Raw genomic sequence first — 72,089 nt, 5'->3', positions numbered from 1 at the left:
CACCCTATGCGCAGATGTCCACTCTTCTTACCTTACACAGTGCGTTTTCCGCTGACGTGTCTCGAACCACTCGCTGCGTCACCTCGATGACCACTAGCTCCTAGACGTCCAATTACACAGCGAAAATTTAGGAAAAAAATAAAATAGGCGTTAAGGTTTTGTTTCGAAACCTTAATTATCGAAATAATTTAACTATGCCATTTTAACATGCATGACACGTAAATTAAAACAATTTTCCACAAAAGGTTCAAACCATCATGTCACATACACAAACAATGATGTTTCTAACATATTGCATGAATTCATATAATTACTTTTTATGTGAAAATTACCAAAATACCCTTTAATATCATAATTACATTAAAGACTCAATAATTTTATAAAAATTATCATATGACAACAAAATTTAATAAATAACTTTTCCAGAACCCTAAATAATCAGCAAATTCTCATATACGACCAGAAAAATAATTTTTAACATTTATAAATTATTTTTCCTCAATTTCTCAAATAAAACCCAAATAATATAAATAAATACACAACCAAGCCCAAAAATCAAACTAACATACAGAACTGTTTAAAATTCCAAAATAAACTTATAAAAATTATTTTAGAATTTTCTGGGCAAAATAACTAATTTTCTTAATTAATTTATAGAGAAACTAATTAATTAAAGAAAAATTAATAACTGATTAAAAATAGAATCTAACTATACAGATCGGTTTCTACACCCTACATTAACACACAAAAAATTATCTAAGGTTCAGAACAGTAGCATTAATATTTTTTATATTTAAAATATAACATAAGCCAAATAAATCATGAAAATTTCATAAATGATACAAATTCAAAATAAAATTACAGAGAGCCTTAGAATCTCATTTTAAACATATAAAAAAATTCTCAGAATTTTCAGAATACTTTAAATAATTTTCCACATTTATTTTCTTAAATCACACATTTAAAAGTAAATAATTGAAGAAAATTATCAAATACGATCAAAACTTAAATCTAAACGTACAAAGTCATTCTAAAACATACAGATATCATTGAAACATAAAATCATATTTTTCTGAACAATAAAAATATTTTTCATAATTAATCTTTATTTAAACTTCAATAAATCATAATAATTCAAAGAAAAATCAGAAAAATATGAAACCAGTTGGAAAATGCTCTAAAATTAATGTACTAATTTTTAAGATTGAAAAACCAAAAAAAACACCTCAGTAAACACCCAGATCGGGTTCGCCGGAAATATCGCCGGTTTTGTCTTCTTCTCCGGCGACGGCGACTCTATGGCTGACTTTTGCTGCTTTCCAATCCTTCTCTTGCTTGGAAAATGATCCCCTTATGTCCAGAACTTCAAATCAATAGACCCCAGCCCAAAAAGATGTCCGTAACCCCTTGTTCCGAAGTCTTCTTCTCCAAGTCCGGTGTACCGCCAAAAATGGAGCTCAAAATTAGTTTTTCTTGCTCTAGACCATTTCAGCCCATTTCTTCACGTCAAAACCGATTATTGGAGTCCCCTAAGCTTGTTTATCACCAACCACACACACCATACACTCTTGAACACACTTAAATCCAAAATTATCCAAGAATATGCATTTTCTTGGATAAAAATGGTGAATCACAATCCGAGGCTTTATAAATGTATTTCTCACACTCAAAATGTTTATTTCCTCCCCTAGAATGATTCTACAATGCTCTTTACTGCCCAGATTTTTCCCAAGTGCAAGAACTCAAAAATTTCTTCTCTTTAAAAAAAAACGATAAGAACACTCTCTCTCTTCAATCCTTTGATTCCCTCAATATTCCCACGATTTCTTCATCAGATTATCATGGTAACACGTTTTGGAAATAGGTTTAAAAAAAAAATAAATAAATTAGCGTTTGAAGTGGTAAAATCCTCTTTTCAAGGAATTTTTTTTTTTTTTTCTTTAAAAAAAAATAAAATAAATTGACTAAGTTCCACAACTGATATTATCAGTTAAATTTAAAAAATTTAATCAATTTTATGAATATTTAATCATGTTAAAACAGAAGAAATAAAGTCTCTAAAATGCCCCTTGAACCAATCCCAAACTTGAGGGTATTATGGTCTTTTCACAAATTCTAATATTTAATATTATGGTAAATCAAAAATTACACATAATAAGATAAAATAATTTCAAGCATATTATTATTACTATTATGCTCATAATAATAATAATAATTACTATTATAATTTTTAAATAAATAAAATAACTTAACCCGAGCCATTATTTATTCACTTGACATTATTCTCATGTTGTGATTCCACAAAAACTCAAACATGAGAAACCATGAATTTTATTTCCATTGGAAGTCATACATATCCAATAATCCATCAAAGGAAAAGAAAAAAAAAATGACAAGGATGCACACAATGGGAAAATTACGAAATTGCCCTTCCGGGAAAACGGATATTACAATTATCCCCCCCTGAAAAGAAATTTCGTCCCGAAATTTTATTCAAACAACTCGGGATACTGCTGCAGCATATCAGACTCTAATTCCCAGGTTGCCTCCTGAACAACACTGTTCCTCCACAATACCTTTACAAAGGAAATGGTCTTATTCCTTAGAACTTTGTCCTTTCGATCGAGTATTTTCACTGGACGCTCATCGAATGACAAATCCTCCTGCAAACCCAAGGTCTCGTAGCTCAGCACATGCGATGGGTCGGATACATATTTTCGAAGTTGTGACACATGAAATACATTGTGCACCCCGGACAATGATGGTGGTAAAGCTACCCTGTAAGCCACATTGCCCACTCTATCCAAAATCTCAAAAGGTCCGACATATCTGGGACTTAGCTTTCCCCTCTTGCCAAACCTCTTCACCGAGATTCCTTTCCTTGGAGTCACACGAAGAAATACATGATCACCAACTTCAAACTCAACATGCTTGCGCTTTAGGTCTGCATAAGACTTCTGTCTACTCTGAGCTGTGACCATTCTAGCCCTGATTTTCTGAATAGCCTCATTGGTGTGTTGCACTGCATCGGGTCCAAGTAGTTTTCTCTCTCCTAGTTCATCCCAGTGAAGTGGGGACCTACACTTTCTTCCATACAACATTTCATATGGTGCTACCCCGATGGTAGATTGGTAGCTGTTGTTGTACGAAAACTCAATTAGTGGCAAGTATCTACTCCAGGATCCCTGAAAGTCAATGACACACGCTCTGAGCATATCTTCTAAGATTTGATTTGTTCTCTCAGTTTGACCATCCGTTTCTGGGTGATAAGCTGTACTGAACTTCAACCGAGTTCCCATCGCTCTTTGCAAACTCTCCCAGAATGATGATGTAAACCGAGCATCCCGATCACACACAATAGAGTACGGTGTCCCATGTAGCCGTACTATCTCATTCATGTACAACTCGGCGAACTGATCCATAGAATAAGTCATGCGCACTGGTAGGAAGTGAGCTGACTTAGTATACCTATCCACAATTACCCAAATTGCATCGTGCTGTTTTGTGGTCCTAGGTAACCCCGTCACAAAATCCATAGATATCTCATCCCATTTCCATTCAGGAATATTCAACGGTTGCAATAGCCCCGCTGGTCTTTGATGTTCTGCCTTAACCTGTTGACAGGTTAAGCATTTTGCCACATATTCCACTACATCCTTTTTCATTCCCGGCCACCAATACAATACCTTAAGGTCATGGTACATCTTAGTGGTCCCGGGGTGAACTGAATATGGGGTAGTATGAGCTTCTACCAGAATCTCTTTCCTCAGCTCATCATTGTTTGGCACACAAATACGCCCCTTGAATCTGATTAGTCCAGTATCTGACATAGTGAAATCCTTGGCATTCCCATCCTGCATCTCTTGCTTTAGGTCACTTAACTTATTGTCTGCATTTTGTCCTTCCCTGATCCTTTCTAACAAGGTGGACTGAAGTGTAACCTTTGCAAGTTTTCCTGTGATCAGTTCTATACCAGCGCGTTCCATGTCTTCTAGGATCTTCCTTGATACTCCTTGTAAATAAGAAACCATTCCCGGCCCTCTGCGACTAAGTGCATCCGCCACAACATTGGCTTTACCAGGGTGGTATAGTATGTCGCAGTCATAATCCTTGACTAACTCCAACCATCTCCTCTGTCTCATATTTAACTCCTTCTGGGTGAAGAAGTATTTGAGGCTCTTGTGATCGGTGTAAATCTCACATTTCACCCCATAGAGATAGTGACGCCAAATCTTCAGTGCAAAGACAACCGCTGCTAATTCCAGGTCGTGTGTCGGATACCTCTGCTCATAATCTTTCAGTTGCCTAGAGGCATAGGCTATCACCTTACCAGACTGCATCAGTACACATCCCAACCCTTGTTTTGATGCATCACAGTAAACCACGAACTGCCCGTCCTCTGAGGGTAAGCTGAGTACAGGTGCTGATATAAGCCGACTCTTCAATTCCTGGAAGCTCTGCTCGCATTTATCTGACCAATTGAACTTCAGATTCTTTCTTGTCAATTCTGTCATCGGTGCGGCTATCTTTGAAAACCCTTCGACAAATCTCCTATAATAGCCCGCCAAACCCAGAAAACTTCTGACTTCCGAGGCATTCTTTGGTCTTGGCCATTCTTTCACTGCAGCAATCTTTGCAGGATCTACTTTCACTCCTCCATCGGTGACAATATGACCTAGAAAACCAACCTCAGATAACCAGAACTCACACTTCTTGTATTTGGCATATAGCTGATGTTGTCTTAATCGTTGCAAGGTCAGACGTAAATGAACCTCATGTTCTTCTTCTGTCTTGGAGTAGACCAATATATCATCTATGAACACAATGACAAACTGATCCAAGTACTCCTTGAAAACCCTGTTCATGAGGTCCATAAAAGCTGCTGGGGCATTTGTGAGTCCAAACGACATCACCAGAAATTCGTAATGCCCGTACCTGGTTCTGAAGGCTGTCTTTGGTATATCATCATTCTTGATCCTCAATTGATGGTATCCCGACCGAAGATCAATTTTTGAAAACACCTTGGTCCCCTGAAGCTGGTCAAACAGATCATCGATTCTTGGCAAAGGATATCTGTTCTTTATTGTGACCTTATTCAGCTCCCGATAATCAATACACATCCTCATAGACCCGTCTTTCTTCTTGACAAAAAGCACTGGTGCGCCCCAAGGAGAATAGCTCGGTCTGATGAACCCCAACTTTAGTAATTCCTCCAATTGAGTTTTGAGCTCTTTCAATTCTGCTGGTGCCATTCTGTATGGTGCTCGAGATACTGGCGTTGTCTCGGGCATCAGATCAATTACAAATTCTATCTCCCTGTGCGGAGGTAAACTTGGCAGTTCTTCTGGAAAAACATCGAGGAACTCAGCTACAACTCTTGTCTCTTCAGGTCTCCTTTCTGTCTCTTCGGTTTCATTGACCATGTTCACGAGATACCCCAAACATCTGTGTTGCAACATTTCTCTAGCTTTCATCGCTGATATGATAGGAGTTCTGGGTTTCTTGCTTATGCCTTCGAACTCAAACGAATCTCCACCTTCCGGTGCAAAGACCACTTTCTTGCGTTTGCAGTCGATAGATGCACCGTATTTGGAAAGAAAATCCATCCCCAGAATTACATCAAAATCATACAAATCTAATACAATCAGGTCTACATACAATTCCCTCCCACCTATCCATAAAGGTACAGCTTTAACCCAATTTTTAGATATTACAATTTCCCCAGAAGGTAACATAGTCCCAAACCCCACATCAAATATTTCACTAGGTGCATTTACAACATTTACAGTTCTACTAGAAATAAAAGAGTGTGATGCACCAGAATCAAATAAAACTTTACATGTGATATTGGCCATAGGGATCTGACCTGTTACGACGGAAGGACTTGCCTCAGCTTCAGCTTGGGTGATGGTGAAGACTCTGGCTGGGACGTACTTGTCATCCTTCTTCTGTTCTTCCTTACTGCCAGATTGTTCCCATGTCGGACAATTGCGCTTCACATGCCCTTCCTTCCCACATTTGTAGCAAACTCCAGCTCTGCACTCACCAAGATGGCGTTTTGTGCACTTAGGGCAAGGTGGAATGTTTCTGCTACCATTTCCACCAGGACGGTTGTCATTGTTGGGCTTGGGCCGTTTATCATTTCTGGCTTGGCTTGGCTGGTCCTGTCCCCTTTTCCTATTGTCAGTGGAGGTGGATGCCCTACTCTTCTTAGCATCTCTTCTAGCAGCATTATCTTTCCAGATTCTCTCTTCGCTTCTTTCAGCCGTAAGAGCCATTTCCACCACTTCAGCATAGGTGAAAGCACCTCTAGAAACAATCTCCACATCCCGAGCTATCATTGGTTTTAGACCTCTCACAAACCGATCTGCTCGTACCTTGTCAGTAGGTACAAGATCCTTGGCAAACTTCGCCAACCGATCGAACTTCTGTGCATATTCTGTCACTGAGAGATTACCTTGAGTCAGCTTGGTAAATTCATCCATTTTTGCTGCTAACACTGCTGAGTTGTAGTATTTATCATTAAACACCTGTTTGAATCCGTCCCAATCCATAGTGTTAACATCCCGTGATTGCTCCACCACCTCCCACCAAATCCGAGCATCTTTTCTCAGCATAAAAGATGCGCACACCACTCGTTCATTGCCTTGAACTCCCATCATGTTCAAGATCCTCTCCATCCCACTGATCCATTCCTCTGCCTGGACTGGATCGATGCTGCCTTCAAACACTGGCGGGTGTTGCTTTCGAAACCTTTCAAACAAAGGCTCCATACGATTCTCCGCAACCGGTAACCCTACGATGGCAGGTGGCTGACTAACCATTGGTGCTTCAGACCTTACAGGTGGCCCAGCTTGCTGCCTCAGTTGATTGATCTCTGCGTTCTGTCTTTGAATGGTCTCTTCCATTCTCGCAAAACGTTCCTCCCATCCTTGTGGCGGTTCGGGCTGTGCTGCATTCATTGCTGCTCTCCCCCTACCTCGACCACGTCCTACTCTGACTGATCTACGAGGGAGCATTCTCAATCTCCTGAACCACACACGTAAATAACTTATAATGAAAAGGAATTATTGCGGTAAGAGATCGATATAAGAGAACACTAAGTACGTAAATGTGCATAGTCAAAAAGCAAAAATTCTTAAGTAATCTTTAACCGCTTACAGTACAGTGAGTCGAGCTCGTCCTTGGCGATGAACTTTACATGTTAGGGCTTATCACAGATTCTTTAGGACCGTTTTTCTCTGATACCATACTGTAACGCCCCGATTTCCCGAGACGTTACTTAGGGAGTCCATTTAAAAATAATAAACAATAAATACTTTAAGACACTAAGAGAACATATGTATTTAAAATTTAAGCAGCAATGAGATCTCATTATTTAAAAATAAAAATGTTGGACGCTAGGTTTAATAACAAAACATAAGGAAAATAACCATTCAAGTCTGAAAATTTAAAAACATAACATTTATTTCTAAAAACATAAAATAACTGGAGCCCAGCCTCTAACATGTTTCGTCCATGCCTCGAGCCCGCACCACTCACTGCTTTGCTTTGCCTTTACCTGCACACAGAGTACCCGTGAGCTAACGCCCAGTAAGAAGAGCTATGTAGGACATAACTCCCCAAACCAGAAAACATAAACTTTCAACTAAACATAAATAAACATCATAAGCACAATAATCATCGTGTGATATATAAACACCATATCACACTAACATAATGTGAGTTACACTCACACACATAAATACTAACAAGTCATGTTGATCGGACATGAAATGTAATCTGCCTTGCCTGCGCTGTACTCACACTCGGCATTCCCACGGTGGCTACTAGTCTAGCCTGCGCTGTACTCACACTCGGCCGTTCCCTCGAGACATCGTTGCCCTGCCTGCGCTGTACTCACACTCGGCAGTTCCGTGGTGGCATCCTATTATCATGAGTTATACACACCCAAGATAATTCCTGCAAGTGTTATACTCACACAAGCAGCTAAAATCTAGTAGCACGCCTACTCTATCCTCTTAGCATGTCTACTAACTAAAATCTCTAGCACTATCCTCATGCTAGTCAACCTAATGCAACAATTCAGGTCACAAATATAATTACATAACTAACAAATAAGAAAACAAGGTTGTACGCATAACGTACACCCTATGCGCAGATGTCCACTCTTCTTACCTTACACAGTGCGTTTTCCGCTGACGTGTCTCGAACCACTCGCTGCGTCACCTCGATGACCACTAGCTCCTAGACGTCCAATTACACAGCGAAAATTTAGGAAAAAAATAAAATAGGCGTTAAGGTTTTGTTTCGAAACCTTAATTATCGAAATAATTTAACTATGCCATTTTAACATGCATGACACGTAAATTAAAACAATTTTCCACAAAAGGTTCAAACCATCATGTCACATACACAAACAATGATGTTTCTAACATATTGCATGAATTCATATAATTACTTTTTATGTGAAAATTACCAAAATACCCTTTAATATCATAATTACATTAAAGACTCAATAATTTTATAAAAATTATCATATGACAACAAAATTTAATAAATAACTTTTCCAGAACCCTAAATAATCAGCAAATTCTCATATACGACCAGAAAAATAATTTTTAACATTTATAAATTATTTTTCCTCAATTTCTCAAATAAAACCCAAATAATATAAATAAATACACAACCAAGCCCAAAAATCAAACTAACATACAGAACTGTTTAAAATTCCAAAATAAACTTATAAAAATTATTTTAGAATTTTCTGGGCAAAATAACTAATTTTCTTAATTAATTTATAGAGAAACTAATTAATTAAAGAAAAATTAATAACTGATTAAAAATAGAATCTAACTATACAGATCGGTTTCTACACCCTACATTAACACACAAAAAATTATCTAAGGTTCAGAACAGTAGCATTAATATTTTTTATATTTAAAATATAACATAAGCCAAATAAATCATGAAAATTTCATAAATGATACAAATTCAAAATAAAATTACAGAGAGCCTTAGAATCTCATTTTAAACATATAAAAAAATTCTCAGAATTTTCAGAATACTTTAAATAATTTTCCACATTTATTTTCTTAAATCACACATTTAAAAGTAAATAATTGAAGAAAATTATCAAATACGATCAAAACTTAAATCTAAACGTACAAAGTCATTCTAAAACATACAGATATCATTGAAACATAAAATCATATTTTTCTGAACAATAAAAATATTTTTCATAATTAATCTTTATTTAAACTTCAATAAATCATAATAATTCAAAGAAAAATCAGAAAAATATGAAACCAGTTGGAAAATGCTCTAAAATTAATGTACTAATTTTTAAGATTGAAAAACCAAAAAAAACACCTCAGTAAACACCCAGATCGGGTTCGCCGGAAATATCGCCGGTTTTGTCTTCTTCTCCGGCGACGGCGACTCTATGGCTGACTTTTGCTGCTTTCCAATCCTTCTCTTGCTTGGAAAATGATCCCCTTATGTCCAGAACTTCAAATCAATAGACCCCAGCCCAAAAAGATGTCCGTAACCCCTTGTTCCGAAGTCTTCTTCTCCAAGTCCGGTGTACCGCCAAAAATGGAGCTCAAAATTAGTTTTTCTTGCTCTAGACCATTTCAGCCCATTTCTTCACGTCAAAACCGATTATTGGAGTCCCCTAAGCTTGTTTATCACCAACCACACACACCATACACTCTTGAACACACTTAAATCCAAAATTATCCAAGAATATGCATTTTCTTGGATAAAAATGGTGAATCACAATCCGAGGCTTTATAAATGTATTTCTCACACTCAAAATGTTTATTTCCTCCCCTAGAATGATTCTACAATGCTCTTTACTGCCCAGATTTTTCCCAAGTGCAAGAACTCAAAAATTTCTTCTCTTTAAAAAAAAACGATAAGAACACTCTCTCTCTTCAATCCTTTGATTCCCTCAATATTCCCACGATTTCTTCATCAGATTATCATGGTAACACGTTTTGGAAATAGGTTTAAAAAAAAAATAAATAAATTAGCGTTTGAAGTGGTAAAATCCTCTTTTCAAGGAATTTTTTTTTTTTTTTCTTTAAAAAAAAATAAAATAAATTGACTAAGTTCCACAACTGATATTATCAGTTAAATTTAAAAAATTTAATCAATTTTATGAATATTTAATCATGTTAAAACAGAAGAAATAAAGTCTCTAAAATGCCCCTTGAACCAATCCCAAACTTGAGGGTATTATGGTCTTTTCACAAATTCTAATATTTAATATTATGGTAAATCAAAAATTACACATAATAAGATAAAATAATTTCAAGCATATTATTATTACTATTATGCTCATAATAATAATAATAATTACTATTATAATTTTTAAATAAATAAAATAACTTAACCCGAGCCATTATTTATTCACTTGACATTATTCTCATGTTGTGATTCCACAAAAACTCAAACATGAGAAACCATGAATTTTATTTCCATTGGAAGTCATACATATCCAATAATCCATCAAAGGAAAAGAAAAAAAAAATGACAAGGATGCACACAATGGGAAAATTACGAAATTGCCCTTCCGGGAAAACGGATATTACATGCAGGACCCTGAAGCCGCCTCATTCCGCGTGGGCGTTGTCCCTACTTTTCGCCTGGAGAAAGGGTCACCTCGGGATTGCACACTGATGTGTCAGGACTGCGCAGCCGAGTACTCTGACTGGTCTTGTCTCCTGAATCAGCCTCGTGACTCGAAGAGGTCAGAGCAAAAGCGCCGTTTTGTCGGGCGAGGCGTAGTTCTAAGGTCAACCTACTGGGCCTTAGCTGGTTTGAATTTCGTGTATTTTATATCTTTTTGTATTGGGCCTCCACGACAGAAGTCGCTCGTATCCGTTTCTCCGATGGGCCTGGGTTTGGTCCAGCCCAGATCCGGTATTCTCATCAGCTTATAAATATAAGCCACAGAACACCGTAAGCGGGGGATCGATCTCACGAAAAAGACAGAAACTCTGTTAAAATATAGAGAGAAAACTCCATTGTAAAAGCTTCTTCAAGCTCTAATAACATAGACTCGTGGACTAAGGCTAATTAACGCCCCAACCACGTAAAAACCCTCTGTCAATCTTCTATTTTCGTTATTATTATCAGTAAATTTTATTCATTAATAGAGTTGCCAAAAATCTCGGTTAACAATTATATATATAACAAAAATAGCAAACTAACACACAACAACTAAAGTAATATAATCTCAAGTTTTGATGTGAATTCAACTATTTTTTCCATTTTATTTTCCTTTGACAAAAAATATACTTACATTCATTCACATATTATACATATTGCATCAAATTATTCATTCAATTATCTATTTTCACAAAGAAAAAAAAAAGTCCAACACTATCATATATGAATGGCTATGTTATAAGATTGCTAATATATATCCCCACTAATGTCCTACAAAGCACAATGTGTTTTAAAAAAATATATGTTTAAATTATAGCAGTGGCCCCAAATGAGAGTGGACATGTGTAAATGAAATGAATTATTATTGCAAAGTGTAAACAGAGATAGTTATTATTGGTGCTGAGATAGACTTCTTCACCTTTTCACACACTGCACTCTTTCACAACTTTCACACCACAGTTGATTCTACAGAGACCAAAATGAAGGTGCTGAGCAAGTTCAAAATGCTCTAATTATTAGATCGAATCGACCACTATATGTAAAGACACAATTATTAAGATGTACTTACTATTCACTCTCTTTTCTAGGTCAATCGGCCTACGAAGTTTGTAGGGTCAGTTATATGAAGTGCTAAGAGCAATTTCAGTGGTGGCTACCCGATTAATTGCTTAATAAATCAAATGCATCTAAAAGTATAATTTTTTATTTTCTCTTATATCCACATTATTTTTGGTAATTTTTTCCATAAAAATGCTCAAATGTTAAGCCATCCCAAAAGTTACCTATATATATATATAATAAAAAAAAAAAGGAAACCAGGCAACAGTGCTTAAATATTAAAGCTCTCCAATGCTTTAAAAATAACAAGCTACGTTGCTTGTCAGAAAATAATCAATGGGCTACACAACGAGCTACCCCATTGTGGCTGCTCTAAATGACATGTGGTTAAGCCAAGCCACATTATGATAAGTTAATATTTGCTCAAGGTTAGGTAACTAGTTTTGGTAGGAGAGAATGAAAATGGAAGAATGGTAATAAGAATAGGAAAATGAAAAGTGATGATATTGAAAATGGAATAAAAATTGTGGGAATAGCTGCGTAGGGTGGTACTCTTTACCATATTGGTACAACACACCCCTTGAATTAATGGACATGTAAGGGTGTTTTTATTTTGATTATTTTTTTCATGACGTATTTATTGTAGTTATAACAATCTTCCTGTAAAGTTTTCTAAATTCTGAATAATTTAGATTACCGAAAATAGAGTTCAAACAGCTTGTTGCACGCGTCTAGAGTTCAAAAATACTCCTATACATGCCCATTTAAGAGGTGTGATGTACCACTAGGGTAAATAGTACTACCCTACCGTAGACATTCTAAAAAATTATTATGAATAAAAGAAATTGATAAAAAAAAAAAAAGACATTCGTGCAACTGACTGTTTTAATTATGTTTTCGGCACAGGAAATTATTCTAAATTTTCTAAAAATTGGTGGGAGGTCTGTTATAGTTATAATGTACACCATCATATAAAAAAAATTAGATTATAATTTCTTTACGTCCCGGAATTTATCCATACCTAAAAATTTCCCAATATATTTATGCTAATAATATTTAAAATAAATAAATAAATAAATTGTAGCAAATACCTTTCATGTGCTTCGCCAATAGTACTAGTATAAAATATGAGAGTATACTTAGTACAAATAGTTGAAATTAAATGTACTTAGTTTAGTAAAATTATTATTCTACAACCAATTCTATTTAGTCAATTGATTAAGAATCATTTTATTCCAAATATTTTTTTTAAGAAAAATGTAACACTAGCGTGACATTTTACTTAAGATAAATATAAAGATTCATTTTGCTAGTTAAATACATATTAGTCCAGTCCTATATAATCATTATTATTAAAGCGCGCACCTCCACTAAGATGTCTATCTACATCAGTGGTCCGAATCTTGCTCACATGTATTTATAATACCAATGGACCGTACTAGCAGTGTTTGATTAAAAATTCAATAATTTTAATTAATATATACTGCAGACTATTTAATTCATTATTTATAATTTTAATACTGTCGTACACATACAAAATTATAGCTACATTAATAAATTAAGAATTTTTTTATATTTATCTAAACATTATTCAATAATAATAAACATTAATTATATAAAATATAAAATATTTCTTTTATAAATTTCATAAGTAACGAACTACGTTCATTGCTTTAAGAGGACACTATTCCCAACACATAACGCATATCTCCACAGTAGTGCACTGGTGAGATACTAGTTTTAGTTAGATTGAGAGTATTTGTGAGTTCAATATTGAGCGAAATGAATGATTGTGCGATGCCCCAATACAAAGATGCCGAGAGTTGAAAGTTTACCGCTATTACCCAACTCCTAGCAATTAAGGGAGCTAGACAAATGGTCTTCCTCCTATTTAGGAGGACTACCTCACTTGGGTGAGCCGGAGACTCTCACTTCCCAACTCGTGGCACTAAGTCCCTGTGTTGGTTAGTGTGATCTCAGCTACGTATTAGTGGGGTTGCCACAAATATTAATTCTAAAGTATTAATATATATTTATATAAAGAAAATGATTTAATAATCAACGACCTATAGACATTTAAATTTTTAATGAAAATTTTATCAACATAATTAATTAATTTTAATTTATAAAAAAAAGTCAGATTTTATATATTTTTATTAGAAAAAATAAAATAATGAGAAATTAAAAGAAACAATAAAAATTAAAGAATGAATTTTTACTATTTTTGAAAGATAGAAAGAATAAAATACTAAAAAAGGAAATATTTGTAGGAGAGAAAATTGAAAGAATAGTTGACAATATTTTGTAATAGAATCTTTGAATCCTAATAAAACAACTTTGATGGCCATATTTAAAAATAAATAATGAAACAACAACCAAAATAAAGATTCAACAGTCAGAAAAAATACCAAATAATTTGTACTAGCTATAGCTACGTGAGAATTCTGATTTGGAATAAGAAGTTGCTTGTATAGTTTATGTAAGTTGGTTTAGGGTTTGACAATTCTAATTAATCTTTTGGTATAATCCAAGAGAAAGCTGCCTATGAATTGAAAAGAAAAAAAAAAAATCTTTGTTCTAAGCATTCGTCGACTTATTAAACTAGATGGACCTCAACTCATAAACAACATGCCAAAAGAAGTTCACCATTTACGAATTAATGATCTGGTTTAGCTATATATATAGATGATCGATCGTCTAACATGCATTGTCCAAACACAACCGGAGTTGACTTGATATATATTGTATATATATATATATATATTAAAAAATATACAACGAATATTCTATTACTGTGACTGAGACTTGTTCAGATTAATAATAATTAAGCAATGTCTCTTCCATTATTCTAACAAAAAAAGAAGAAAAATGAAAAAGTCACGTCTCTCTATTATTTGGAAGCTACTGTCAAATTCATATAAATAAGAATAAATTTTGTACAAGGGATTTTATTTTGAGCTCTATCGGTAAAGCTTTTAATATTTTTTGACCTGTGAACAGTTTTCGGCACGATTTTTTTTTATGACCGTGTATATTATAGCTATTTAGAGCATTTTGCAAATTTTCAGAAAATTCCGAATAGTTTACAGTACCGAAAACTAGGTTCAAACATGTTGTTTTACACGCGCATAACAAAAATTAGTCACACGTGTAACAACATATTTGAACCTAGTTTTCAGTTCTGTAAACTATTCAGAATTTTCTGAAAATTTGCAAGATCCTCTAAATAGCTACAACATACACGGTCATAACAAAATCGCACCGAAAACTATTCACGAGTTGTAAACACTGAGAGTCCTATCGATAGAGTTTAAAGTGAAGCTCCTGTAAAAGAATTCTCATTTATATATATATTTTTATGTATATATTGAAAGTCTTCAAAAATAAGACTTTAGACTAGACAGTGACGTATCCCAAGAATACGTGTACGTATCCATATAAATATTGATTAGATGATTTATATTGAGTTTAGTTTATAATAACACTTTACATTTCAACTAAATGGTTCTGAGGTTTGATCTTGAATTTTGAGATTTTATTGGCAATAGTCTTATTTATTAGAAAAATTTGTGAAAATTGTTTCTTTTTTGAAGTAATTTTGCATTCTAGCTTACTTTTGATAATTTTTTACAAAATTGTCTGTTTAAAATTCAATCAGTTATCTAAATTTTTTGACCAGCTGTCTAAAATTTTCGACTGGATATTTGAATTTTTCGACCACCTATTTAAATTTTTTATTAGTTGTCTAAATTATGAGAGGTTATTTTGAAAAGAATTATTAAAATTAGGCTAGAGTGCAAAATGACTTTAAAAAATAAGTCATTTTACCAAATGATCTTATTTATTATTGATTATTAAGTTGTTTTTAGAATTTAAAATTTATTTTTTTGAAAGCACTGTTTGAGTAAAAAAAGATTAATTCAAAAAATTTGTAGAAAAACTAAGGTTTTCTAAAATATTTTTTAAGAAGTTATGTTTTAAATTATTTTATTTATGTAAGATTTTTTTATTGAAATATTTTTTTAAAAAAATGTTTGTATTATAGCTAATCCAAATGAAAAAAATATGAAAAAACATTATTTTTTTCATATATAAAACAAAATAAGAACCTAAAAAAGATTGGAAGACTTTTCTATAACTAATGTGGCGGCTATCTTTTTATATATGGAAAATAAGAAGACATGCGCCACACCCAAAAAAACAAAATAATTTCAAGAAAGAAAATAATAATTCAATAAAAACATGCTTGGTCAATCCATATATGTACATTAATATATCTTCCATTTTATGTGATCTTCGAGCAAATTATTGTAGAAAATAAAGGAAACAAAAAATTATCACTATAGTAATATTTGACCTGATATTATAGCTTGTGATAAGTAGTAAATAAATTTGGCAAAATATAGACATAAAAATGTGGTATCATAAGAAGAAAATAATAAGGTTCACTTGAGAAAATGAAAAAATAAATTAAAAACAATTTATAGAAACTAATAAGGACGATAAATAAATTATTGCAACTACATCTAGCCATATCTTAGTGACAATATTTTAATAATATGTCATGACTAATAATCTGATTTTTTTAGATAAAGTTTCAAAAAAAAAAAAAAAAGGTTAAGATGTGACATGCATATTAGGGAGCTCATCAGCACATAATCTTCTAAAATTATTAATTAATTAATTTCTATATTTTCATTAAAAAAAACATATATAAAACACATTATTGCTTGATGTTATATGGACTCTTTTTTTTTTTTTTTTGAGAGAGAGAACGTTTTATGGATTATAATTGTTTATATTATAAACGAATAAACATTTAATTTTTGCCAAATAATTAATATGCTATAAGAAATCTGATGGTGAGATTTGTGCAAACAGAAAGCTCTTATGATATTAATTTCTTTTTTAATTTAAAATAATATTTAGGTTAATGATGATAAAGATTATAATACGTCGACCGGTTTCAACATCAAAAAGTCTAACAAAGAAAACCATTAAGAGAAATATTTACACAAATATACAGAAATAAATGCAATCCCTCTATTATTGAAAATTGAAAATTGAAATTAATATTTTGTTGTACTTTTGAGAATGAGGTCTCATCAAATCAACTTGTTCTCCTAGTTTTCATGTATTAATTTTTGCACGCTTGTAATAAATAAGAAAAGATCTAATTAGGTTGGGAGAAGTCATTTTAAGTTGACACCATATATAAATATATATATATATATATATAAAGCTTTTTAGGGAGGGATATAACTTTTGTCCTATTATTACGTTTCCATTTTTGGTACTTAGAAATATTATAACCCAATATTTTTTGTATGATTGTGTACATAATAGTTCTAGTAGGCATCCCACTAATTTTCGAGAAATTCTGAATCATTTAAAAATATCGAAATCAGAGTTTAAACTGTTTATTTTCAACGCCTATAAAAAAATCAAGCACACATGCAACTAATTGTTTGGACTCTCATTTTGGTACTGTAAATATTCGGATTTTTCTAAAAATTGATGGGATGCATGTTATGACCATAATGTACGTCATCATGAAGAATAAAAAATTGGATTATAATTTCTTCAAGTGGCGAAAATAGAAAACGCTCCTACGATGGGGGCAAAAGTGATGCCCCTACCTAAGAAAATTCTTATAAATATATATATAGTTGTTATTTGGCATTTTAAGATATTCAACATCATATGAGGTAGCACCTTGTGTTTGATTATAGCGATATCTCATACTACTTATTAAATTCAAAGATGTGAAAATCGATATTGGATTATACCAATAAACATATCTCGTAACAATACTCAAATATAATGTTTCAAAGCTCTATTTAAATTCATATATACTTTTTCCCACCTATAGAAATAGCATATTAATTTCTCAATATATATCCATGTGTATTTAAACATCCATGTGTATTTAAACATAACGTTGCCATTCAAAATAATAATACAAAAAATTAAAAATTTAATAAGAATAGGGATGTTTTCAGATCTTACTAAGAAAAAAAAATACGACACCAAAATACGAATGGCTAAGATATGTGTGCGGATCGTTTCGACTATATACTTGTCTAAGAAAAATAATTCATTGAAATTTGACTAATACTAATATATTAGTTGGCTACTTGGCTATATAAATCAACAAGAATTATATATTAAAAAAGTGGAATAATGCATTGTGATGGAGAGTAATTTAATTTTGTAATAACAGTAATAATTAATGTTGAAAATATAAAAAATTATTTTAGAAGTGTCTAAATTGATAATTAATTATTATCATAAATTTTTAGTATGTGTAAGATATATATATATAAATATATTTAATATTAAGACAATTATTACTATTCGGAGATATATTTTCTAAAGGCGTGATCAAGAAATATTATAACTTATTACAATTTAGAATTTATTTCTATTTATAACTGATCACAAATTGGTACTAAAACTTTTTATGAAGCTATTCCAAGATAAATAAATACTTTATGGAGGTTTTAATATAATATAAAAGTAAGTTTATTTCATTTTCTAAAATTAATTTTTCATAAATTTATCATTAAGATTGTATTAAAACTTTAATTTTTTTTTATGTAAATATCTATTTTTATTAATAATTGTCATTTTTTTATTTAAAAATTTTAACTTTATTTTTTAATTAATGATGTGCATATTTTATTTTATCTTTTGTAAAATGGGTATAAAATTCAAGACCTAATATAGGAAATAAATGGGAGTTATTATAAATACATGTATTGTTCTATTTATGAATCGATAAATACTCATTTGATACTTTGTATTTTATTGAAACACATATTTGGTACTTATATGGTACCCTATAATTTGAAATCGTACATATTTGATATCATGTACTTAAATTTGATCAATAAAATTTTATCAACATGATCAAACTCTCATCAATTACACGGGTTTGAAACTCAAATTTAATTACTCGATTAGGTCCTTCAAAACCCATATCCACTAACTCAGTTTTAGCCTCAACACTATACATGATTAAAGAGGTTCTAGTTGAAATCCCTTCCACAAAGCCATGGGCCCAAGAGTTAGTGCTTCTAGCAACCTTATCCACCAAGTGTTCTTCTACCAACCTTGTCCACCATCAAGTGTTGAGGTCAACACTTTGTGTTAGTCCAGCCCAACACAAAGGAGTTGAACACCCCATAGTTTTTTTTTTTTTTGGAAAATTACATAAAATACTAATTTTTACTAAAAATAATTATATTTTTACGGTGAAACATTTTTTTTCAATTTTATATTTTTACGGTTTTTTCTTTTTTGTGTTAAGGCTATTATTGCTAGACATGTACTTTATGATTTGATGACATGTTATTACTGTTCATGAGCATATTGAGTTTTCTTGCTGAGCTTTAGCTCACGGGTGCTGTGTGGTGCAGGTAAAGGCAAAAGAAAGTTGGACCATCCTTAAGTTTGAGAGCTTAGATGACAATGTGTACATATGCGACTGCTCGACTGATAACTCTATAAAATAAAGTTATTTTACCATATTTTATATGTTAATTGTTGCTTAGTTATTGAGTTTTTAATTGATTTATTAAATTTTTAAGTAATTTTGAATTTATTGGGTTTATTTTGATTTTATATATTTTTTGGTGTTTTTATAATTATTTTGTTGTAGAATGTTGTAGTTACTTATTTGAATTATTGTCGTTTAATTTGAAGTAAAAAAATGTTGTATTATTGAACTTAAATATTAAATATAAATTAAGTTATAATTAATATTTTCAAAAAATTAAATTGATTTATTTTATAGTTGAAAATATTTTATTATGGTATTTTTTGACTTTGAAAAGTAAGGAAAAATGGCATTTTTAAAATGCCATAAGCCCAATCCAGGCGGCCCAGCACTCCTCTCTCAGCTGGCCCAATCTGCTCAGCCAACTCACCAGCCTTCTGCCTCAGCTCCCCCAGACCCGAAGCCACCTTTGGGCCCAGCAGCACCCTTCGGCCCAAGCCTTCAGCTGCCTGCCTTCTTCCTCCAACCGAGCCCAGCTGCATCCACCAGGCCCACGTTCAGCACTTTCCCAGCCATTTCAAACAGGCCCAGCCCGTTTCTCCTCCAGCCAGCACCAGCAGCCACCTCCAGCCCGTTTCTCCTTCAGCAGCCCAGGCCCACGGCCCATCTCCCAGCTGCTCCCACAGCCACCTTTGTGTTATTTCACGTTGTCCTAATTTTCTTTGGTCTTTTAGTATCTAATTATTTGAAGTTTTAATGAGTGATGTTTTTATTTTTATTTTTAAAAACAACCATTAATTTATATAAATTATAGGAACTAGTTACAAGCATGTATTTCAACTTCAAGAACCACCTAACCAATGGTAAGCATCCTGTGTCTTTTCATTAGACTTTTAGTGATAGAAAACAAGAAAGAAATCTATGTATAGAACTAAAGAACTACTTAAAGAAATTAAAAAAAAAAAAGACAAGAATTGAGGAGATAACAGTTTGGGGTCAAATCCCTTAAATTTAAAATAAGAAAGAAATTGAGCAAAATAATACAAAACAACAACAGTGCACAATACAGGTAAGTGCAAACCAAGCTACATCGTTCTCTCTTTTATTTCTAGTTCCGGCAAATTTTCTCAGATAGAAAATTAGAAAGCTTTACATTAACATGTCATTGGAATATATGCAAGTTTTTATTATGCTTTCGACAACTCTGTACCAGTTATTGAGGATTCGGTGGGCGGCTGTTAGCAGCAGAAACTCGAGAACCCCATTCCAACAGCTCTTTGCTAGTGTCATCTTTGTGTGAAAACACTTCTATAAAGCATAGAGAATCCTTCTGTGCACCTGTTGCTGTTGAAATGGCATCGACCAGCTCCTCCTCGGTTCGAACCTATTAGGTCAATACATTCGTTAGTTTATAATCCAAGTTTAGGCTACTAAAAAACAGTTCCAACCCAGGTTTATTCACTTTGTTTTGCTCTTAAATCATGGGAAACATTTGAACATGCTCATCTGAATGAACAGTTGAAGTAGAAGCATTTCAATAGGGAAAATTTCTATGTCAGGTGATACTAAGTAGATTATGAATGTCAAACCATCAGTTAGTTAACAAATGAATTTTGGAAAATTCTAATGATGATAAGCATTCTAACCTTGGCAGTCCAGCATTTTCCTTCACCATTGTGAATAGCATTAACAAGTCCGGTGTAGTCCCAGTTTTTGATGACATTGTATGGTCCATCATGAATCTCTACTTCAATAGTGTACCCTCCATTATTTATGAGAAATATAATGGTATTTTGTCCACATCTTATCATCGTTGAAATATCTTGAGCCGTTACCTGGATGAAAGTCGAAACTACATTTTAGTTTCCACACATGCTCGTATAAAGGAAAATTGATCACTACAACATTTATATGCTTCACTGATGGGAACAGAACAACCAAAGATCCAACTTATCAAGGTTTGAATTGATTTCTTGAAACATTTTGTGTTTCTATTGTGACTGACCTGGAAACTTCCATCACCGATGCAAGCAATTACTCGTTTGTCCTTAGCTGCCTGAGCGTACCCAAGGGTCGCCCCTACCGACCATCCAATTGATCCATACTGCATCTGGAATTCATACCTGATTGAAAATATTACCGAGTAGAGTTGGAAACATACTTCTTAATAGAAAACAAAGAATTTGGGACTATGAACAACTATGCATTGACTAGTGAAGATCTCTTACCCACAGTTCTCTGGAAGCCGGAGCTTCTGACAATTGAACCATGAATCTCCGGTTTCAGCAATCACTGCTGTATCTCCACTGAGCATCTCCTGTAAATATGTACATCATCAATGAATTAAAAAGCAGAAATATGCATGACTACAAGAAGTTATCAAGGAAGCTAATCAAATTTTTACATGTGAACACTTCATCGAAAATATAGATTAGTAGAGGGTGGCTGTAACCCCAGAATCAAAACTTAAAAGGGAAAGATCAAAAAAATAAGCATAGGTTAAACCCGATGAAGTGTGCCTACCATGCTGTCCAAAAAGGGTAGTTATGAATAATATGATCTAGAAAAAATGAAAGAACAGTTTTATAACCTAATTTGTTGGACTCACCTGAATGTGCTTGAAGAGAATATTAATTCTTAAAAGTTCATTATTCTCGTGCCTTAGAGGAACACCAGGTGGAACATATATCCGCCGGTAATTTTCTAAAGCAGTACCATTTCTCTTCAGCTTCTTGGCCAAGGCACTCAAAAAGTCAGCCATGAAAACCCAACCAAATGATGGACCATTCCCAATAGTCACTCGATTAGGCTCAACCATGATAGCTTTTTCCTTTTTGATCAATAAGGAGTACCCAACTGAGCTATAATCATTGAAGATGGGTCCAGCAAAAAGATAGGCATCAGCAGATTCAACAATCTCTCCACAGAAGCTGGTACTAATAGCACCCCAATAAGTTCCAATGAAGTGGGGATGTTGCTCTGGCACCTGGCCCTTAGCAGAGGGCATAACAGCAACAGGATACCCACTAGCATCAACAAGCTCTACAAATGCTTGTTGAGCCTTAGCCACTCTTAGTTTTGGTCCACCCACAAGAACAGCCTTAACAGCTTTGTGTAGGAAATCAACAGCAGCGTCAACTGCGCCTTCTAATCCTAATTGATTGCTTACTCTGCAGAAAAAAGGTAAAAACTCATGTAAAATCCAATGGTGTGTGTATCACAGAAAGAAAAAGATAACATTTGAGAGCATGAAATTTAAGACTTAGAAGTAAATAACTTTATCAGCAATATGAAACAACAATGTGAGAAAGCAATATCTTATGTAATAATAGGTAATCAAATTCTAAGTTTGTGCACTAAATTGAACAGAAACTCATACTTGTCATGTATTCGACCTTAGAAAAGTAGCACCATTGTATTGAGGCAAGATCAACTTATAGTTATCATCACCCAAAATGTAGTATATAAGTGCATTTTGCAGCCAAACTCTTCCATGAAAATATTAAAGAATCAGAAGCAGTATCAAAAGAGAAAAAGCCATACTTGGGAGCAAGAGAGAATGGAACAGGGTCCCTGCCAAAAGTGGGATGAAGAATCCCAGACAAATTACAACTTATGCTGATATAAACAGGTTTGCTTTCTTTCAAAGCAGTTGAAATCGCAGTGTCTATCTGCTCGTGTGCATCATCCAAATTATTAATCACAGCCTACACAAAAACGAAAGAGAAATCACACATTACCCACTAACACATCCAATTTGGATAATTAATCACACTAAATATCACTAACTCAACACTGCCCAGTACCACATATAACTAGATTATCAACCCCAAAAGAGAAAAAATCATAACCATCTTTCTCCTTTGTTCTGAAAAGCTTCCTTTTTTTTATCAAAAAAGAGCCATAGGATATGAAACCTGATATCAATCAAAGCTTACCTGAGCACAAGTAACGGTTTGAAAGCACCTAAGCTCTTGGCTGAAGTCTGGCAACCCGATCGTATGATGAAGGATCCGGTTCGTCCCGTAGTCATTCGAGTTCGGCCCACCGACTATACAGATCACCGGCAAATTCTCGCTGTAGGCGCCGGCGATGGCGTTGAGCACGCTCAGCCCACCAACCGTGAAAGTCACCACGCACGCACCCACACCCCTGGACCTGGCGTAGCCGTCAGCAGCGTACCCGGCGTTGAGCTCGTTGCAGCATCCGACCAAGTTGAGCTTCGGCTCGGCGATCAGGTGATCCAAGAGGGTCAGGTTGAAGTCGCCGGGAACGGAAAAGACATCGCGGGCACCGATCTCGACGAGCCTCCGAGCCAGGTGGCGGCCCAGAGTGCCACTCGTGGCTGCTGGACAGACCGCCGAGCTGTGGCGAGCGTTGGAGCCAATGTTAATAGCCGCTTCCATGAATGTTATCACTTAAAACTTAAAAAGCAATTTCAATGGTGTTTGATAGGAAAAAGTGTTATGATTTAGTTGATGTGTTTCTCTTTGGCGTTTAAGGTGTTCTCAGATATGTGTATATATATGTGTGTGTGTATTTGATATAAAAGTAATAAAGAAAGGATTTTGGGAAACCACGGGCGGTCAGAGGTTATGACCAAAACATTCGAAAAGTCATTGGTGAAACTAGGGAATCTGGATGGAGCTGAGTCGAATATAGCAAGAGCCAAGTTTTGATTTTGATTTTGGTTTTTGGTTTTGGTTTTGGTTTTTGGTTTTGGTTTGGACTATGTGAGCTGGTTTTTCAAAGTGGGTTTTGGTCTTTTTATTATTATATTGGCTTGAGATGAGAATTGCAGCTTATTATATATTAGTACAATGTGATGGAGTCATTTGGAACAAAGTGAGGGAGTTAATTTAGTGTTGGGATGGACCACACAACACAACTAGGAAAAAACCACTGCTCATTTTCCTGTTTTGCATTTCAGCCTATGCAATTTAGTACATTGTGCGAAAGTTATTGATAGAAACTTAAGTTATTGATTTTGTTCAAAATAATTTTAAATAATATGAAATTGATTATTAGGTCATTAAGGATACAATAAATCTTGAAAAGCAGAGAAAGTAACCAAATAACATATTTTGACTCCCATAATATTATTTCATTTCATTTTACAAAATTTAGTATCCACAACATAATTTAACAAAACAAAATATCTCATCAATAACATTTTCACAATACAAGAGCCAAATGCAATATTTTGGACTGACGACTCTCTACGTCACACAATATATATAAGACAATTCTTCTATAGGGATTTTACTTTAAGCTATACCAGTAGGACTTTTAGTGTTTCTCGATCTGTGAATAGTTTTCGGCGCGATTTTTTTTTATGACCGTGTATATTGTAGCTTTTTAGAGCATCCTGCAAATTTTAAAAAAAAATCGAATAGTTTACAGTACCGAAAACTAGGTTCAAACAGGTTGTTTTCCACGTGCATAAAAAAAAAATTAGTCACGCGTGCAATAACATATTTGAACCTAATTCTCTGTACTATAAACTATTCAGAATTTTCTAAAAATTTACAGGATGCTCTAAATAGTTACAATATATACGGTTATAAAAAAAATCACACCGAAAACTATTCACAAGTTGTAAACACTGAAAATACTACCGGATAGGGCTTAAAGTGAACCTGATTTATATTATCATCAGGTGCAATACATGATAGTTTATGCACATGCATTGCGATTTTGATAATATACAATTGTCAATATGCATTACTATTATATATAACTTTATTTGACCTAATATTCTTTGTTTAGTATTTTAAATTGGGCTCACTGTATATGGTTTAGAGTGTTGTAATACTCATGTCCCTTGCCCCGGTTTCTGTTTTGAACAACTCTATCTGACCCAAATCATCTATGTTCTTTAATTTTATTTTTCATATTCATTTCAAAAAAGCCAAGTATTGTTTTTTTTTTATTATTTCTACAATAGACAAAATCAAACCTTATTAATTAATGAACGTAACATGAAATTATTAGTCTGAAGACACTCTAAACAGACCAGCCTGTTAACTAATTGAACTTACTCGAAGATCATTCTCCACTAAAAAATCATTAAAATAAAACAATAATGTTATCTCCAATTATTTATTTAAACTACCGACCCTAAATAATATGGAAGCTCAATTATTCGAATATTTCTTTACCTAGTCATTAAATAAAGCAAGTTGTTTATTGATTAATGCTAAGGGACATTAATGGTAATCAACATCACTTTACAGTGTATAGTATTATTTATGTAATTTTGTATCGAATCTTACTTATTTTATTTTGAATTAAATTATGTGTCATCTGAAACAAAATTGCACCAACTATGGATGTCTTATAAAAATGCTCATCTTTATTTGATCCATTTCATTAAACAATATAGAACAAGTTCACCAAATTTATTTCAATAAAAAAAACAAATGTTGACCTCAAGAAACAAATACACAAGTTTGGTTAATATATCTTGAATTGAGTTTTACAACCAATCATCTTGTGAAACACATTCATAATCAACATTTACAAAATCTACCCTTAATTAAAACACATTCGCAATTATGAATCAAGATTATAATATAGTATTAGACAATAATCCTATTTATTTGGTTACATTAATAGGACATAATTTAAATATGTATAAAACTTCAGTCATGTCACACTATCATCAATATACAATTAAGAATTAAATACTTGATTCCATCGCTACAAAAAATCTTAGTTTTAGTCACAATAAAATTTGTGACTACAAGTAAAAATTTTGTGACTAAAGAAAATCCATCTTACTTATGTCATCACTAAAATATTCATGGCTAAAAGTATTAGTCACAAAAATCACAATTTTTTGTCACTAAATGTATTTTTAGTCACAACAAAGTTTATCACTAAAAATAATAGGTTGTGACAAAAACTACATTAGTGACAACTTGTAATTAAGTATGACTTTTTAGTCACAAATAATTTTTTGTTGTGACTAAAAGTGACATTTAGTTACACAAAACATTTGTTGTGACTAAAATGTTGTCACTAAAAGATATATTTATTTGTAGTGCATGACGTCAAATATAAAAGCAGGTATACATATTATATGGTCTTTGACAGTCTTACTCTCTCCATAAGTTCTAACTCAATAGATGAAAATAAAAAATAATACAAAAGAGGTGAGTGAAGTGGATTTAACCTTGTGGACTAATAAATTTTATAGTATTCCTTATATATAGTAGGGAACTTTTAAAAAATATGGCTTTTATACTATTAATGTGCAAAAATATGAGAATTATACTTTTTTTTAATTTCTATTGGAAAATTTATTAAAGTATGGGAAACATAATTAGTAGCTAACTAAAATATAGAAACTAAATTTAAACCAAAACACATCAGCCAACACAATGGTACTCTTGTAAAATCAGCATCCACTCTTCTCTCTCTCAAACTCCAGCCACACAAACCCATTCTCTCTCTAAAACCTAGCCACACCAGCCCCTCTAGCTCCGGTCGGCGTAATCCCCTCCAAGTTTGATGACCCCAACCGTTCAAGAGCCCACCTCCGCCCAAGCCCCACCATCCAAACCTAGCTCCAACCCTTCAATACCCAACCTTTCGAGAGGCCAGCTCCGCCCGAGCCTCACCATCCGAACCCAGCTCCAACCGTTTGAGAACCTAGCTCCGCCCGAGCCCCACCCATCCGAGACCCCAGCTTCATTCAAGAGCCCCATCTAAGCACGGGCCCAATCGCGACACCACCATCTCCACAGCAAACCACCTCCAGCTCCGCTCATCGATCCAAAACAACAGGGCTCACGTGCAAAGGATAGGGGGTTCTGGAAGTGGTCGGAGGCGAAGGAGGAATGTGGTAGAAGGTGGCCTAGATACGAACCCAAGCGACAGGAAGGCAGGCAGCAGTTACCTTCCTGTTCTTTGTGTGTATATTTCTGGGGGTAACTAGTTCCCTTCACGTTCTGATGTGTGTGTATATTTTTGGGTTCTTTATGGTAACTAGTTACCTATGTTACTAAAATCATAGTCACTTCTTCTCCTTTTTTAATGAAGTGTTCTTCCTCTTTTTCCTTCAAATTTGATGTTTCTTTTCATATTTAATATGAGTAACATGTCACCCATCTTATGGTAACTGGTCACCCCTCTTATGGCAGAAAGTTACTCCTCTCGAGATAACTAGTTACCCCTCCTGGTACATATTATTTAACCTATTTTTAGGATTTTTTTTTACATACCTGTCAAAGATCAATCAAGTAACTAGTTACCTTCCCCGGGATTTGAAAAAAAAAACGTACAATCTAAAAAAAAGGAAAAATGTTTATAATAAATAAAAAATAATATTAAATATATTTCATATTACAAAAAAAAAATTGCAAAACATCCAAAGAAAAATTTAATATAAAAAAACAAATAAGCTAAAATAAAAATAATAATCTGTTATCCCCAAAATTTGAAAATGATGATGTGGCAATAGGAATGAGAACTGGCAAGGAATGGATTGGTGACTTGGGTTAGGAGTAGCCCAGAGTGCCATGTTAGACGAGATATGGCATGTTAGACCAGAGTGCCATGTTAGACGAGATATGACATGTTAGACCAGAGTGTCATGTTAGACGAGAGGAGTGCGTGTCCTACCAGCCAAGTGTGTGACTGTCCAGTAGAGGTATGGCCGACCAGAAGGTGATATTCATCAACCAGGTAGAACAGACTACATCAAGATTCCCAGAAACGGCTTCAACAAGAATCGGTCTTGGCATACGCGGGAATCTCTCATTCCTCCCACAAATTGGGTGTTCTGTTACATTTTGAATATTTTTGTAATTTAAATATAATAAATATAATGAAATATCCCGATTCTAGGGGAGAGCAGATGTATGATCCTAAGCCTATAAATATATGGCTTATGAGATTAGAAAGGGACTTTTGGGAAATTTTGGGTCTGAATTTTCTAGAGAGAGAAAGTGCTTGTATCTGAAAGAATTCTTGTATTCTTGTAATCTGTACTGAAGAAACTCAGTTGGCTCAGTTCATCTTATCTTGAGTATAGATCTATAATCACAACTCTAAGTGGATTAGGCTATTACCAACACATTGGGGCTGAACCACTATAAAAATTGCGTGTGTTATTTACTTTCTTTATAAAACCGTCTGTGTCGTTTAATTTCTCTTGAAGGTTTATTCGTTTTTGACGTTCTCACGTCGTTGGCCAAAAACGCGGTCAACATAATCAAATTACAAACATGCTATTCCAAATTAATAAAACTTGATTAAGAGTAAAAATATGGCATAAACCAACTTTTATACAAAAATATGGGAAAATAAACCCACAAAAGTGAAAATTCTTAAAAAAAAAAAAGGCATAGATTAACTTTTTTCATAAAAAAGGTACATTTTTGCACACTTTATTAAAAATCTCATGTAAAATTTAATTTCCTCTCTATAGTAACCTAATTAAAACCTATTAACCATAAGTTTACTATTCGACATTACACATTATACATTACAAAGTTTATACCTCATAAGATATCTAAATTGGACTCTTCTAATAAGATCACTTAATTCAAAATATTAGCTAAATATAATTATCTTAAGGAAAAATTACACAGCATTGAAAATTTTAAAAAAAAAATTGAAAAATACGGAATTTTACAAAAATACAAATAACAATTTGTAACTGTAACGCCCTAAACTCCAGGGACCGTTATGGTGTGCCTTGTAAACAGTGCTAAACTCGCTAACCGAGTCATTTGGCCAAAACTGTGTAACTAAGTATGATTAGCGGTTTAGGGATTAAAATTTTTGGTTAAGATGTAACGTTTAATTAGAACGTTTATTATACACATTGGGATCCCAAAAATATAATTTTAAGGTTTATTACAACAAAATATTTACAACCAGCCGATTTAAGCGGCAAAACAAGGTTTAACCCTAGTTCCTCTTCAAACCTCGGCCGTGGTGGTCGAGCAGCTGCATATGTACACATCATCACCTAAGCTCTCCAACTCAAGGATGGTCCAGCTTTCTTTTGCCTTTACCTGCACCACATAGCACCCGTGAGCCGAAGCCCAGCAATAAAACTTAATATGCTCATGAACAGGAATATCATGTCATCAAATCATAAGGCACATGCCTAGAAAATATAGCCCTATTCAAGCAGGCAAATAAGTTCACGTAATGATGGGTATCTAGGATAAAGAATCCTGCCCTCCTGAGTGGATGACTATATCAAGTCAATCCTAATCAGATAAGTGATTTAACACTGGTGGTTTCGGTAACCATACCGGGCTTATAGCCCTGAGTAGAAGAGTGACAGTTGTACAAGTCACTAAGGTGGGTTTCGTTCCCTTTAGCCATGTGACGATAGGGTCACCGGGGCTTTGCAAATAAGTGATCCTTTCACTAGATTATCAAGATAGGTGTTTGATGAACTAGTCACCAATATAACCTATCGCATGACCATAGAGTCATAACCATGGGATTCCGCTTCCTAGCTACGTGACAAACCGTCACCTAGGCCTTTGGCCCTGGCTCTGAGTAACTAGTCCTAGACTAGTCAAGCGCTTATAATTTTCATCGACCTTAGGGTCGATCCAGCATCAATGCTCCCAAAGTCATTCAACGCTGATATCGATTAGATCTAATCTTTTATCGGCCCTGCGTTCATGACGCTTATGCTGTTTTTGGCTCTTAGGTCAGTGATGCGCGACCAGTGCCGTCCCTGACTAGTCAGTGCCATACACAAGTAAGCAATGCTACCAAACATATATCATATGTCAAATATCTGAATACAGGGCATTCAGCATGCTTACATAACAATTGCTAGCATAATTAGGACCATGCATAAACACAGAGGCTCAAGCTCTGAACAATCTCATATTCAATATTCATAGCATGCCCTAATCACATGTTTCTCATGCAACACATGTATCACATTTAATCACTTGACATGCCTCAACAATAACCATGCATGTCACATTTATGCATCAAGAATAACCATGCATATCATATTTAAACATCCAATATGCATCAAGAACAACCATGCATGTCATATTCATAGGGTGTAGTTTTCTTACCTTTGGTCTAAGCACGGGTTACCAATAAACGAGCCACAAGCACAATCCTTATTCCAAGCCTCTAGTGATAACCTAGTCACAACCACAAATGGTGATCCAATAAGTTCAAGTTCTAAAACCAATCCCGGAACCAAGACCTAGCCTTTGAGACAACTAATCCCACTAAACCGGGTAGTAGGAATGATCCCGAAGCCTAAGGTTTGAGTTCCCAAGCATAAAACATCATTTCGACCACAAACGCCCTCAAGCGTCGCGGCCCCAACCAAAACAAAAGCATCAGGGGCAAGTGCCGCGGCGCCCTACACCTAGTGTCGCGACCCCCAGAGATCCCAAAGTCTTCCACCTGCTTCATTGAGCTTGGGCCGCGGCGCCCAAGAACAGGGCCGTGACCCAACCTCGGACCAGCTCCGACTTTAACCTTTTAAAACCTCCCAAAAACATATCCAAACATCTCCAAACTCAAAAATCAAAGTTTCCAAACATCCCCATGATCCAAAATCAACAAAACCCAAGTCTCAAATCTAACAAAAACTCATCAAAACACAAAGTTCAATTCAAGCTTAAAAACTTTAAAAAACTTAAAACTTAAAACTTGAATTACCTCCAATTGAGTTGTTTCCAACTAAATCATTCGACTAATAAGCTTTTAATCTTCCCTAGGATCGCTATACCTCAATCCTCGCTTGAATCCAAGTCCTAGAACTCAAGTTACCTTCGAAAATGCGATCGAGAGACGAAAATGGAACTTTGAGGGAGAGAAAACTTACTGAACGTTCCTTTATTCCTTTAAAGGTTACTTCAAGCTTAAGTAGCCTCAAACAAATCCTAATGCTCAAGGTCCCGAAAACATCCCCGGGGGCAAAATAGTCAAAACCTCCAGAATTTCCCCCCGATCTTACTAACTCCTAATTTATCACCAAATATTGATTTCCATTACCCAATAACCCGGTAATGCTCTATATTTTTATGCTATTTAGAAAAAATTTAAGTAACTTTTTTAATATAGATTTTTTAGGATATTGTTTGGTAGCTTATAAATACAACATAAAAAGACTATTTTTGGTAACTCACTAAGTTAGTTGGTTCCTTTAAATTTGTGGCATACCCAAGAATTTAGTTATATCAAAAGGTAACCAATTGATGTCTTAAATGATTTTAAAATCAATGAAAATGTAACTTTTGAAAGTAACTATGTAGTATACTAAATATCATCATTTTCTAATAAGCTATTCATGGTAACTTGGAATTATAGGAGTAACTTTTTATATTATATGATAGCTAATTAGTTTCTAAAATAGGCTTGAAGGTAATGTAAACTTATCTTAAATAATAAGTGTTATCCCTGTTTCATGCATGGGCTCGGGGCCTTCATCTAGGGCCATGTAAGCATGTGGACCCGGCCCAAGACCTCTTGGTACGGAAAGTGTCCGAGAGGGGTATGGACCGGGGGTGCACGTCTGGGCCCATTTGAGGGGTCCGGTATGGACCTCCGGGCCCCGTACTCCAGGACGGTCGTCCGGGCTGATGTACAGATCATTCGGATCCCCCACGACCTGCGCGTCCAGGTCCCGGACCCTGGTACGGTCCAGGCCTGTGGTAAATGGAGAGGGACAAAGGTAAATGGACCCGGATCACCTCATCCCCGGTTGGAGGGGCCAAGCGTCCTGGACCCTGAAGTCGCCCCACTCCCCGTGGGCGCTGTCCCCACTTTTCACCTGCAGAAGAGCCCACCTCGGGATTGCACGCCGTTGTTTCAGGTTTGCGCTGCCAAGTACTCTGATTGGTCTTGTCTCCTGAGTCTGCCTCGTAACTCGAAATGTCCAGACCAAAAGCACCGTTTTGTCGGGCGAGATATAGCTCTTGAGTCAACTTATTGGGCCTTAGCTGGTCTGGAATTCATGTATTTTGTATCTTTTGTTTTGGGCTTCCACTAGAAAGGCCAAGAATATCCTTATCTCTGATGGGCCCGGGTCGTATCCGGCCCAAGCCCAGTGTTCCCATAATCCTATAAATATAGGCTACAGAACACTGTAAAAAGGATCTCTCTTCATCTAAGATACAGTAACCCTGTCAAAATACAGAGAAAAAACTCCATTGTAAAAGGTTGTTCAAGCTCTAATATTACAGACTCGTGGACTAAGGCTAGTTAACGCCCCAACCACGTAAAAACCCTGTGTTAATCTTCAGCTTTCATTACAATTATCTTTAAATAACATATATAAATATAGTTACCGAAAATATCAGTTAACAGTTTGGTGCTTTCATTGAGAGCTGAAGGAAGCTAGTGCTAACGTCAAGCCTCTATTACAATGGTGAACACTCGACACACCACCTTCGACCCCAACAATCCGGAGCAGGACAACAGAGACCCGCTGCCTTCACAGCATATTCCGCAGGATCTACCCGAGAGTGCGCCTCCCCAAACATCTCACCACGGCAAGTCACAGGACTATGAGGGTGGGACAGAGTACGAGGAGGAGTATTATGAAGAGGAAAATGAGGGGGAGTACCACGACGAAGCAGCAGATCCCGAGACCCCCGAAGGAGAGCCCGACCAGCACGACTTGGAGATGACCAGACTTAGGCAGCAAGTCCTAGATCAGGAAGCCAGGATTGCTGAGTAAGCGGAGGCACATCGACTGATGCAAGAGTCTCTCCAAGCCCTGCAGGCGCTCATGGCCGCGCAAGGTACGGCAACCAATCCCGCAACCGGCCCACTTCCGGAAACGCAGTAGCCTGCTCCGCAAGAGCGAGCCGGGGTCCCCGAAGGATCCGGCCCGGCGCCTCCCCCAGAGCCAGCTCCAGGGAACCCGGGCAGGGAGAAAGAGAAGGCCGGTGGAAAAACCCGAGAAAAGACCACCCCCGTCGCAAAAGCTGGGACCCGTTCCCGGCCGCTCCCTAGGAAAGAGAAGGTGCGCCCCGTCCCAGGAGGAGGCCACCCGATCGATCCGCAGGGGACGCGGCCGCGGAACGCACAGCCCCGGCATGCCCCAGGGCGAGACAGGCGGGAAGGATCTCTGCACCCGAGTGCCTCGGTTAACAAGAACCGTCGGGAACGGCCCCACCGCGAGGAACGTCATGCACTCAGTTCAGGGGACGACACTTCCCGGATAGACTTGCGCGATGGACTGAACGCTCGGAAGGAGCGGGCCCGCAAGTAAAAGATTTTCCCCCGAGATGGCGACCTCAGGAACAACATCAAGGACAGGAGGAACGAGAGAATCCCCCTGGAGGATGGCATGGCCAGACAGCTCATGGAGCAGATGGCCGCGTTGAAAAAGGTCACAGATCGCCTGGTCTGCAAGCAAGAAGGCGCGGACACCGACTCCGACGAAGAGGATAAAGAGCCCTGCGCAAGGCACATCCTGGACGCCGTACTCCCCAAGGGGTTCAAGATGCCAAGCTTAACCGCCTATACTAGAAATACCGACCCCAGGGACCATCTGTCCCAATACAACCGACTCATGACAGTGGCCCATGTCAGCGACGACGGCAAGTGCCTCTGCTTCTCGATCACTTTGGGAGGTCCCGCCGAAGAATGGTGGAAGAGACTTAAGCCGGGGTCTATCCAATCCTGGTCCGGGCTACAGTCAGCGTTTCGAAAGCAGTTCGTGGCCGCCATGAGGATGGATATGCAAATCAGCGCTCTCGCAAATATTAAGCAACTCCCCGCGGAGACATTGAGGGCCTACATCCAGCGCTTTACTGAAGAAGCCTCCAAGACGAAAGTGGACGACGGACAGCGCCTGGTGGCACTGCAGTCTGGAATCCGGGCCGGGTCCCCCCTCTGGGATGACATGTAGCGTAGCAAGGCCGCCACCTTGGAAAAGTTCATCAGGAGGGCCCAAGGATTCATCAACTGGGAGGAAGCCCAGATCCAGGCCTTCGGGTGGCCCCCGGCTCCTCATCCCATCCCCCAGACGTTCCCGAGACATGCGGGACAATTCCCGGGACCGGCCGTCGCGCCCGGAATCAGTTACACCCCTACGGTGTACGGGCCTGCCACTTCGGGGTACGCCTCAGCCCAATCAACCTACTTCTCCGGGTATGGCATCGCGCCGGCAGGACACAGCATGGCCCCTGTCGGGGCCCAGCAGTCACAAATAGGAATAACTGAGGCAAGCGTGAATCCTTCCCGGGGGAAGCGGTCTGGCAAAGGCCAGAACCGACCCGAGCCGGTCAAGAAGGGGAAAAGGGGCTACGAGCCCCAATATTCAGAATACGCCAACCTGGTGGACACCAGGGAAAACATCTATCTGGTGACAGAAAGGGCGGTTCACTACCGGAAGCCTAGCCCCATGTAACGCCCTACTTCCTTAGAGCCGTTACCAAGTGTGTTTAAAATCGTGCTTTCAACTCGCTAATCGAGGTTTTAATTCAAAACGTGTAACTAAGCCATAATTAAAAGGAAAACATTAGAGAAAGTAGTTTTTCATAGCTAATCATAAAGGTTTACACTTGGGATCCCAAATCATAGTTTAGAAAATATTTACAATACAAAACTGATCAGAGTCAACTAAACAACAAAATCTAAGTTCATTTACAAGCATCTCCCAAAATCCCCTAGCTGTGACAGCCAGGCTGGCCGGACATGTACACGCAGCCTCACGCCAGTTGTGCTCATGGTTGGTTGATCTTCTCTTTACCCTTACCTGCACCACAGAGCATCTGTGAGCCGAAGCCCAGCAAGAAAACCCATAACAGATAACATATGCAATACACGAATCAAACATATAAACAGGCCACCAACGGCTAAACACATACGGCCTAGCCGTCCCAGGCGTTTACCAAGCCCTGGGTTCGCGGACCACGCCGTAAGGATATCCCAAGTATCCTGTTAGGGACTTGCCCTGGCAACTTGCACCCCACGTGCTCAACGCCGCTCCCGGCCTCTTGCCGTTCTCGGCCTTGCACTCATCGTGCTTGACGCCGTTCCCGGTCTACACCGTTCCCGGCTCTTGCCGATCACACATATAATATCAAACACGATATAGCAACAAGCACATAATTCAAGCATAAACAGATAAAGAGCCATGCTCTGCAATTCTAGCATATAGGGCTCGGCCCTGCATATCATTTCCATTCAACACATTGGGCTCAGCCCTGCACACAAGCTCTATGGAAACAAGGGTTTTCTTACCTGAGTTCCGAGCTTCCTGAGCACCGATGCCCCGAGCACAGTCCGCTAACGTGAGCCTCGCCGAAATCCTAGTCACAACACATAACAATATCCGACCATCAAATTCTAACCCAACAAATAATCTCAAACCATAACCCTAACTTTCGGGACCTTGAATTCTATCAATCCGAATGATAAAATCCATCTCGAGCCTTACCCTTTAAGTTCAGTCAAAAATATCATTAAAATCCTAACTGACACTAAGGGCCGCAGCCCCACCCTCTAGAGTCGCGGCTAACCTCAAAACAGAGGCTAGCTCTCCACTGACCCCTACGCGGGCCGCGGCGCGCCCTGCAAGCGCCGCGGCGTGCTTGAATTTTCTCAGCCTCCCATGGCTGCGCGCGCATGCGGGCCGCGGCACACCCCTCCTAGGGCCGCGGCGCTATACAGCGAACCCAGATTTTCCCATCAGTTTTTCATCCTTTCTTCAAGCCAATTCCCACCAAAGCTAAGCCAATAATCCCAGGATAATAATACCTTCATTTCAGCTCAATATTAACACCAAAACTCAACAGAATTCTACTCCAAAATACAATTATAACACCCAAAAATAGCCTAAATTCTATCCATATGCAAAGCTTAAAACTTGGCTGATACTTGAACATAACTTCCATGGAAAACTTACCTCTTGCTGAATTCAAACCCCTGATGTTGAACCTTAATCCACAAGCTTTAAGCTTCTGAGTTAACACAACTGAATCCCCTTGTTTATGCTAGCTTGCACCAAGAATTCCCTATGAGTTTCCTCTTGAGTTTTACCTTAGAAAGTGAGAAAGAGATAAGCTCAAGCTAACTTCAGTCCAAAGAAAAGTATGGGTCGGTTTCACAAGTTTCTAAACAATTCCTTTCTTTTATTGTTTTATATAACTTAAGTCTAAAGGTTACCTCAAGGCTCGGGGTGTCAAAACGTCCCCGAGGGCAAAAATGGTAAATTCCCCAAATATTCCCACCTAGGCATTCTATCCTCAAATATATCTCCAAATATTTATTTCCATGTCCCGATAATCCCATAACTCAACTAATACCCGAATTATCCCTCGACTCGCCCCGAGTCCGAATCTCAACCCCGTTGTGACTCTCTGGCTAACCGCTCCCCAGGACTGTCTCGAATCGTGCTGTACAGACATATCACACGTATACAACATATACTTCATTTATCACATTTATGCCCCCAATATCCAGACGGGGCCCATATGCACATTTAACTCAATTAAACAGGCATCATAATCATATATACACATAAATTCACATACAAGCAAATTAAATCACTTATTGCCCTCCAGGCACACTAATCAAGGCCCTAAGCCCAATTAGCAAATTCGGGTCGTTACACCCCATGTTTAAAGGAGGGAGGAATCCGCGAGACACCAGCAAAATGTGCGCCTATCACAAGGATGTGGGCCACACCACCGATGAATGTCGACAGCTCAAGGATGAGATTGAAAATCTCATCAAGCTGGGGCACCTCCACCAGTGGGTAAGGATGCCCGTGGGAGTCCCGGGCCTGTCAGCATGCCCCGGACAACCCGCGGCCCTGGGAACGACCCGGGTATATCCCCCCCAAGGGGGGTATGCACAGGGACCCCCGGCGCCAGCCCCTCAGGGGACCCCCACCGCGCAAGTTCCCGGCCCCGGAATGCCTTATCCCTCCGGGGCAGCACCCCCTCGAGTTGACGGACATGTAGCAACCATCTCGAGCGGACCTCACTTGGGAGGGCCATCGAGAAGTGACCAAAAGCGCTACCTCAGCGAGCTGGACCACGACCGGGAAGTTTGTGCCCTTGTCCAGGCTCCGGCTTAGCGCCCTAAGTTGATGAACCTCCCCATCACCTTCACATAGGACGACGCCCGCAATGTCCACTTTCCACACCACGACCCGCTGGTCATAGATGCTCAAATTGCCAACAAGTTGGTGTCCCGCGTGTTGGCGGACGACGGAAGCTCCGTCAACTTGTTGTTCAAGCCCGCTTTCACCACTATTTGCTTAATGGATGCGGATCTGGCATCGTGCCCGACCCAGATTTACGGCTTCAACGGAGATGCACTTCTCCCCATGGGAAAGATCCAGCTGCCTGTTACGTTGGGGAGTGAATTGTAGCTCTCGTTCAAATTCTGCACCTTTGTAGTGGTGGACTGCCCCACCGCTTACAACGTCATATTTGGCCGGCCCGCACTGGTCGAGTTCGGGGCCATCACCTTCATCTGCCATCTTTGCATGAAGTTCCCATGCGACAACGGAGGGGTAGGGACCGTCCGGGGAGACCAAAAGAGCCCCCATAAATGCTACCATGTGTCAGCCCGGCCCATATACATGCTCCGGGAAGAGCTCGTCGAACCAAATCCCCTCCCGCCTGCTGAGAGGGTGGTCCAGGAAGACGACGACCTGGACCCGCGGATAGGGGATGACCGTGTCCTGGAACCCATGGACGAGATAGAAAAGGTGTGCATCAGCGAAACCGATCCGACCCGGATCATCCAAGTCGGAAAGAGCTTGCCGGCAGACATTCGGGCCGCCATCATCGCCCAAGTCAAGGGAAACCAGGACCTTCTGGCCTGGTCCCACTCCGACATGACCGGGATCGACCGCAATATCATTTACCACGCGTTAAGTATTGACCCAAACGCAACCCCGGTCCGCCAGATACGCAGGCCTTTGGGGACAGAGAGGGCCGAGGCCCTTAAACTGGAGGTTGAGAAGTTGTCTTCCATCAACTTCATACGCGAGGCTGTATACCCCGTGTGGCTGGCCAATCCCGTCTTGGTGCCGAAACCGAATGGGACCTGGAGAACGTGCATTGACTTCACGGACCTCAACAAAGCCTGTCCGAAGGACTGTTTCCCGCTCCCCCGGATCGACCAAATGGTGGACGCTACGTCTGGATACGAGATCTTGAGCTTCATGGACGCTTACTCCGGATACAATCAGATCTCCATGCACGTGGCAGATCAGGAGCACACCAGTTTCCAAACCGACAAGGGAATCTACTGCTACATAGTCATGCCTTTCGGACTGAAGAATGTCGGAGCCACTTACCAAAGGCTCGTCAATCGGATGTTTCGGGCCCAGTTAGGGCGAAACATGGAGGTATACATCGACGATATGCTGGTCAAGTCCAAGACATCCCGGAACCATTCGGACGACCTGGCAGAGGCTTTCGCAGTCATCCGGAAATACGGGATGAAGCTGAATCCCAAAAAGTGCACTTTCAGCGTGGCCTCCAGGAAGTTCCTGGGCTTCATAGTGAGTTTCCGGGGAATAGAAGCCAATCCAGATAAGATCAAGGCACTGATCGACATGGCCTCTCCCCGGAAGCACAAGGACGTGCAAAGTCTGACGGAGCGAGTAGCCGCTTTGAGCCGTTTCGTTTCTAAAGCCACGGACAAGTGCGTCCCGTTCTTCAACATCCGTCGGGGAAGCCAGCGTTTCGAATGGTCACCCGAGTGCGAAGAGGCCTTTCGAGAGCTGAAAGAACACTTGGCCAAAGCCCCAATCCTGGCGAAACTGGTAGAGGGGGAGCCCCTGTACCTATACCTGGTCGTGACTGAGCACGCGATCAGCGCAGCGTTGGTGCGGGAGGAAGAAAGGACACAGTTCCCGGTATACTATGTAAGCAAGCGATTGCTGGACGCTGAGTCTCGGTACCCGTTGATCGAAAAGTTGACTTTCTGCCTGCTGATGGCATCCCGAAAACTTCGACCCTACTTTCAGGCCCACGCCATAAAGGTCCTAACCAACCATCCCCTGCAGCAGGTGTTGCAGAAGCCCGAGTCATCGGGAAGACTCCTGAAGTGGGCCATGGAGCTGAGCCAGTTCGATATATGCTACGTCCCCAGGGTGTCCATCAAGGGACAGGCCCTGGCCGATTTCATCGTTGAATGTTCTGGCACGCCTCCGGAAGACGATATTCCCGAAGCCACCACGGCGCCCGTGTGGAAAGTCTTCGTGGACGGAGCCTCGAATGAGAACGGGGCCGGGGCAGGGATCATCTTGGTATCGCCTCAAGGATACCAGTTGCAAAATGCCCTCCGTTTCCAGTTCAAGGCGTCAAATAACGAAGCAGAGCATGAAGCTGTCCTAGCCGGCCTGCGCTTGGCCTGAGAGGTAGGGGCAACGAACCTAGAAATTTATAGCGATTCCCAGCTAGTTGTCAGAAAAATCTCGGGAGAATATCAGACTGAAGGCGAGAGAATGGCGGCCTACGTGACTCAAACAAGGGAAATGCTACAGGCATTCGTAGCACATTCCACCCGCCAAATCCCCCGAGAGCAGAATGTCTTCGCGGATACACTAGCAAAGCTGGCCACCGACGCCGAGGCTGAGCTCGCCGGACTGGTCCCCGTCAACCATCTCCCCGTCCCGAGCATCAGGGCCCCCGCCGTCCACAACGTCGACCACTCCCTTTCCTGGATGGGACCGCTCATCCGCTACCTGTCTACCGGGGAAGTTCCAAACGACCGGGCCGCAGCCAGGAAACTCCAGTACCAAGTCCACCGATACGTCATGATGGACGAAAAACTATACCGCCGGGGTCTGTCCATGCCTTACCTCAGGTGCGTGTCCGGGACTGAGCTGAGCGCCATCATACATGAGGTGCACGAAGGTTTTTGCGGAGATCACACTGCCGGGCCCAACCTGTCCAAGAAGATCCTGCGCCAAGGATACTTATGGCCAACCATGAAAAAAGACTGTATTGATTACGTCCGCAAGTGCGAACAGTGCCAGAGGTACGCGAAGGTCCCACGGGCCTCCCCTACAGAGATAACCTTGATGAATAGCCCCTGGCCCTTCGCAGTGTGGGGGATCGATCTTGTTGGCTCTCTCCCGACCGGAAAGGGAGGGGTAAAGTATGCCATCGTGGCTGTGGACTATTACACGAAATGGGTTGAGGCGGAGCCCATGAACACAATCACTTCCAAAAAGACCTTAGATTTCGTTATCAATAACATAGTGTGTCGATATGGCCTCCCCTACAAAATCGTGTCCGAAAACGGGAAGCAGTTCGACAGCGCCCACTTCATGGATTTTTGCGAAAGACACGGTATAGTGAAGAGCTTCTCCGCGGTTGCCAGGCCTCAGGCAAACGGGCAGGCAGAAGCCGTGAACAAAATCCTGAAGGGGACACTGAAGAAAAAGCTCCAAGCCTGTAAGAGCAAATGGCCCGAGGAACTGCCCCGCGTGCTGTGGGCTTACCAGACTACCGAGCGGACGTCAACCGGACACACCCCCTACTCTATGGTCTACGGATGCGAAGCCGTCATCCCAATCGAGACGACTGTCCCGTCCCACCGACGTGACACATACGATCCCACCCAGAACCACGCCTTACTCCAAGAATCACTAGATCTCATCGAAGAGATCCAGGAAGAGTCGCAGGTGCAGCTGAAGATGTACCAAGGCAAGATCGCACGGCTCTTCAACTCCAAAGTCAAGAGCCGTAAGTTCGGAACCGGCGACTTGGTTTTGTGGAGAGTCTTCCCTACTACTCAAGATCCGGGAGTGGGGGTTCTGGGCCCAAATTGGGAGGGGCCGTATGAGATCCAACACGAGGTGTGCCCCGGAACGTACCGCTTAAAGCGGCTCGATGGCTCGGAAGTCCCGCGAGCCTGGAATGCGGAGCATCTCCGTAAATACTATCAATAGCCAGGAAGCTTTTCCCAGTTTTCGTTGTAAACAATGTACGCCTCAGGGCAAAACTTTTTTCAAACAATGAAAATGACGTATGCAAAACGTCATAAAGAAATATTGTGAAAATCCATGCTAATCTTTCCCAAGTGACCCCAGACCCGTCTCCGCTCACTTGCGGGGGGTATCCCGGGTGTAAGCAAACACTCAGCGGGGCGCAAGCTTAGGCTAGTCCCGGCTTGGACCACCAAGGTCCGGGCGACTCAAACCCCACGGTCTCACCCCGGACGAACGACGTCCGGGGGTATAAAAAAGTGGATCGACCCAAGGTCGGTCCCACCCCGGACGAACGATGACTGGGGATGTAAAAAAGAGGACTGAGCCGGAAGCCGGTCCCACCCCGGACGAACGACGTCCGGGGGTATAAAAAATAGGATCGACCTAAGGTCGGTCCCACCCCGGACGAACGATGTCCGGGGATGTAAAACGAAGGATCGACCCAAGGTCGGTCCCACCCCGGACGAACGATGTCCGGGGATGTAAAAAAGAGGACCGAGCCGGAAGCTGGTCCCACCCCAGACGAACGACGTCCGGGGGTATAAAAAAGAGGATCGACCTAAGGTCGGTCCCACCCCGGACGAACGATGTCCGGGGATGTAAAAAAGAGGACCGAGCCGGAGGCTGGTCCCACCCCGGACGAACGACGTCTGAGGGTATAAAACAGAGGATCGAGCCCAAAGTTGGTCCCACCCCGGACGACGACATCCGGGGGAATAAAATAAAGAGGATCGACCCAAGGTCGGTCCCACCCCGGACGAACGATGTCCGGGGATGTAAAAAAGAGGACCGAGCCGGAAGCCGGTCCCACCCCGGACGAACGACGTCCGTGGGTATAAAAAAGAGGATCGACCCAAGGTCGGTCCCACCCCAGACGAACGATGTCCAAGGATGTAAAATGAAGGACCGAGCCGGAGGCCGGTCCCACCCCGGACAAACGACGTCCGGGGGTATAAAAAAGAGGATCGGCCCAAGGCCGGTCCCACCACGGACGAACGACGTCCGGGGAAATAAAATGGAGGACTGAGCCGGAGGCCGGTCCCACCCCGGACGAATGACGTCCGGGGGTATAAAACAGAGGACCGAGCCCAAAGCCGGTCCCACCCCGGACGAACGACGTCTGGGGGTATAAAAAAGAGGATCGACCCAAGGTCGGTCCCACCCCGGACAAACGATGTCCGGGGATGTAAAACGAAGGACCGAGCCGGAGGCCGGTCCCTCCCCGGACGAACGACGTCCGGGGGTATAAAAAAGAGGGTCGGCCCAAGGCCGGTCCCACCCCGGACGAACGACGTCCGGGGAAATAAAACGGAGGACCGAGCTGAAGGCCGGTCCCACCCTGGACGACAACGTTCGGGGGAATAAAATAAAGGACCTAGCCCAAGGCTCGTCCAATTTGGACAATTGATGTCAGGGAGATAGAAGCATCCGGTTTGCCCCAGGGCAAAGCCATGGCCTAAAACTGATAAAAGGATAGTCAAAGCTCCAAGTTAAACCAAGCCCGAGGGCCCTGGACTTGGCGCCAGGACTAAAAACTTGGAGGGTTAAGTCGTTGGGTCCAGTCCAGGCCGTTGGAACCGGAACTGAACCCTCACAAACAATTAATCGCGGCAACAGAATGAAATTTCTACTTGGAATAACGAAAGGAAGCCTACATGAAAACCAAAGAAGGTAGCATTGTTCTAAATATAATTACAAGCCAAAAACACTAATAAAATTACAAGGCCGGGGTTCGGGCCTACAGCTCATCCGCCCGGAGGTCCGCATCCTCTTTCTCCTTGACCTCGAACTCGGCCCGCTTTGACTCCGGATCAGGGAAGACAAGGAGGTTCATGCTCTTGTCCTTGCACCGGGCCATGTAGATGGCCTCGTCAAAGGTGACATCCAGCAAGCCCTCGGCCTCCTCCTTTTTGCGACGGGATGTTTCGTGCGCCGCCTTCTCCTAAAGCAGAGAATCGCCCAGTTCGCAGACATGGGCCTTCAAGGCCAGGATCTCCTCCTTATCCAAGACGGACTGAGCCGCAGCCGTCTCCAAAAGTGTCGCCTGTTCCTCAGCCTCCTTTGATCTCCGAGACAACTCCTCCTCCAACCCGGCCTTGGCGCGGTCGAGCTCCTCGCGCTCTGTCTTTGCGCGGGCCACCTCTGCCTGGACGCGGGCCACCTCCCGGTCAAGAGCTTCCTTGGCGGCCTCCCTCTGGTTCACGGCTGCCTCCAACTCTAGCTTGGTCGTCTCCATCTTTATGGCCAGCTCGGCCACCAGATCGGCACTCCTTTGGGACAACAGGTCAACCTGGAGCAAAGAAAAGTTAGAAAATAAAACCCTCGTCAACAAATAAAGGAAGGAACGTAAGAAAAGTGAAAGTTACCGTGGTCGCCTGGTGGCGGAGAGCTTGGGAGATGAACAGTACGTCCGGGTTGGCTATCGTGGCGTACCTCTTGAGCTGGAGGTTGGACATGGTGTTCCCAACCTGGTCTAGCAAGTCAGCCGCCAGGGGGGCCGTGCCCTGGCTGAGTTTAGGGCGGAAGCCCGCTTCGGCGGCTGGCCGATCCACGATCGGCTGAGGAGCGTTGAACTCGGCAGGACGCTCCGCGAATTCAACCTGACGACGGATCGTCAGGGCCTTGTAAGTTTCGTCCCTCCAGCACCGGTCGTTTTCCCAGGTCCAGTTGATCAGCCGGGACTGCTCATCCCGCAGGGCTGACTCCCCCTCCTCGAGAAGAGCCGAGCGTAGGGGGAGAACAGGCGGTGCAGGGATTTCCTTCGCGGCCAGCCGGCTCTCACCATGTGACTCTTCAGCCGAGCCAGCTCGTCTCGTCCGGGGCCTTTTCCCGGTGTTGCCCTCTATGGCGCCGGCATCCGGGCCCCTCTTTCCCGAGCTCCGACTGACCGCCGCGCCCGCCTCCAAGTCAATCACCAGGGGCTGGACGGAGCCGGAGATCGCTTCAGGCTCCACGGCCTGGAGGGGAACCGCGGCCAGAGCTCCTTCGCCGGGACGGAGCTTCGTCCTGGACGGTTCCTTGGTAAGGTGGGGCTCCGGGCCCGTCACCTCGCTGTTCTTCTTGGCCGCCTTCTTGGCCGCCCTGTCCTTGATGAGCCGCCTCATTTCCCTGGCCGGGGTTGACATATCGGAGTCTCCTGCAAAAGTACAGAAAAAGGAGTTAGTACGATAAACCAAGCAGATGAAAACACACAAATCAAAGTTAGAAATGACTCGGGACGAACCCTCATCTAGGCCCCGGGCGTGACTCAATTCCTCTAAAGCAAATGAATGGACCCGATCCCCTATGTCGTCCGGGTTAAGGAAGCCCCCGTACTGGAGGAACCCGGATAAGAACATGAGGACCTTCGAGCCTACGGGGACGGGAATTGAAGGTCTCATCTCCCCGTCGGCCCCAAACGCGGGGCCCGGGGGTACTAGCCTATCCCTAGCTAAGTCCCCGACTCGGGGAGCATAAGTTAAGATTAAAGGGGAGTTACCTCGCCCCGATACGCTAGCCCCGGGAGTCCCGACGTTTGGCAGGGCATCTTCGAAGAGCTCCTCCAGCTTCTCTGAGGTGGTCGCTACTGTCGGGGCCTGGTCCTTCTTGCGTTGGGCCGCGTCAGCTCGCGCCGCTCTTACCACAGTGGCAATGTGATCTAGGGCCATTTTCTCCCGGACGTTGGCGTTCTTCTCGCAGGGGATGCCCCGAAGGTTCGGGATAACGATGGTCTGGGTGGCTGCGAGCATCCCGACCAGTCGGAGGTTGTCATCCGTGACGTAGCCACCCACGTCTAGATCCTCCACGCTCAACTTGGAATAAAACCTCCTCCTTTACAGAATGAACTCGGTAAGGGGAGTTTGAGCGAAAGGCCCTGCCACCCGGAAGATACGATAAGGGACGATTAAAAAGGATAAGGAATAAGAGAGAGGACCAGGGAAATACTTACCCACTCGCTGGAAGTCCAGCAGCAGTGTGGGGTTCTTATCCACAAGGAACCCGGACGTCAGGAACCAGTAGTGCCTGACGTCCAGGGGATGCCTCCAGGAGCTGGTAGGAGCGGGATAGCTACTCTGCGGCTTCAGTCTATAAAAGTCGTCCAGGGTTTTGTTCTTGACGTTGACCTGCGGCTCCAGCTTGTAGAAGTACAGGATCTCCGAAGGAGTGGGCTCCGCGACCTCCTTCGCGATGCAAAACACCCGCCACCCAGCGAGTAGCCGGTACACTTGGGGCAGAAGCTGGAACGGTGCGATTCCCACGTACGTCAAGAACCGCACGAAATAGTCGTGAAGCGGGAGCGTAGCTCCCGCGCTGATATGACCGGCGCTCCAAGCCCCGAATCCTTCCACGGACGTATGCGCCCACTCCTCGACCCTGGCCAGGTGGTTGTGAAAGAGTCCGGGAGTTGATTTGATGCCCAGATGCTGCTCCAGGAGCAGCATCATCCGGTAATTCCGGAACAAGTTGGGCGTCACGTCCATTTCCCACCTGTTGCTCTTAGGCGTCTGGGATCCGGGAACGACGACAGGGGCCCTGTTAACCTCCTCTTCTGAATGGAGCGTATCGCCCGTTGCCATAGCTGACGATCTGGGAACAAAGAAAGAAAGCCAAGCAGTCAGTACCTAAACCCAAGAAAGTCGGTCAAGGTACAGGGGATCTCCTAAGGACTGCTTGAAGCCCCATCGGATCAGGTCCAAGACTCCAAAGAGCCACGGGACCCTGATCGGGAAAGAAGGAGACTACTAAGACCCGCCCTCTATCCGGGAAGCATCTGGATACAGAGCAACCCGAACCAGGCGACCTTCCTAACAACTCCTAAACGTAAAGCCTAAACATACACATTAAAAGAGCATAGGTTCATAAAGTTGTCAAGAGAATCAGGAGGACTTACTATGAGTTATCGGTCGTAGAAGATGATGACTGTCCGACTGTAAGAACGGCAGGACCTCGTTCTTGAAGTGGTGTAGCAGTTCATCGACAGATCAGACCCGAGATGCGTCTTCAGGAAGAATGGCAGAAGTTGGGGTTTTGGGGAACAGGCAGCGGCGCAGAGTTAGCAGATGGCGATATATGCCGTCGGCGATGTCGGACATGCAAGGCTCGAGTAGTGTTTATCGGTTCTTAAGCTGGTTCGAAGGTGTAAAAGTGTTAAATTTGGTTTTCGTGGGGTATTTATAATGGCCCTGAGTCCTGGCCCACGATCCAACGGACATGTGTCTCTTCATCGGACGGACAGGAATCGCGCAGGGACATTTATGAGTCCTTTCAGGTTGGATCCTCGCCATCTCAGATCTGATGGCCCAGGGATGACGGATGCCAAAGGTCGCCCCATCCTACGGTCCGCCTCGTGACATGCGCTGACACACTAGCCTAGGCCTAGCAACCCTTGGGAGGGCTAGGCAACATTTCAAGACCCGTGCAGTAATCGCCTGATGACATGTGTATCCTCGCCGTAAAGCGGGACAAAGGTAAACGTCCCCGGATCGTGGTAAACGATCCGGGCCAAACATCCAACCAGTGCCATGGCCCGCTGTCACGGACTAGCGATCTCGGGCAGAAACTGGGAAAGCAACCGTGCAAGCGCCCTGGGAACGATGCAACCCTCCTCCTGGCAGACCTAGGCGAAGGCTTGGGGGGTAAATGTTATCCCCGTTTCCTGCATGGGCTCGGGGCCTTCATCCAGGCCCATTGTCAGGGGCCATGTAAGCATGCGGACCCGGCCCAAGACCTCTTGGTACGGAAAGTGTCCGAGAGGGGTATGGACCGGGGGTGCACGTCTGGGCCCATTTGAGGGGTCCGGTATGGACCTCCAGGCCCCGTACTCCGGGACGGTCGTCCGGGGTGATGTACAGATCATTCGGATCCCCCACGACCTGCGCGTCCAGGTCCCGGACCCTGGTACGGTCTAGGCCTGTGGTAAATGGAGAGGGACAAAGGTAAATGGACCCGGATCACCTCATCCCCGGTTGGAGGGGCCAAGCGTCCTGGACCCTGAAGCCGCCCCACTCCGCGTGGGCGCTGTCCCCACTTTTCACCTACAGAAGAGGCCACCTCGGGATTGCGCGCCGTTGTTTCAGGTCTGCGCTGCCAAGTACTCTGACTGGTCTTGTCTCCTGAATCTGCCTCGTAACTCGAAATGTCCAGACCAAAAGCACCGTTTTGTCGGGCGAGATATAGCTCTTGAGTCAACTTATTGGGCCTTAGCTGGTCTGGAATTCATGTATTTTGTATCTTTTGTTTTGGGCTTCCACTAGAAAGGCCAAGAATATCCTTATCTCCAATGGGCCCGGGTCGTATCCGGCCCAGGCCCAGTGTTCCCATAATCCTATAAATATAGGCTACAGAACACTGTAAAAAGGATCTCTCTTCATCTAAGATACAGTAACCCTGTCAAAATACAGAGAAAAAACTCCATTGTAAAAGGTTGTTCAAGCTCTAATATTACAGACTCGTTGACTAAGGCTAGTTAACGCCCCAACCACGTAAAAACCCTGTGTTAATCTTCAGCTTTCATTACAATTATCTTTAAATAACATATATAAATATAGTTACTGAAAATCTCGGTTAACAATAAGACATGTAAATTACACGAGTGACTAAAGAAATCTATTAAAAGTTACCGCGTAGTATATTAAATTAATTTTTATTAATAAACTATTTGGTAATTTGTTATACTATTAATAATCTATTTGGTAATTTGTTATAATATATGGCAACTAATTAGTTTTTGAAATAACATTGAAAGTTACCAAAATGTATCTTAAATAATAAGATACCATAATATAACCTAAAAATAGTAAAAATTACACAGAGTACTCATTTTAAGCGATCATCTCTCATTTGTAGCCGTATTTTTAATCTTTTTCTTTTTATACCCAGTATTTTAGTTACTATTCATGTTATAACATTGTTCTTGCTCAAATACTCACAACACACTTTACTTTTCAAGTGGTATTATGGAAAATGTAATTATAAAAATGGGTAATATTAAAATAAATGTATTTAGTGGCTAATTTTAGTTGATTAATCTTAAAACTGGGTATTTTTCAAGTTATCCCCCTAAAAATAAGTAATTGGTATATTAAGATGTATACAAATAAGTTTTGGATATAACAAAAAAGTATCTGAAATAATATGATCTTTTTATAAAAGAGTAACCAATCGACATCTTATCGGTATGTAAGTAACCAAAATGTAACTTTTTACAACCCAAAGAAACAAAAAAAAAATTGGGAAGAGAGATTTCCCAATATGTTTCAAAATTTCGATATATCATGTTGATGTGGCATGGTATATGTGTAAATAAGTTATTTTAAGGTATTTTTTGAATTAGTTTACATTTTTAAGATATTTGTGTAAATTTCCCATAATACTATGGTATCCAATAATAACCTAATATGAATTACGCTTGCTTACTAAATAATACCAAAAAAAAATTAGTATCTCACTTTACTAATTTCGATTGTTCAAATAATAATATAACACCATTTTGAAAAAAAATATATAAAAAAATTAAATATGTATTATTATACTAATATTATATAGAATAAATAACATTTTTGCCTCTGAACTATTACCACTTGTCTGATTGTATCCCCCGAATGAGTCGCAATGTTTTAAATTCCCCTCGATCTAATATCGTTACATTTTTGCCCCTTCTGTTAGTTCTCATCGTACATGGCTAACAAAGTGTTGATTGGACACTTTAGGTATTGACGTGACATTACCACCTCTGCCACGTGTATAATTAAAAATTTAATATAAAAATTAAAAATCAATTTTACTAAAAAAATTAATTTAAACTAAATAATTAATTGAAAACCAATTTTCTTATTAAAAATTAATTACATTAATTATATATTTTTTTGTTTGAGAAAATTAAATAGAATTTGAATCAGCCAAAACTAAAACGAAACTCTTTAATTATACTTAAACCTAAGTTCTAAAATTAAATCACAAAATCAACCCTCTATTTGCAATCCAAGATTAGAAGGAGCACAAAAATAGATGATAAATAATATATCCATAAAGTTGAAAAACCAAATCTGACATAACTAAATCAAATGATTCAATCTGAGAAATTTCTAACTAGGCCATATAGATGCAAAAAGTGAAAGCCAAAGTACCAAATTGTGAAAACAACATATAAAAGAATAGTAAAATTCAAAACAAAAATTCACATTGTTTGTCAATATACAGAACACAAGCAAATAACTTAAATCCAAGCAATCCCAATAATCTATTCTTCATCTTCAAGCTCATATTCAAGAAAAAAACTCAAATCCAAACTCGGATTCAAGCAAACATAAGAAGGTTTCAACTTTTCAAACTCCATATCTGAAGGGAAAAAAAAAAAGCAAACCTAGAAAAAGAATGTTCAAAGTGGCTGACTGGGTGCTTACGACTGGGTTTGCAAAGGCTTGCGACTAGGTGCTTTGCATCTGGGTTTGCAAAGGCTTGCGACTGGGTTCTTGCAGTTGGGCTCGGGGACGCACGCGCCTGAAATCACGTGGGTGCCTCGACTGGGCTCACGCACTTGTGCGAGAGGTTGAGCACGAGTTTGGGAAAAGCAACAATTTCTGGGCTAGGCTCTCTCGGAGCTTGGGTTCGTGGGGGATAGGCGAGGGGTCCTAGGTATGCTCAGCTTGGAGCTCTGGTGGTTATGGCGACGGAGAATGGTGGTCGAAGGTGGGTATGGCGACTACTAGGGTTCCAAGTGGGGAAAGAAGATGAGGGAAACAGAAGATGGGAGAGAGGGAAATGGGGTATCGGGCTGGGTATTTTTTTTAAGTGTCGATGGCCAATCTTTTTGAGTTTTAAATAAATGTTAATTTTTTATCTAATTATTTTAATCTTATTAATTTTTAAATTAAATATTTAATTGAAATTATACATGTGGCACTACCACGTCAGTGCCTAAAATGTCAAATATGCTCTGTTAGCCACATAAGACATAAAGTATCAAAAGTTCCACAACTCAATAACGAAATAGTTCAAAGGAATTTTTAATAACATGAACAATTCGGAGCACAATGAGACCGTGGTAATACTTAGGGGAGAAAAAAAATGATATTTATTCTATTATATAATCCGGGCTATCTATACCAAAAGAGAGTTATATATACTTTCCTCTTTCTTAAAAAAAGTACAAAGCTAAGTACAAGGAAACTTCCTCCCAAAATAAAATCACATTCCATTGAAAAAAAAAAAAAAATCAGAATTTTCCTTTTTTATTTTGTTTTTATTTAACTTATTCCATAAGGGAAATTTGACATTTTAGACTAAAATTAAACCCATGCTGTTTAATTAATCTATCTAATTATATATTTTGTAACTATTCTCTTAATTCTTTTCCATCCCAAAAATGCCCTTCTTCTTTTCCATCCCAAAAAAATCACCTTTCTCTCTCTCTCACTCTCTCTCTCTCTCTCTCTCTCTCGCTCTCTCTCTCTCAGACCCAAGAAAACCACCACGGCTTGCAGTCAGCCGGACCTCCACCCACCACGACCTCAGCCAGACTTCAGCCGGACCTCCCACACACTCAACCGACCTCCACATTCATTTTTCTCACCCAAAAGCAATGGGTAAGTGTTTTTTATACAAAATATTGTTGGCTTTTGTTATATTTAGTGTAAGTTGTATGGATCTGCACATTGTTGGTTGTATTTTGTCCATTTTGTGTTCTGAAATGAAAGTAGACTATATTCCGTTTTCTGCATTTTTTTCTAGGTTTCTCGTTTTTTTTGCGATTTTTGAACGATAAATTGCGATTTTGTGCGATTTATACCAAAGTCAGAGGTTAGGGATGAAACTATGCGATATTTGAACGATGCCATTGCGATTTTGTGCGATGTTATATGTGTGGCAAAAACTAAGTATTTTGGCGATTTTAGTGCGATTTTTGGGCGATTTATGGGCGACTTTAAATTTTTTTTGTTTGTGACAGATTCAACTGTATTTGTGGCTGTATTGTATGATGGTGTTTGGGTTATCGAGGGTTTCAACTGGGTATTCAATTCCCCAACAAGTAAGACGTTGATGTTTGACATTGACACTACTCTGGAAAAGTTGCGTGAAGTTTTGTATGAAGAGTTGGATGTGGATCCTTTGGTGTATGAACTGAAATTAGAAGTCTGTTACATGTACATGAAAGGCACCAAGTTTCCGCCGGAGGTTTTAGTGAAAGATAGTCAACTACGAGTGTTTTTTAGCATGAAGGCAAAGATGAGTGTGGACAACTTGCTGCCACTATTTGTGACTAAGGTGAAGAAGAATGTGAATTTGGAGCCTACTCCCCCATCTGTAACCCCTCGAAGTGTGGTAGGGACCTTTGTCCTAGAAACTGATCAGGGGGTTGGTTTGAATGAGCAACTACCTAATAATATAGATGACCACAGAGCCGATATCGCATTTGATCATTTAGATGAGTTCGATGGCCCCTATTACAACGATGATCCTGTGGTAGATTTGGATGAGGATGATGATGTGGAGCTGGAAGTTGATGGAGCTGTACAGGTACCTCCCTTGAGGTTGGAACTAACTCCAAGCAACCAAGCAGAGCAACAAAGAAGACCCCCCCGTAGTGAGAATCACCAAACACCAGGAACTAGTAGCAGTCGGCCAGGTCCTTCCATTAGTACTCCTGCTTCTGAATTTGAAGTTTGTACCAAATTCAAACCTCTTATGTGGACTAGGGAAGACATAGAGGAAAATCATGTCTATACGACATCTCTTAGTGGTACGCCTTCAGGGGAGATACATCTTGGCAAGTTGTACACAAACAAGGAAGAGTTTAAGAATGTAGTGGGAAGGTATGCACTGAAAAAGAATTTTGAGTGGATGGTGAGGAAGTCTGGCACTGATGTGTTGTACGTTACTTGCAAGGATCAAAATTGTAAATGGAGATTAAGGGGGAGGAAGAAGGCACGTTGTGACATGTTCGAGGTTACTGTGTTCCACAACGAACACACATGTAACTTGGAATCTAGAAATTCTGATCACCGTCAAGTAGCACCGTGGGTTATTGGCCACATTATTAAGGAAAAGTACACATCAGATGGAACTAAGTACATGGCAAAAGACATACAGAGGGATATGTTTAAGGATTATGGCATCAAGATTAGTTATGAGAAGGCTTGGAGGTGCAGAGAGAAGGCACTTACGTATGTGAGGGGTACGCCAGCAGAATCTTATACAAAGTTATATGGTTACTTGTACATGCTGGAACAGAAGAATCCAGGTACTATTACTGACATTGTGAGAGAGGACGACCGATTCAAGTACTGTTTTTGGTCACTGGATGCTTGTAGGAGGGGATTTAAGTTTTGTCGTCCTGTGATTAGTATTGACGGAACATTCTTGAAGACAAAGTATGGGGGCACAATGTTACTTGCTGTTGCGTACGATGCAAACAACCAATTGTTTCCGATGGCCTTTGCAATTGTCGACAGCGAGAACCACGACTCTTGGAAGTATTTCTTGCAGAAGTTAAGGGAAGCCATTGGGGAGGTTGAAAACCTTGTGTTCGTATTGGATAGGCATCAGAGCATTGAACATGCTGTCGAGGTCGTTTTCCCCGAAGCATGCCATTGTTATTGCTTTAAACATATTACTATGAATGTCACGTTCAAGTTCAAGACTGATGTATGTAACACGCAAATATGGCTGGCAGCCTACGCATGGTCGAAGACTGAATGTGATAGACATTTTGAGGTGCTCAAACGGATGGATCCTCCCATTGCTACATACGTCGAGCAAATAGGGCTTGAAAAGTGGGCTCGTCCTTATTGTCCAAGCGATCGGTACAACATAATGACAAGCAACGCCGCTGAAAGCTTCAACAACGTGACAGAAGAATTAAGGAAATATCCAATAACTACTTTGGTTGAATTCACTAGGTTCACACTGCAAAATTGGTTTGCTGATCGTCTCGAAAATGCAAGTAAGTGCACTACCCCTTTGGCAACTACTTTTGAGAAGGATTTAAATGCACAACATGAAGATGGTAGGTTCAGGACTGTCTATCATAATGGTGCACAATTATTTAACGTTGGTACGGGTCCTGAAGGTCAGAGAGGTGGTGATGTGGACTTAGTCGAAAGAACATGCACATGCGGAATGTTCCAATTGCTAAAAATCCCTTGTCCTCATGCATGTGCCGCAGCAATTAGTCAGAATGCTAGCCTGTACGCACTTAGCTCCCCGTACTACACAAAAGACACGTGGAAGAAGACCTACGATGCAACAATTAATGTTGTCGGCGAGGAGGATGATTGGGCACTACCGGAACACATCAAGAACATGAGAGTCTGGGTACCAGTGGATAAAAAACCGGTGGGTCGGCCTAGGAAGAGCAGTGTGGGTAGAAGACCGACGAAGCGTCGCCCGTCTAATGGTCAAGTGGTTGTGGTACCTCGCCATTGTACTAACTGTGGTGGTTCGAGGCACAACAGAGCTACATGCAAAGCTCGAGTTTGAAGCTTTTCTCTATTAGTGTACTTATCTATATTAGTTGTAATGCAATTATTTTTGGACTGGATTTTTGTGTTGTATTCTTGGTTGCTGTTACAGTTTTTTAATCTTTTTTTTATACAGAATGTGTGAACCATGTAGAATTTTTAACAGGGTCAAAGTAGATTTTTTTTCCAATTTTGCGATATCTGGCGATGTTTTTGCGATTAGCATTGCGATTTTGTGCGATATATTTTGCTATGGAGATTAATTATGCGATTTGTATGCGATTTTTGTGCGATAAATGCGATTTCCGACGATGTAAATGTGCGACAATGTGCGATTTTCAAAGCGAAATTAGCGATTAAAGACGATTTCTAACATATTTTACTAATCTGACAAAATATAATAGTGTCGTAAATATAATAGTGTCGTAAATATTATACATTCTGGTAAAATAAGTCAACACACCACCTATGTCTAAAGGTGAACATGTTATCATCGTTAACTTTCTCAAACGACCGATCCAACATTCGGTGCTCCACGTATTCAATGGCATATATTCCACAATCGCCACTGCAAATAAAAAGATATTGGTAATTATTAGTAACAATTTAGTAAAGTAATTCATAATGGAGTACAAAATAAAATAAATACAAAAAGAGACATTTACCTGCTTTCCGCTTGCGGTACAACTTTCGGAGTAGCTCGTTTATAATGCATTTGTGGGAGCTGGCTCAGATCACCTGTTTCAACCGGAAATACATAACTGTTGGTCTTAAAATAACCAGAAGCCCGCAATAAGGATGCAAATATCTCGGTATAAGGCTTCAAATATGACTTCATATTGTCTTCAGTCGTGGCGCCGATATCACAGTCATATACAACAATCTGCCAATTCTCAATATCTACCTCAACAACCACCCAATGCTTCTCAGCAGGAAGGTTCAATGTGAAGTAGATGTACTCCTGGTTCTCCCAACAAGGCAAGTGCCGATGCTCCATCCCCCTCACATAATCAATGACTGACTCATCCCAGATAAATGTGCTTCTGTCACCATCATGACAATTCCAGTACATTGAAAATATTTGTGGAGCAGATGTGTCCAGAACCACACAATTCGTAGTGTACACCTCAGGGAAGAGCTCCCTCCTTCTTCTCAACAAGTGGAATATGGCATCAATTTGCTGCATTTGAAATAAAAATGGTTAGAATCGAATCGCACAAAAGTCGCACAAATGTCGCAAACAAGTCGCATAAAACATAATTTCTGTAATTAAATCGCTTTATGTCGCACAGACATCGCCAAACATCGCGCATATCCCAATGTACCATTTTCGCGATTTAATTACGATTTAAACAAACAGTCAACTTATACATCGCTAAATATCACAAATAACAGTTAAATTAAACAGTTAAGAAACAAGTACTTACAGAATCGTCGATCCATTCGTGCTCCACCATCAACTTCATGAACCAACTCCGATCGGCAATGTCAGTGTGCACTTCTCTAGGACGGCGGTTGTCCCTCGAGTAAGTAATCCACCTTTTGAAAAATTTGTACAGTCGTGGGTCTGCTGGCCTTAAAGTATCAACCTCAACAAGACCAGTTCGTTGTTTCTTCTTCCCCGCTGTGTAGTCCTTCAAATACACTGGCTTCCGTTTTGCCCTCCTCACAAATTCCACTCCAGCTGGTGGCCCATCCAACTGTTGCACATCCTGAGACTGCATATCTCCGATGGCCATAATAATGGCATCCGTTGGAGTAGAAGGAACCTCATCTACGTTGGGTTCCCAATCTTCAGGGTACACGTCGTCTTCAGAACCAGAATTATACTGACAACATTCATCCTCTGCTGGCTGCTTCTGTAACAAACTTATCACGGTCGCAAGTTGATCCATGATAAGCTTCTTCATCTCCGCCAGTCTACTCTCAAATGTAGTCTTCATCTCATTCTGTGCAGCCAGAATTGCTATTTGTTGGGCTTCGACCTTCTCCAATCTCTTCGCCAACCCAAGGTAGTCGGCGTCATTGGCTGCAGGAGTTGAGGTTGGAGGCACAGTGCCTGATGTGGACGGCTCTGTTTGTTCTTTCGGTGGTGATGGTGGAATGATTTTTGCAGTTTGAACATATTCCGCCACCCGTTTTGCTTGGGTCTCGAATTGAGTGGAATCTTGTGTTCCAACTTCTGTTTCTTCCATCTCATCTGAGCCCATATCCACCGTGGGGACTTCACCCTCACAATTGGAGTTCCAGTATTCAACCTCCCAATTCCGAGGGTGCAAGATCTGAAGAACAACCATCTGCATAACCAAAAAATAAGAAAACAATCAATATCGCAGAAACTCGAAGAAACATCGCATAATGTCGCAAAATTATATTATGTCGCTAATATTTTAAAAGAAATCAAATATAAATCACAAAATAAAAAATCGCATAATGTCGCAAATATGTCACAAAACAGATAATGTAAATCGCAAAAATAAAACTGTTGTCGCACAAATGTCGCGTAAAACTCGCACATATATCGCAAATAATACTGAAGGCAAAATATATTAGAACAACAAGGAGAAATAGAGAAAGATTCACATACCCTTTTCTCAAACAGCAGTGCCACATTAGTTTGCTTCACATCGTGTTTCGTAACAGTAACGGGGGTGCTCCAGTTCAACATTCTAGGGAATCTGCTCCCTTTGCACTGCCCATACTTCTTCCCCACATCTTGCATGATCTCAAACGCCCAATATTGCAGGGCCGGTGCATATCTGTACACATTGTACTTCGCTTCTAGTTGAGTAACTTTTTTCTCCTTCTTGGATTTCTTCTTCTTCTTATCTTTCTTGCTCGACAACTTATCCAGGTAGTTTTGCCGTAGCTGCTGCATATTTTTAGCTGTGGAAGACAACAGCTTCTGATAAGAAAGGAGGCCCCAAGGATACTCGAAGAAGTTATCTACATTTTCAACTAACTTCAGCATATCAGTCCAAATATACACACCCTCGGACCGTGACAACAGAACGCCTTCAACAAAAGCACATAAACTGTAATGCCCCGGATTCCCTATTATGTTTTATGGCTGGATTAGTAGGCCGGGAGGGCCATAACTGTTTAATTATGTCATTAAAAGTGTTTATGCATGTTTATGAGAATTATATTATAATATGAGGTTAAAATGCATGCATGTGAGTCCACTTTTGTTTACAGGGGTATTCTGGTAATTTGGCCCGTTGAGGGTATATTTGAATATTTGTTTGTATGATAACGATATATTGTGAGACCACATTATAATGTGGGTTGGTTCGGGTATTCCGACATGAGACGATCGTTAAACGTGATTATCGGTTTGGTCATAACAGGTTGGAGCTCGGGGCTCGGGGTGAGTCTCGGGGTGATATTAAGGGTTATAGCGTTACCGGGGATTTTAGGGTAACGGGTTATGAAATATTGGTGTTTGAGGATATTGAGATTAGCGGGAATTGGGAAGCGTTAATTATAATTAACGGGTTTAGCGGAATGTACCAATTTTGCCCTTGGGGTGGCTTTGGGGACTTAAGATGACATAAGGGGTATTTTGGTCTTTTTGGAAGGATATATGTGACTAAGTAACTTAGAAGGTTGTAGATTAAAAACAGAGTAAAACAGGGGTTAGTTCTTCTCTTCCCGTACCTTCTCATAGCCTCATCTTCTCCATTGCCTTCTTTGAGAGTTTTGAGTTCTTGGTGGAGGTTCAAGCTAGGGGAACTTAGGGCTGGGTTGGAGACTTGGTTCTGCTTGTGTGGGAAGTTCAAAACAGGTTCCAAGGTAAGCTTTGACCATTGAATTTAAGCTAAGCTCTGTTTTTGTTTTAGCTTTTGAATCATGAGTTTTGATGTGGAAAGTGTGAATCAAAGAGGGTTTTAATGTTAGTTTGATTGGGGTTTGGTGTGAGTAGGCTAAGGGTGTTGTTTGGGGGTTCAATTATATGTTTGGAAGAGGTTTTAAGATGGTTTGGGGGACTGGTTTGAGAGGAAAAACGCACAGGGAGAAAACTGGTTCGTGTGGCCGACTTAGCCTTTCTGGGCTGAGCACCGCGGCGCAGCAGGGGAGCGCCGCGGCCCTTGGCGCCTGGCAGATGGGGAGATTCTCTGTCAGGGGGGCGCGCCGCGGCGCAGCAAAGGGGGCCGCGGCCCTTAGAGCCAATTTTGCTAAAATGAGGTTTTTAGCTTAGGGATTCAAACCATAGGCCTCGGGGTTGGACCTAGTACCCGGTTGGGTAGTATTTGAGGTCTCGGGGGCCTGGGATTTGGTTTGGGAACCCTCAGTTATCATTTTTATTGATGGATTCTATAATTTGGTTATGACCAGGTGACCGTCGAGGAATTTTAAGGTTGGTCGTTCTCAGGGGTCGTTCATATAATTATTCTCACTCGAACTAGAGGTAAGAAAACTGCACCCTGTGTATATGTGACATGCATGGCTGTTATTGATGCATGTTGGTTGATTATTGAGTATGACATGCATGGCTATTATGATGCATGTTGGTTGATTATTAAGCGTGGCATGCATGGCTGGTATTGATGCACGTTGATTGCAGGATATATTGCATATGATGCATGAGAAACATGTGATTAGGACATGCTTTGTATACCGGGTATGATATTGTTCAGAGCTTTAACCTCTGTGTTTATGCATAGTCCTAATGGTACTAATACCTGTTAAGTAAGCATGCTGAATACCTTGTTTATGGATAATAGACATGTGATATATGTTTGATGGCATGGCTTACCTGTGTATGGCGCTGACTTATTAGTCATAATCGACAATGGTGTCAGACCCGTCTGTGAAGCTGTGACTTATTAGTTAAGTTCACCACGGGCTGAGCACTGGTCGTGTTTCACCTACCCAAGGGTCAGAAGTGGCAGTGCGTTGTGAACGCCGGGCCAAATAAAGATTGGATCCAATCAAGGTCGGCATTGAATGACTCATATGGGGTATTAATGCTGGACCGACCAGAAGGTCAATGAGAACTATAAGCGCTTGCTTGGTCTACGACCAAATGACTATAGCCAAGGCATATGACCCCGGTGACCGTTTGTCACATGGCTAAGGGACGTTGTCCATAGTTTCGACTCTAGAGTCGTGAGGAGGGTTATGTTGGTGACTAATCACCGTGCACTTGTCCTAATCAAACTTATGAAAGGATCACTTATCAGTTAAGCCCTGGTGACCCTATCGTCACATGGCTAGAAGGAGCGATGCTCATTATTGTGACTTTTGGCTATTGTCACCTATTTGCTTGGACTGATAGTCCTGAATGGTTACTATGGTTAATGTTGATATTACATCATGTTATTCTGTGTTTTCTTGCTGGGCTTCGGCTCACGGGTGCTACGTGGTGCAGGTAAAGGCAAGAGGAAGTTGGACCATCCTTGAGTTGGAGAGCTTAGGTGATGACGTGTACATATGCAGCTGCTCGTCCGCCACGGCCGAGGTTTAAAGTGGAACTAGGGTTGAACCCTGTTTTGCCGCTTAGTACGGCCTGTTGTAAATATTTTCTGTAATAAACTCTGAAATTATATTTTCGGGATCCCAATGTATATATATTAAACGTTCTAGTGAAACGTTACATCTTAACCAAAGTTTTTAATCCCTAAACCGCTAATCATACTTAGTTCACGATTTTGGCCAAATGACTCGATTAGCGAGTTTAACACTGTTTACAAGGCACACCGTAACGGTCCCTGGAGTTTGGGGCGTTACATAACCCAGCTTGTAAACATCATCTTCAACATCACACGCCTCAAAAGCTAGCCAAAGGGTTTTGAAGGCCACCCTTTTCGCATTGTTGAAATAGTCCCGCAGTATCCGATCAGAATCACATTGTGTATTCAATTCTGCTGTCGAGGGGCCACCGCTCATTTTTAGGCCTGTGATCAAACCGAACTCAGACCTCCCAAATCTGGTTTCTGTTTTACCCACGTAAAACCACACTTCATCGTTTTTAACTTCACTGACTTTCTTTTTCCTCAATAACAGTTGATGCACAATCACCCCAGAGAATTGAAGAACACTGGCATTCCAAAAAGATCCGAAGGGACTTTCCTTCACCTTATCAGTCAACTTAAAGGCTTCGAACTTATCCTTTATAGCAGTGAAGTACCCGCTCCCTCTGTAGCTGATACGCCCTGGAAAATGTTCGGACAATGGGAGAACGAGCTCTGGAGCCATCTGCATTTTTAAAAACAGGATTTATAATCGCACAAATGTCGCAAAAGAACTCGCAAAACCTCGCAAAACTACAATTATAAAAAATGTACAAGGTTTTTAAATTAAAATCGCAAACCTATCCAATATAATCGCACAAACATCGAACAAATATCGCTAAAACAACACAAATGCCATAAACTATCATTATTTTCCCTACATAATCGGACAATATCGCCCAAATGTCGTTCAAAAATCGCAAATCAGACACAAACAACGCCAAGCAACCATACTGCCTTGATAAGTCGCACAAAATCGCACAAACATCGCTTAATATCGCAAATTTATAAGAAACCAAAGAAAAAGCAGTCTCGATACCCAGATTCTTCCCCAAACACAAAATAGTAGAAATCTGAACATTAATCACAGAATGCAGTTCAAAAACAACAAACTAACCTCAAATACACCAATTTCGTTCGAATTCAAAAGAGAAATTAAAAGAAAAATATAAAAAACAAACCTTGATTCCCGTGGGCGTGTGGGTTCGTGTGGGTCGGTGATCGGAGACTACGTTCTCGGAGGTCCGGCGTGGGTAGTGTTCGTGCGGGTCACTGGGTTCGGTGTGGGCGTGTGGGTCGCTGGTTCGGTGTGTGGTGTTGCGAGGTGGTTGGGTTCGTGTGGGTTCGTCGCTGGGTCGCTGGTTCGGTGTGGGTTGCTGGTTCGGTGTGGGTTCGCTGGTTCGGGGTGGCTGGGTTCCATGCACGACGAGTCGTGGTCTGTAGAAAGATGGCGAGAATGAGAGAATGGGAGAGAGAAGGGAGTTAGAGAAAAGGGAGGGAAGTTGAAAAGTCTAGGGGTATTTTGGGGAAGAAATTGAAAGAATGGGATAATTTTTCTATCTTCATTTTTTGAGTTTAATTTTTTAGCATATTATGTCAAATTTCCCTTCCATAATAAGATGAAATTCTTTTATAATAATAATAATAATATGGCCCATTGACCCTATCTACCAAACTACTACTATTGCGGGTTGTTCAAGGCATCTGTGTGTGTGGTTCTTGCTAGTGTTTTGCTGTTTTATCTTTTAGCCGTGAGGCTTGTTCAATGCATGTATGTCTCCTCTAGTTGTGTGTGAAAAGTCATATATATATTATCAATAAATTGAATCATTTTTAAAATTTATTATAATTATTAACAAATTTTCACAACTAAAAAACACAGTAAAAAATGGCAATATTCCTGTGGTTGGGAAGGGATCTCTCGTGAGTTGAATCAAACAGCCTTGAAATTGATAATCGAAACAACCTAACACATTAACACAAAAATAAAAAGGAAAAACAACACAAATGGAATTTAATTAATTAATTGATGAATAAACATAATAACACTATCAGATGTAAATATAAAACACATATATATAGTACGATCTCTCTATAACCCTAATAAAAATTAACATGGAATCTTAGATGTAAACCACTTCATGATCGAAAACGGTGCCTTGATCAACCCTAATGCAAACTCCACTAAGATAGTCACACACAAGCAGCACGGACATATGCAAGTTAGGGCCAATCTGCAACAATATCATAGTACAAAAATACCAATCAATTTCACATAATTTCATAATAGATATATAACACTGTCTCTCTCCAAATGAAACAACACCAGTGTCGGAGCAGCACTACATCTGAACCTCTCTGACACTGGTATCGTTTCATACCGGTGTCGATTCATAGATGAAACGACACCGGTGTTGATGCAGCACTATATCTGGAACCTATATATATAATCCAAATGTTAGAAAAATGGCAAATATATTACGTACCCGACGATCCAGATGACAACGCCGATAACAGAGAGGATGAGAGACACGAAGGCAAAGGGCAGGCCCAGAAGAAAGCCAAGAGGCCTGCATTCGCAATCATCACCACAACAGCAGCTCATAGTTTTCTGGTTATGTTTTTTCTTCTTCTTTGTGTTCTAACCTTTCTTGTTTATGATGATGACGATGATGATTAGGTGAGCCCAAATGATCAACACGAAATATATATAATATATATATATTTGTATATTATTATATTATATATGGATCAAATAATGAAATTATTCTTCAACAACAATGTGCAATAATGTTGACGAAAGATACAAAACAATAATAGAGAAAAGAAAGTAATAATAAAGACAAAGAAGACAAATAGAAGCGTGTATTAATATTCAGCTGCCGCTTGTAAACGCCGGGTCAGCTTATACTGAGGGAAAACCAACACGACATCTCTCTTTTCAATGAATGACTATACTCAACTGCCACTGCAGCTAGGGCCGGCCTTGGAGCATGGAGGCTAAGAAAATTTTTAGTATTTTTATAAGGATTATAAAAATATTAGTATTTTTGTAAATGTTTGGAGTTTTCTTATATAGAAAAAAAATGATATTTTTCAAAATATTGGTTCTTCCCACGTGGAAACCCTAAGCATAGGCCTAGTTTGATTATGTCTAGGTCCGGTCCTGACTGCCGCAACCAACTTTGGTTTTGGCGTTTTGGTAGTTCTCATCTCTTGATTCGATAATTTATGTGACGTTTGTTTGAGATATAAAAAATGAGGAATAGTAAAGGAAATCAAATCATTAATAGGGGAGGTAATTATTTGGTATTTTGTATTTTTGTAAAGTATTATTTTGGTATTTTATATTTATAATAATGTTTATTTTGTACTTTTTATTTTGAAATCGTACATATTTGATATCTTGTATTTTGAAATCATACAAATTTAGTACCCTAAACTCAAATTTATTTAATAAAATTTTACCAATTTAATCATCATGCTTTCAATTATATGAGTTCCAAATTCAAATTTAATTATTTAATTACATATAATTTATGACAGTTTTGTCGTATTGATAAAATTTTATTCATCAAATATGAGTCTAGGGTACCAAATATGTGTAATTTTAAAATACAGGGTAGAATACAAGCATTATTAAAAAAAAAAGTACCAAAATGATACTTTGTAAAAATACAAAGTACCAAATAAGTAAATTCTCATATTAATATGATTTTTTAAAATTTTGTATTAGAATTGTCTTTTATTTTATTTTTAAATAGAAAAGCAATTCTATCAAAATAATAGAAAATAAGACAAAACAAAAGAATAAAATAAAAATTGATTCATTTTCGTTTTATTCTATTCCACCTCGTTATCTTAACCAACCTTAGTGAAAGCCTTTACCATTACATATTTGGTCAATTTAAGGTTGAGTTGTAGTACCATGAAATATGGGAGATTTTGTGTCCTTTACCACACAACTTCCTAATATCTAGAATTGGAGGGTCAATGTGTTCAATGTTTATCGCTTCTACTAAGATGAGATGGCCTAATTGATCCTCAACAACAAAAATGGCTCACCAATCATAATACTATATAGGCCACCTCATGGGTTGACCTTGATCAATCTGACAAGCTTAAGGGGTCAAAGACTTTGGTCAGGATATTGATATGCAGTTCAATATTTGATAGTGAAGGTTTTAAGAATATTGAATAAAATAAATTCAAAACTAAAAATATGGGAAATTTGGACTTTTCTAAACATATGAGAATGCAATAATGTTGTTTGTAGGGAAAACCTTCCCTAGGCAGCACTATCTGATTTATATTAGTATTAGCTACGTAATAATATTATTTTATATAATATTAATATAATAAATAGTAAGTAAAAGTTATATAATATTAATATTATTTATATATATTTTTTAACATATAAAGTTATAATTTTATTCTTTTATATACTTATTAGAATATTTCTCAATGATTACTACTTATGGATGGTTATCACAGATTACTAAATAAACTTTTGATGAAGAATAATTATAATGATGATAAAAATAAATAAACAAAATATATAAAATCAATAATTTCAAATTTTTTAGATAAATTAGGCAATAAACATTAGTTGGAAAAATAATGGTCACATTAATTATTCTCAATAATTCCAAAATAATTTTTTTCTCATAGAACAGATAAAATGAATTAATGAATCAAGAATAAAAAAAGAATAAAGAACGAATATTAAATAAGATTTTTTATTCTTTATTTAATAAATATGTGATGATCATGTCATTAGGTTGTTATTCTAAAAGATTAAAAAAGTCAAAATTTATTTTTAGAAATATTAATTAACAATTATAAATATAGATCATTGATCTTAATCCAATAGTTAATATTAAGTAATCATTTATAGGTAGTAACTATTAAGAGTGCTCACATATTTATTAATATTGCAGAAAATTGATAATATAGCAACATGTGACAAGGCAGATGATGAGTCTGCCACTATACCAAAATACATTTTTTATGTTAGTCAAACGCGTCAGTCAACGTAGTTGACTGACGTCGTTGACCGAGAATCAACATTTGTGGCATTTGAGCACTGCCACAAATGCAGGGGCATTTGCGTTAGTGATAACACTGACGCTGTTAATTGGCGAAGTTTGCGTCAGTGGCCAACTGACGCCGTTAACGAACGTCGTTGACCGAGAATCAGCATTTGTGGCATTTGAGCACTGCCACAAATGCAGGGGCATTTGCGTCAGTGATAACACTAGCGCTGTTAATTGGCGAAGTTTGCGTCAGTGGCCAACTGACGCCGTTAACGGACCGTTTGCAACGGTGGGCAACCGACGTCTCCCAACAACCAGCGGCGCCTCCGACTTTCTTGACCCATTTTGGTGAGTTTTTTTTTCATTTTTTTAAATTTTAAGGTTAAATTGATGAATATAATATATTTATGAACCTTATACATAGTTTTTTTTTTAATTTTTTGTATAGATTTTTTATTTTGAAGATTATTGTTTGAAAAACCAAAACTCAAAAACCATCCTCTTGATTTTTTTCTCTCACTGGTTTCGTAGGGTCATGGTGGTGGCTGGAGTTGCGAGGGTCGTGGGGGGTGGCTGGGGTCGCGGGGGTTGAGAGGTGGCTGGCTGGGGATTGGGTACAGGGGGGTTGGGGTCGCATAGGGTGACTAGGGGCTGGGTAGACGAGGTCGGGCTTCATAGCATTTTTTTTATTATTTTTTTTAATATAGCATTACGTTTGCGTCAATTGGGTACTGACGCAAATGTCAGGCTCGTTTGCGTCATGGGATTCCGCGTCAGTTTCAAAACTAACGTAAAAAATCAACTGTGGCAATTAGGAACTGTCACAAATGACCTTTTTTGTAGTAGTGCGTATTTATTCTTCTATAATATTCCTTATTTAATGAATATTGTTGAAAATTAAATTCAAATATTTGTAACAAGAGAAGATATTTACAAAATGTATATATCTCTTAAATTACCAAGTTTTCATCAATGCTTCATTATAAATAGAGTTGGAGTTTATTTGTAAAGGAAACTTGAATTATAATTCTCGAGAGAAAACTATCTCCCTTATAATCATTTTCTCTATAGTGAAAAAAATAAACATATATAGGCTCGAGATTATAGCTAAACCACTGTAAATTTCCATTATTCCTCATTTATCTTTAACAAATTTACTTTCGATCTTATTTTCTAGTACAAATCTACTCCTAGAAATTTGTGCACTAGTGATTGACTATTTAACATGTCAATAATTGGTGCTAGAAGGAGGGTCATATTTTTATGTTCAAAAGCAAGACCATATGTAACGCCTTACAACCCAAAGACAGTTACACTGTGTATTTTAAATAGTGTTAAACTCCATAAACGAGTCATTTGGCCATAATCGTGTAACTAAATGTGATTAACGATTTAAGGTTAAAATTTTTGGTCAAAGATACAAACGTTTTACTAAAACGTTTACTGTATACGTTGGGTTCCCAAAAATAAATTTAAAAGGTTAATTACAATAAAAGAGTTACAACCTGCTGACCTAAGCGACAAAATAGAGTTTGACCCTAGTTCTTCTTTAAACCATCGGTCGTGATGTTCGAGTAGCCACATATGTACACATCGTCACCTAAGCTCTCCAACTCAAGGATGGTCCAGCTTTGTTTTCCCTTTACATGCACCACATAGCACTTGTGAGCCGAGGCTCAGCAAGAAAACTTAAACATGCTCATAAGCAGTTAATAACATGTTACCAAATCATAATAAGCATGCCTAGCAATAATAACCATACGTATGCATGCATACAGGTACAAATAAATTATTATGGAATCATTCTGGGGCTTGCAACCCTAATTAGATGACCATAGAGTCAACTTGGGTTCCTTTGCCCTGTCCTCTGTATAACCAGCTTTGGAGTTGATCTAGTGTACTCGGTGCTAAGTTTTCTCCGACCAATAGAATGGTCAAGCGTATGATGCTCTCCTGGTTAGCCTAACCATTACAACTAGCGCTCAATGTGCTATTGCCGCCCTTGATTGACAAGTCAATACTTTTCGACTAGCGCTCAGCGCTATTGTCGAACTTTACTAATAATTCAATGATTTTCAACCAGCGCTTAGCACTATTTTCGACCTTGACTAATAGGTCAATGCTTTTCACAATAAGATAATGCAAACTGGCATATATCATATGTCAAATATCCAGATATAAAAAATTCAGCATGCTTACTCAACAATCACAAGCATAATCATAATCATGCACATACTCAGGCGTTCATGTCCTATTCGTGTTCATGTTCAACAATTTAGGCCAAACCATAATCACATGTACCACATACTGGGTACAGTTTTCTTACCTTTGGTCCAAGCACAAGTTACCAATAAATGACCCTCGAGCATGATCCCGATTCTGAGCCCCTGGCAATAACCTAGTCACAACCATAATATAGAACCCCATCAATAAGGAGCGAATAAAGGCTGCCAGACCAAGTTCTAGCCTTCGGGACGTCGAACTCTACTAAATCGGGTAGTATGATCGATCCCGAGCCCTTATGTTTAAGTTCCCATGACTAAAACCCATTTTTGGCTAAAGTTGCTCAGGCATGTCATGACTTGCCCTTAAGGGCCGTGGCATGCTCCCCAGATAGAAACTCTGTAATGACCCAACTATTCTAGACTTTGGACCATTAACGACAACTATACATAGACACTAATTCTTTTAATAAAACTTACGAAAACATACATTTGAAATAACATATCTTTGTTAAAGGCTTAAAACTATATAAAATTCCTAAATAGGATATGAGATCCCATTGTTGTTAAAAGAAAAACATAACATAATTTTAAATAACATGGATTACATAATAAAGTGCGGAAAGATACATATAAAATTTAAAAAAAAAACTTCATCCTTGATCGAACTCTTGGTCCATTGACTCCATTCCGCCTCAACACACATCCCCAAGCTTCCAAGAACCTTTCCCGCCACTAAAGCTATTTTCCTGCATATATAAACAAAAAGGAGTGAGCCTAATGCCCAGCAAGGAAAATCTAACACATAAATCATATACATCATATTCATATATACTAAAACGTATCATAACATATATCACTTATACTATAATGGCCATTATTACTTGGGGTCCCATAAACTAAACAAGTCATATGCCCATTAGATTAGTGGGGCTTGCTAGCTAAGCAAGTCATATGCCCATAATTTATTGGGGCTTGTTAGTTGTACAGGTCATATGCCCAAGTCTACAAACATACTTAACATAGCATATTACATAACACATAATCGTAAGATAACATTTATCATAACATATAAAATCATATAACATAACACATAAATCCTATCCTATTTTCCTTACCAAAAGTACCGGGATATGAGAACAGATTTGGGACTTTGGAACACTCGTAAAAACCATAAATGGAAGGGTGAGTATACTTAAGAGAATGAGATGAAAAGAATGGATGAACTATACCATCAAGAATATACTTACCAAAAACTTATGTGCAAGATCTTAGATTTCCTAACCAAGAATAAAGAATAGAGTTAGGATGTTGAGTAGAAAACTATAAGAATTTTAAGGAAAACAAAACAGAAATGGACTAGAGTTTTGGAATACCTTGAAGACTTTATGACCGATCTAAACCTCGAACCGAAATGTGCTATAATCCTTACTTCCCAAGTGTTTGGTAAGCTTATAATGATTAAGCTTATAATCCCCAACCCAAGTGTTTACACTCTCAATAATAACCTAGCAACTTGCAGCCTCTGAACTTAGCTTAATGAATGAATAAATGGCTGGGTACTAGGTCCTATTTAAAGAGTTCAAGGAAGAAAAGATCTTCATTTAACTTGAATAAAAATAATGGCTTTTTAAGTGAAAAATATTTGAATTATCGTTCAGCAAAGGCTGAAGACTCGTTCAGAAAGATGCTGGACTTATCAAGAGGTTAAAGATTTAAATGGGAACGTTTTCAAAAATATTCAAAAGTACACTGAAGGGGCCGATATATCGCCCCTTGTAGGCGATATATCGCCTGGGCCAGCATGCCCGAGGTGATCGTGCGAAGTTTCGTGTTTTTCGTATCCCCGTACTGCGATATATCACCCCCTATAGCTGCGATATATCGGCATACGCTGAATATTTAATCACAAAATTGCACGTTTTCAGCCTAATTTGAATTGAGTAAACAGCCTTGACTAAGTCCTCTAATGTTTTCAAAGCTGCTGAAAGACCCTAGGATATTCAAATATTACTCTTAATAAGTTTATTCCTCAAAAATACTTAATCATCATTAAACACACACATGACAAGTGCTACTATCTTATTGGGTCTATTTAAACCTTATAATATAATAAATATTACCCTCAATATCAGTCATATTAATCAAACCTTAGGTTAAAATTAATATTCTTAAACTATAGGTTAAACTTAGCAAATCTACAAGTGTTACTACGAGTGTCCAATTAAATCCCGGTCTGAACCAAAAATCCACAGTCATAACAATAATACTACTATTACTATTATACTACTATCTAACTAGCTAAGTAAAGTTCTTGGACTCTACAATTCTCCCCTACTAAAAAAAAATTTTGTCCTCGAAATTTACTTACCAAATTACTCCGGATACCGGCCTTGCACGTCCTCCTCCAACTCCCACGTTACCTCTCGTTCAGAACTATTACTCCATAGGACTTTGACTATAGGAAAGATCTTGGACCGTAACTGCTTAACCCCCCTATCCAGGATGTTAATCAGTCGTTCCTCGTAACTCAAGTCTTTCTGGAGTGTTATCGTATCATACTTGAGGACGTGAGATTGGTCTGACACATATTTGCATAGCATCGAGATGTGGAACACGTTGTGACTATCTGCTAGTGCTGGCGGTACGACTAGTCTATACGCAACTGCTCCCACTTTGTCCAATATCTCAAAAGGACCTATAAATCGGGGACTAAGCTTGCCTTTCTTCCCAAACCGTTTTACACCTTTTATAGGAGATATCTTCAGGAAGACTTGATCTCCAACTTGGAATTCCACATCGCGTTGCTTGGCATCCGTATAGCTTTTCTGACGGCTTTGAGCAGCAAGCATATGCTGTCTAATAAGCGCTACTACTTCTTGAGCTTTTCTAACAGCTTCGGGACCTGGAAGCTGCCTTTCTCCTACCTCGTCCCAGTGCAACGATGATCGGCACCTTCTTCCATATAGCAACTCATAAGGTGCCATCCCGATCGTTGATTGGTAGCTGTTGTTGTAGGAGAACTCTATCAACGGCAAGTACTTATTCCATGATCCTCCGAAATCAAGTACACACGCCCGTAGCATATCTTCTAAAATCTGAATCGTACGCTCGGACTGTCCGTCTGTCTGAGGATGAAAAGCTGTACTAAGACTTAGTTTAGTACCCATAACTTGTTGTAAACTTCTCCAAAACCTCGATGTAAACACCGATCCTCTATCTGACACTAATGTCTTGGGGATTCCATGCAACCGTACTATCTCTTGGATATAGATGTCTACATATTGGTCTGCCATGTATGAAGTCTTAACAGGCAGAAAATGAGCCGACTTGGTTAGTCTATCTATTACTATCCAAGCGGAATCATGCTGTTTATTCGTCTTTGGCAAACCTGTCACGAAGTCCATAGCTATTTTGTTCCACTTCCATTCTGGTACGCTAAGCGGTTGCAATAAACCTGCAGGCCGCTGATGCTCTGCTTTCACTTGCTGGCATACAAGACACTTAGACACAAACTCCGCTATGTCCTTCTTCATCCCTGGCCAACAATAGATTGCCTTAACGTCATGAGTCATCTTGGTCGATCCTGGGTGAACTGAGTACGGGGTACTGTACGCCTCTTCTAGAATCATCTTCTTAATCCTTTGATCATTTGGCACACATACCCGATCCTTATTTCTCAATAAACCTTGACTAGATATTGAGAAACCTGTAGCCTTTCCTTCATCCATTTATGCTGCTAGTGTGTCATCATGTCCCTGACCAATTCGTATATCTTCTAGCAGATTCGACTGGATAGACAAGTTAGCTAGCTTGCCAACAACTACTTCTATTCCGGCACTGATTATCTCATGTTGTAGCGGCTTTTCTATTCTGGCTAAAGCTACTAAATTCCCATAACTTTTCCTACTAAGCGCATCGGCAACTATGTTCGCATTTCCTGGGTGGTATAGGATTTCGCAGTCGTAATCCTTTACTAACTCTAACCACCTGCGCTGCCTCATGTTGAGCTCCTTCTGAGTAAAGAAGTACTTTAAACTCTTGTGGTCCGTATAAATCTCGCACTGTTCTTCGTAAAGATAATGGCGCCAGATTTTCAACGCAAAGACCACTGCTGCCAACTCCATATCGTGAGTTGGATAGCGCTGCTCGTACTCCTTCAACTGTCGTGAGGCGTAGGCTATCACCTTATCATTTTGCATCAGCACACAACCCAATCCTTGCTTCGATGCATTGTAGTATACTACGAACTTATCGTTGGGTGTTGGTACACAGAGTACTGGTGCTGAGCAAAGCTTATCCTTAAGCAACTGGAAGTTTTCCTCACACTTATCATTCCAGTTGAATTTTTGTTGTTTCCGGGTCAGGTTGGTGAGCAGAGTGGCTATCTTAGAAAAGCCCTCTACGAACCTCCTATAGTAACCTGCTAACCCTAGAAAGCTTCTTACTTCAAATGTGTTCTTTGGTCTTGGCCAATCCTTCATGGCCTCTACCTTTGATGGGTCTACTGCAACTCCATCTCTTGATATAATGTGCCCGAGGAACGCCGCTTGCGAAAGCCAAAACTCGTATTTCTTGAACTTGGCGTAGAGTTGATGCTCCTTTAGTCATGACAAAATCAATCTCAAATGTTCCTCGTGCTCTACTTCATCCTTAGAGTATACTAAAATGTCATCGATGAACACTACGACAAATTTATCTAAGTAGTCCTTGAAGTCCCTATTCATCAAGTCCATAAACGCGGCTGGTGCATTAGTAAAACCAAAGGACATAACCAAGAACTCGTAATGTCCATAACAAGTTCTAAAGGTTGTCTTAGGAATATCTTCATCCTTTACCTTGAGCTGATGATACCCGGACCGTAAATCAATCTTTGAAAATACAGTCGCGCCTCGGAGTTGATCAAACAAGTCGTCGATCCGGGGTAGCGGGTACTTGTTCTTGATCGTTACCTTGTTCAGCTCGCGATAGTCTATGCACATCCGCATACTTCCGTCCTTTTTCTTCACGAATAGCACTGGGGCTCCCCATGGCGAATGGCTCGGCCTAATAAAACCCAAGTCTAGGAGTTCTTGTAGTTGCGTCTTTAACTCCTTGAGTTCCGTAGGTGCCATCTGGTATGGTGCCTTAGAAATAGGCTCGGTGCCCAGTACTAATTCTATTGTGAAGTCAATTTCTCGAGTCGGCGGTAATCCTGGCAAGTCATCGAGAAATACCTCAGGGAATTCTCGTACAATACGGACGTCTCCCACCTTAAGTGGTGTCTCCTTTTCTACATTTGTGATGCTGGCTAAGAACGCTTGACATCCTTTCTCCATCATTCTTTGAGCTTTGAGAGATGATACTAATGGGGTGCGTAATCCTGAAGCTTGTCCCATGAAGCATAGTCTTTGGCCGTTAGGGGTCTCGAACATTACTTTCTTGCGTTTGCAGTTGATGGTTGTGCCATGCCGTGCTAGCCAGTCCATGCCTAGTATCACGTCAAAGTCCTTGATCACCAGTTCTATTAGGTATCCTTCTAGTTCTACATCCTCAATCTTGATCGGTACGCCTCGTACTATCCGTGATGATAGAACTACTTTGCCCGAAGGCAACTCGGTTACAAACCTAGTTCTAACTTTTTCACAAGGTTTGTCTAGTTTTTCTATCATTCCTAACGAGATATACGAATGAGTGGCTCCCGAATCAAATAATATAGAGCATATGTTATTGAGGA

General features: G+C 40.0%; 3 protein-coding genes and 2 long non-coding RNA genes across 5 annotated transcripts in view; 1 reads left to right on the top strand and 4 right to left on the bottom strand.

Moving 5' to 3' along the window:
• The window catches only part of LOC133802651 (uncharacterized), a 2,687-nt gene extending 848 nt beyond the window's left edge, over positions 1-1,839 (bottom strand). Inside the window, exons 1-2 of the long non-coding RNA XR_009877415.1 lie at positions 1,226-1,839; positions 32-100 (exon numbers count right to left, since the gene is read on the bottom strand). This is a non-coding gene — a long non-coding RNA (uncharacterized LOC133802651). The remainder of the gene's footprint in view (positions 1-31; positions 101-1,225) is intronic.
• A 5,289-nt stretch (positions 1,840-7,128) lies between these two features.
• Positions 7,129-9,985, bottom strand: LOC133802650 (uncharacterized). The gene is made up of 3 exons (XR_009877414.1): positions 9,373-9,985; positions 8,179-8,247; positions 7,129-7,561 (listed from the first exon to the last, which is right to left on the bottom strand). It is a non-coding gene; the product is annotated as an uncharacterized LOC133802650 (long non-coding RNA).
• A 10,226-nt stretch (positions 9,986-20,211) lies between these two features.
• Positions 20,212-23,752, bottom strand: LOC133801639 (pyruvate decarboxylase 1). The gene is made up of 7 exons (XM_062239888.1): positions 23,176-23,752; positions 22,781-22,944; positions 21,846-22,407; positions 21,466-21,554; positions 21,243-21,360; positions 20,884-21,072; positions 20,212-20,621 (listed from the first exon to the last, which is right to left on the bottom strand). The coding sequence occupies exons 1-7, from the start codon at positions 23,641-23,643 to the stop codon at positions 20,451-20,453; spliced, it is 1,761 nt and encodes a 586-aa protein (XP_062095872.1). The 5' UTR covers positions 23,644-23,752; the 3' UTR covers positions 20,212-20,450.
• A 26,969-nt stretch (positions 23,753-50,721) lies between these two features.
• LOC133800433 (uncharacterized) lies at positions 50,722-53,618 on the top strand. The gene is made up of 3 exons (XM_062238389.1): positions 50,722-50,725; positions 50,871-50,939; positions 51,088-53,618. Exons 1-3 carry the CDS (start codon positions 50,722-50,724, stop codon positions 53,616-53,618), a joined length of 2,604 nt encoding a protein of 867 aa, XP_062094373.1.
• Positions 53,619-61,101: 7,483 nt separating this feature from the next.
• Positions 61,102-61,945, bottom strand: LOC133802649 (signaling peptide TAXIMIN 1-like). The gene is made up of 2 exons (XM_062241001.1): positions 61,602-61,945; positions 61,102-61,349 (listed from the first exon to the last, which is right to left on the bottom strand). The coding sequence occupies exons 1-2, from the start codon at positions 61,718-61,720 to the stop codon at positions 61,226-61,228; spliced, it is 243 nt and encodes an 80-aa protein (XP_062096985.1). The 5' UTR covers positions 61,721-61,945; the 3' UTR covers positions 61,102-61,225.
• Between the last annotated feature and the right edge of the window lie 10,144 nt (positions 61,946-72,089).

The sequence above is a fragment of the Humulus lupulus genome, chromosome 9 (assembly GCF_963169125.1).
Source record: "Humulus lupulus chromosome 9, drHumLupu1.1, whole genome shotgun sequence".
NCBI classification, from domain to species: Eukaryota; Viridiplantae; Streptophyta; class Magnoliopsida; order Rosales; family Cannabaceae; genus Humulus; species Humulus lupulus.
Note: the sequence above shows the minus strand (reverse complement) of the source record. Positions and strands in the feature narration are given on the sequence as shown.

What these genes read in the sequence shown, in the direction of transcription:
- LOC133802649 (XM_062241001.1), bottom strand. Translation starts at nt 61,720, where the DNA reads ATGAGCTGCTGTTGTGGTGATGATTGCGAATGCAGGCCTCTTGGCTTT. An exon ending in GTTGTCATCTGGATCGTCGG is followed by an intron (nt 61,350 to 61,601) that starts GTACGTAATATA and finishes ATATTGTTGCAG; the next exon opens with ATTGGCCCTAACTTGCATAT.
- LOC133800433 (XM_062238389.1), top strand. An exon ending in GATTTATACCAAAGTCAGAG is followed by an intron (nt 50,940 to 51,087) that starts GTTAGGGATGAA and finishes TGTTTGTGACAG; the next exon opens with ATTCAACTGTATTTGTGGCT.
- LOC133801639 (XM_062239888.1), bottom strand. Translation starts at nt 23,643, where the DNA reads ATGGAAGCGGCTATTAACATTGGCTCCAACGCTCGCCACAGCTCGGCG. An exon ending in TTCTCTTCAAGCACATTCAG is followed by an intron (nt 21,555 to 21,845) that starts GTGAGTCCAACA and finishes ACATATTTACAG; the next exon opens with GAGATGCTCAGTGGAGATAC. An exon ending in TCGGTGATGGAAGTTTCCAG is followed by an intron (nt 21,073 to 21,242) that starts GTCAGTCACAAT and finishes ACTTTCATCCAG; the next exon opens with GTAACGGCTCAAGATATTTC.